The sequence below is a fragment of the Enoplosus armatus genome, chromosome 14 (assembly GCF_043641665.1).
Source record: "Enoplosus armatus isolate fEnoArm2 chromosome 14, fEnoArm2.hap1, whole genome shotgun sequence".
Classification (NCBI taxonomy): Eukaryota; Metazoa; Chordata; class Actinopteri; order Centrarchiformes; family Enoplosidae; genus Enoplosus; species Enoplosus armatus.
Genome location: NC_092193.1, coordinates 23,169,348 through 23,222,882, shown reverse-complemented (window position 1 = coordinate 23,222,882; position 53,535 = coordinate 23,169,348). Strand labels below are relative to the sequence as shown.

The 53,535-nt window shown below is 45.0% G+C and overlaps 3 protein-coding genes across 3 annotated transcripts in view; 1 reads left to right on the top strand and 2 right to left on the bottom strand.

The window, feature by feature from the left end:
• tmem68 (transmembrane protein 68) overlaps positions 1-2,043 on the bottom strand; it is a 7,126-nt gene extending 5,083 nt beyond the window's left edge. Inside the window, exons 1-4 of the mRNA XM_070919597.1 lie at positions 1,984-2,043; positions 1,255-1,428; positions 445-544; positions 154-321 (exon numbers count right to left, since the gene is read on the bottom strand). Of these exons, the coding sequence (XP_070775698.1) occupies positions 154-321; positions 445-544; positions 1,255-1,428; positions 1,984-2,043 (502 nt within the window). The remainder of the gene's footprint in view (positions 1-153; positions 322-444; positions 545-1,254; positions 1,429-1,983) is intronic.
• Positions 2,044-3,259: 1,216 nt separating this feature from the next.
• tgs1 (trimethylguanosine synthase 1) lies at positions 3,260-12,564 on the top strand. The gene is made up of 15 exons (XM_070919450.1): positions 3,260-3,396; positions 3,535-3,602; positions 3,733-3,866; positions 4,370-4,463; positions 4,729-4,806; positions 5,758-6,315; positions 6,728-6,866; positions 7,744-7,830; positions 7,960-8,116; positions 8,824-9,127; positions 9,235-9,411; positions 9,797-9,943; positions 11,057-11,273; positions 11,431-11,509; positions 12,209-12,564. Exons 1-15 carry the CDS (start codon positions 3,260-3,262, stop codon positions 12,320-12,322), a joined length of 2,490 nt encoding a protein of 829 aa, XP_070775551.1. The 3' UTR covers positions 12,323-12,564.
• A 4,374-nt stretch (positions 12,565-16,938) lies between these two features.
• Positions 16,939-50,199, bottom strand: cntnap2b (contactin associated protein 2b). Its single transcript, XM_070919682.1, has 25 exons — positions 50,118-50,199; positions 40,583-40,693; positions 39,053-39,246; positions 36,848-36,995; positions 33,829-34,032; positions 33,490-33,674; positions 30,353-30,496; positions 29,573-29,831; positions 29,318-29,467; positions 28,919-29,081; positions 28,602-28,708; positions 28,389-28,508; positions 28,045-28,160; positions 25,326-25,410; positions 24,861-25,017; positions 24,272-24,399; positions 23,997-24,167; positions 21,908-22,126; positions 21,340-21,576; positions 21,001-21,234; positions 20,736-20,869; positions 20,200-20,293; positions 18,456-18,686; positions 18,296-18,370; positions 16,939-17,138 (listed from the first exon to the last, which is right to left on the bottom strand). Exons 1-25 carry the CDS (start codon positions 50,197-50,199, stop codon positions 16,939-16,941), a joined length of 3,948 nt encoding a protein of 1,315 aa, XP_070775783.1.
• Positions 50,200-53,535: the final 3,336 nt, after the last annotated feature.

The window sequence follows — 53,535 nt, the reverse complement described above, 5'->3', positions numbered from 1 at the left end:
GAGAAGATGACTTTCCGTGTTCGGCATGAAGACGTTAATGACCATCCAAACATACACCGCAAATATACTGAGGTCAGCAGTACTTGTGGAGATTTGATAGTGTATGCTTTAATGTGTGTGTGTGTGTGTATGTGTGTGAACCAGTGCGAGTACCCGGGATCTTGAAGAGGAAGTGGTCGGCGACAGAGTGGCACGTCCGTCCCTTCTGGATGATAACATTGGCCAGGAAGTAATAGTAGTCGATGGGAATGGCTCCATGATAGTACACTATCAGTGCTGGTCCTTTGTCAGGGATCTTCTCCATCCCATGTATCTCGTAGCCTGGGACACGGGGCAAAGTGTGATTAAAAGCTGTTAAGCACTGTGGCCCTGAGCTATCTGGACGGACAGCATCTAAAAAGGGTGCCACAAGTCTTCAATTAAACGAAGCCCGTGGTGTCTCACCGTGCCATATGGCTCCGTGTCCGTCCCACAGAGTAGCCAGGGTCTTCCTGGCTCCATCCCACAGATTGTTGCAGTAAGCCTCCCTCAGCTGATTCTTCCTCTGTTAGAAGAAAACATCAGGAAAGACAGGGGTTAGAATGACTCATGCTCATTTTCAGGTTCACACTTTTATTTCGGGGGTCTACTTGAAAACGTTTACATGCTTTAAAAGAGGACCTATCATGCTTTTCCTTATTTTCTGCCATATATATATACTGTAACTTTATATACATATATATACATATATATATGTATATATATAAAGTTACAGTCGGATCTTCATATTAAACGTCGCCAAGGTTTCTAATAAGGTATGTAAAGGTAATCCCTGTGAGCTCACAGTTCGCTGTACCGCTAGCAGTCATTTTAACTAGCTAACGCTAACCGTCTGATTTCTCAGAGCCCAGGCCTGAAAACCTCCTCCTCCTCCTCCTCCTCCTGATGGTCTAAAGCTCTTGTGCTTAGCGGTGTAAACACCAACACTCCTCCTGCTACAGTTAGCGGTAACTTTATAAAGCTATCTGTCCATCTTCCTGGAGTCAGCCGATCAGAAGAGTGCAGGGGCCTCAAAGAGACAGGAGCTCAAACGGCTTGTGTCAGACAGAGGGGGTACTGAGGGGCTGCATGAAGGTCAGAATAAGATGAATAAGGGGGGCTGCACAGAGACTCTTCATTTATATCATAAATGAGAAAGAAAAGCAGCAGATCTTTCTTCAAGAAGCTGGAACCAGCAAATGTTCGCAAAGGTTCACGAGCGTTTCGCGTACGTACCTTATAGACATGAAGGAAGAGTATGGAGAGATAGAGGAGGATGACGATGAGGAAGGGCAAGATGAAGACGATGGCCAGAGGGGTGAAGACCCACAGCAGGTACTCCAGAACGCTCAGATAGTCCTCCACCTGGCCGAGGCCCGCCCATTCCTCCCACGCATGAAACACGCACACCTGTGAACCAAGACAGACGAGCAGTCAACAGTTTGGCCCGCCGGCTTTGGTCCGGACTGGAGCATCTCGACAACCGTGGGATGGACTCGCGTTGTAACCCTAATGGAAGGAGACGCTTCCGACATGAGAAATAACAGTCGGCAGATCAGCATTACTGCACTGCACAGGAAGAAGGAAGAGGTGGCGGGTGGCTGCCTCACTAGGTCTCCGTGATTGCATCAGAACTAGTCAGGCTGGTTCCAGATATGCTCCATACCATTCCATTCCATAGCATGCCATTCACTGTGACATTTCGTGACTGTTTTTAATAATCACTGACGGCCACATTACTGTACAAATACGCTCTAGGGCTGCAACAAACAATTGGTTTCGTAATTGATCAATCCGCCGGGTACTCTCTCACTTGTGCGGCCCGACGGCTCCAACTCACTCTGCCAGCTGAGCGAAATTGTAGTATCACCACAACTGGTGTGATCAAATAAACATCAGGCTCCTTGAGATTGCCTAATTCCGAGAGAGAGACAGAAAGAGAGACAGAGTGGACAGGGTTCCTACCAGGAGGGAGACAGTGTCCTCTGCGCCCATCAGACAGGACTGGTTCCCGCTGTCTGACATCCTGCTCTGCCGTCTGTCAGTCAGTCAGTCAGTCAGTCAGTCACAGGAGCTGTGGTTGGACCAGCTGATGACAGATCAGGTCAGACAGCCAGACAGCCAGCCTCAGCAAGGGGGTGTGGGGGGAAGGATCACACTGCTCCAGCATGGAGAGCATCTGCTGCTGCACACAGGTCAGCTGAAGGAGAGGGAGAAGAGACTCAGTTTATACATGGAGGGAAACATTCTCCTCGTTATGCTGCGTTCAATGTAGGTACGGGCTTTTGATTATTTTGTCAACTACCAACTTGCCTTTGGTAATACGTGAGCGGTCAGTGAGGTTTAGATATCGGTGTTTGAATGGCACTACAGTCACGACAGATGACAGCTACGTTGCATGTGATTTGATGGAAACTAGCGCAGGGGACAAAACAGCGAGCTAACGCGAAGTAACGTTAACTGACGTAAACTGAGCGGAACTGTTAAGAAAAAGAGAACTGTGACAGCAAAGCCATCATTGTCAACGTCACCTTCAGCGAACACAGAACAGACGGAGGACGTTACCTTAGACAGCTAGCTTGTGAACACAGCCATTAACAGTTACATACAACACACACACACACACACACACACACAAACACACACACACACACACACACGCCGCTGTGACGTTATATCCAATGTTACACGGCAACACACAAGTCTGTCAGCTAGCAACCGTCCTGTCTCCAGCCCGGAACGCTTTGAGTGTGACACAATCAGACACCGTGCCGATGCAGATGATTTCCACCGGGGACGGTTCCACCCAGCGGCAACCGACCCTGAAAAACACGAAACTTCCTGTTTGACTCTGAGCCTTCAAAATAAAAGCACAGCAAACAAAACAGAAATGCATTGTACTAAGAACTGCACCCTCATTCTCAAAAGCAACATGGCTGAGTTTGAGAGACTCCCATTATTATTATTTTTTATTCTTTATTGAAACTCAGCCACAGAAGACACCGTGTGTTCGTTTGCACGTTTGCTGCTCTGTTGACAGTTCCAAGTCCTGTCGAAGTAGCGCTCTTTAATCTGAACAGGCAGGACCGGAAGTGCCAGTGTTACCAGCGGAACACCGGAAGTAGCGCCCGACCGCGAGTGTGGCGCCGAAGTGAACCCGTGCCGGTCCTGCTCAGCTTGCAACGTAGCCAGTGTGCGAACGCGGTGTGCACGCGCGCTGCCGCGGTGCTTCGGGGTCGTCATGATGCTGGAGAGGAGCAGGGTGACGCTGCTGGCGGAGATCTTCTTCAGCGCGAGACGCTCAGCTGATCAGGAGGAAGAGGAGGAGGAGGACGACGAGGAGCGAATCCACTGTCTCTGCTCCAGAGCCTTCTCGCAGTGAGCATCTCTCATCTCTCTTGCGTCCAACTTAGAACAAGTACAAGTATGGATAGATGAAGCTGTGCAGCTCTTGGTGGTCTTCATCAGCCCCCCCCCCCCCCCCCCCGTGTTCTGTGTTCTCTACCTCTTTTCCAGGGATCGAGAGCTGTATCGCTCTGATAATCGATGGCTCTCCTTTGACCTGACAGACACTGCAGTCCAAGGTGTGTTTTATACCAACATACCACACACACACACACACACACACACACACACACACACATTGTCTAACAGAGAGGGGGTTCAATTAATATGAAAAGATGATTCCATTTGACATGTTCCCTCAACTCGCAGAGGCAGATGATGCTGATGATGATGATGATGAGGAGGAGGAGGAGGAGGAGGAGGTGTTGGATGAAGAGGCTCAGCTGATGGCCGGCATGGGTCTGCCCTTGGCGTTTGCCAGCTCCTCTGCCCAGAGGAGAGTGGTAAGTTCATTTACCCCTTAGTGGCGATGAGGATGGAGCAGTCCCTGCCGCTGAACGTGCACTTTTTTTAAATTTTGAAACGAGTCCTGAATGCCGACGAGGCTACATACATGCCATTCTCTAGAGCCAGGGACGCTGTGGACAATAGTTTGCACATTACTACACTGAGTGGACACTCATTTTTCCTTTTCTCAGTAGTTCGTTCGCTCCTTTTTTCACGTGATTGACTGCACACACTCCTGGAACTTTTTACAACACTCACTGAACACTTAACACAGTGGTGCTGATAGGTACCAGAAACCCTGATTGCAAGCTACTCTGTTCTTGAATGTAACTGTTTTTTTTAACTGTGTTCTGCTGTCTTGTTTGTTTTCTTGTTAATTATTATTCATTTTTTTTGTATGTATTCTGTTGTACGCTCAACATCACTGGAATTGATCCTTGGAGACTTGAATGAAGGTTGAATGAATGTAAAATGAAGCCTGTCTTGCGTCACGTGACAGGGCAGGAGGTGTAACAGGAGGCCTGCTGCCACATACAGGGCAGGACCAGCTGAAGAGGAGGGCGATGAAGAAGATCTACAGGTTGACAACAAAGGTGATGTGGTGAACCTCATGACTGTGGTTGATCAGCTTGTATAGAACAGGTTACTGAGGCCGAGCGGGACGGATTACCCGGTAAAGTTCGGATCAACTCCAGCCTCCCCTGCTTTGGCACGACAAGCAGGAGCGTCTAACTTTTTTTTTTTAAAGGGGATGTCCTCTCTCTTATTGTTTGTTTGTTATTTATTTGTGTATATTATTGTTGTCATTGTGCATTTTGTCAATGTTATTTGACACTTGCCTTGTGGTTTATGACCTAGTCGATGAGAGGGGAGTGCGCGATCCAGCCGAGGACGCAACGGGAGGCGTCCAAGATGCCGGCTGGGAAGCCTACTGGGGTAAGGAGGGGGACACTGCACAACGAGACTGAAATGTGATGTTTTCCCTCAATGTTGAGACATTGTATGTATGTAATAATACAAATCTGAAGCCAATTTAAAGCCCTTTCAGACATTATGCCTCATTGCGTGATTTTCCATGGCGGTCTCATGTCTAAAATAAACGGCTTCAGACCTGTAACATTTCCGCTACTCCAATTCCAACACGGCAACAAGTCTGAACTGAAGGCGTCAGATTCAATTCACAGTCTCTCTACCAGTAAGAAATATATCACTCGAAGAGGACCTATTATGCTTTTTCTTATTTTCTGTCACACATATATATATATATATAATGTTATAATGTCGGATATTTGTACTAAACGTCGCCAAAGTTGCCAAATAATGAGGTAAAGGTATGTAAAAGTAATCCCTGTGAGCCAAAAGCTCAGGCTTCAGACTGCTCTGAACGCTCCGTTTCAGTTTTTTCAACCGCCGGGTCTATCTGATGTCAGATAGGCACAGATGTCCTTATATGGTATCTCTGCTCCAGGCTCAGACCAGATGTTTCTGTTTCTGTCAACGTCGCTTAGTAACGTTAGGTTTACAGTTTGCCTTTGGAAATTCTTCCAAAGACTTCCGGAACTTGGCCCGGCCAATCAGAAGAAAGTGGGCTTTTAGGGAGGAAGGGGGGGCCTTAAAGAGACAGGGGCTCAAACGGCTTGTTTCAGACAGATGGTGACCTGAGGGGGCTGCATGAAGGGCCAGGAGAAGATAAATCACTTTTTTGAACTTTTTGTGCCATTTTCAAGTTTGAACCCTTCTTGACCTTATTTTGCTGCCGGTGGACTCAAGGACCACTTACTAGTTTTTTTTTCCCAGAGATTCTGACCAAATTTCACAGTCTTCATCAGCAGATGGAGCAGATGAACACCTGAAATGTGACATGCCGCCTGTGTGTCTCCTTTTAAGCTCAACAGGGCGAAGCTCTGCTGTGGAGCAGGTGGCTGGAGAAACATCCGGAGACAGAGCTGACGTCTACAGAGGATACAGGAGCGGTGACTGCTCCTTGGGACGACCCAGACACGAAGGCTGCCTGGGACAAACACGCCGCGGAGACCTACTACTCCTACTGGGAGCAGTACTCGTACTGGGCAGCGCAGGGCTGGACCACTGACCAGTCCGTCTGTAATGGGAACGCCGGTGGAGAAGCAGCGGGGGTGACGGACAGAGGCGTCGAGACACACCCAGAGGAATGGCGGGACGGGCGGACTGGAGCTGAAGAAGAGGAAGACGTGGAGGTTCTTCATGATGACGTCGAGGTTTTGAACAATCTGTTCGGACAGGAGTGCACGTTAGAAGCAGGCGGGAGCTCTGGGACTGACCCAGAAACAGTTAGATGGCGTGTGGATGGTGTCAGAGGGCAGTCGGAGGCAGAGGTCTGTGGCTCCGATGGTCCCTCTGATGGGGGGAGTGATCGCAAGAGACCTGCTGACGCCTCCTCACGGCAGAACACAGCTGGACATGCAGGTAATAACGGAGTGCGTTTGTGTGTCAACATTACTACATTATCATGCAGGCTGGTTGTTAATTGCGATATAAGGAAAACCTCTGTCCGACATTAGATTCTTGACTATGACTGAAGCAGAAATGTGTTGATCCAACACGCTTACCAATAAGACTTAATGGTGTGCAAGAATTTTGCGCAACATTTCTACCCAAACGTCCCCCCGCTGGTATGTTTTCGCCGCCCAGAAACGCTTCGAATCAGCCTGAAAACAGCAGCCGCGAAAAGAACAAAGTCCTCCTCTTGTTTGCTTGTACGCCTGCAAATTGAAGGCTGTAATACACACATTAGGGTTGTGGTGATGGGTTTTGGAGTAACGCTGCTTCATTTCACGTGCATTTGGTGCGGGTCAGTAGCTTGTGTGTCTTGACTCAGATTCCCAGCAGGCTGCTGGCGGCCCGGACAGTCAGCGTGGCTCGCGGAAGAAGATGTCAGATATGGAAGATGATGGCGATGCCGATGGCGATGACGACGACAAACCCCCAGGAAGAGGACGTGCTAAAGTCAAGCGCGGGTGAGTTTGGGCCCGCGCATGTGTGTCGAAAGTCTAGAAACGATGAGCTTCCTTTTTTTAATGAGAAACAGGTTTTTCTTTCACCTCTTACCTGCAGTTGGGTAGCGCTTTGTAGAATCTCCTATTGAGGGCCAATAAAGGTCTCGGGGGGGAATACTCTCAGAGAGCTCCGAGCTCAGCCTAAAAACTTTCTAGCAAGGAGTCCCTAGCCTCAGGAGTGATTCGGGAAAACTCTCAACTCTGCAACGCTGAGCAAGGAAGGGACAGAAACGTTTCCCTTAGTGAGGAGGTGTGGTTGACCCCGTTGCAAGGTACGATGCATTCTTTCAAAAGCTGTGCACGATCCATTTCCTCCTCTGCTTAAGAGACTCTTAAGCCTCTCAAAAGTCCTCCTTCCTACTCCCTAAAAGTGTTTCACCTTAGGACCCCCCCTTAAGGGCTGAGATGCTTTGTGAATAACTTTTTATCTTTACCGGGATCTAATCTTTAATGTAAGGAAGTTCGTCACTCGGAGCAACTCCTTGTGCTAGGGAGCGTTATGAATACGGGGCCCAGGTGTTAGGGTTAGGGTTAGGGTTCAAAGTAGATGAGAAACTTTGGGAAAATTATGTGGGTATTCATGAGAATGCCTGCGCTGAATTTCGCAAAAATAAGAGCGCGACAGTCGCGGCTTTAAGGCGACAAATCAAATGTTGAACTTCAGCACCCTCATGTTTCTTACCGACTCTGCGAGATCCTTCGCCCACGACACCTCCTGATGTAGAAATGAAAGTTTCAAACGATGCAGAGGTTTTAGAATGCATACAACAAAGTGCTAAAAGAGAAGGAGATAGAGGTGTGAGAATAGTGACCAATCATGTTTCTGTTTGCATGTAAGTCATGAGCTAGATGCGGAGGAGAGCCCTTGCCTGACCCCCGAGGAAGCCTGGAGTAAACTGGGACTCAAACACAACCCAGAGCCTCTGTAAGTCTGATCCCTTCATGCCGCTGGGTGTTTTTTTGGGGCGGGTGCACACATTGGAGCAGTCGTTACACGTTTAGATGCCCCTGCCCCTGATGCCCCCCTGAGTTTGTGGTCATGCTTGCGCCTCAGGTTCCACAGGGTGTTGAGCTTTAAAGGCGGCGCCGGTCTGAAGCGTCCAAGGCAGAGGTGGACCGAGAGAGACGCCCGCAGCATCGGCAAACACACCGGCTTCTCGGAGACGGGTGGAGGCGATGCACAGCCGCAGATCAGCGCCTCCCTCCGCAAGGTACGGCCTGTTTACGCTGTCTGAGACGCTCGGGGGTCCTGAATGATGCTTGGGGATGGATTTATGGTTGGTGTAAGTAATCTGCGTGAGCCGCCATGTTGGATGTTTACATCCTGAAAGCTGCAAGGTCCCGCACATCTGTCTGCTACGCACTAAAATGTGACCTTAAATGACTTTTTTTTTTATGTGGCTCAGCAAACATTTTGGCACTCCAAATAGGGATGTGGCAATCCGATACCAGCCAAAAACACCGGATCGGATATCGGTTGGTATCGGTATCGGCAGATCAAGGTTGCGGTGCCGGTATCGGACATGAAAAAGTGGCACCAGCCATCCGTAACTCCAAACCATTTGGCTGAAACACGCAGAGCCATGCCGAGACGTTTCTCTGCATTGCGTTTTTTTGCGAATTTCAGAAAAAAGGTATTTGGATAATAATGTGGAAATCGCATCAAATCAAATGATTTCCTCTCAAACTCCAAAAGGTGCAAACAATACAAAGTTTCACCAGTCGCATTAAAGCGTTTGAACTCACGTCTGGCTCGTGTTAAGGTGTAGAAGAAAAGGACGGGGGCTTGGAAGAAGGTTCGAGCACCCTTGTGGCTTATCAATGACAGTCAGAAATGGAACGTAGCAGAATGGACGTTTATGAGTATGAATGTTGCATTGAAGACTAATTCAGTGAAGACGTGTTGTTTGTTTCACAGGTCCAGAACTTTCTTAAAAAGCACCAGAGAGAGACACCGGTGACGCCGTGTGACCAGGGTGAGATGGGAGGAGGAAGCACACAGGAACCTGAGGACGAGCCTCCGTTGGTGGGAGAAGAGGAGTGGAGGAGGAGGAGGAAGGAGGTGAAGAGTGCTGAGGAAGAAGAGAACTCTGACCCCCTCGGCTCTGCCGCTGGGGCTGTGGAGAGTGAGAGGGAGGAGGACGAGGGGCAGCCTGGTCGACAGTTGAAATGTCTGGAAGTTCCTGACTTCCTAGTCTCGGACGCGCCTGAAGGCAGCGGCGGTAATCATAGCAATAAAGGCTTACTGATGCATACGTGTTTGTTTGTAGACCACCATGGTGGAAATCGGTGCAGTCAATGAAGACCGTGTGTTTGTGGGTTTTTGTAGAGTTGAGTGTGACAGATGGAAAGAAGCCGAAGAAGAAGAAGAAGAAGAAGGGTAAGCGAGGGAGGAAGCAGCAGGCAGTCCCGGCCGAGATGGCGGCTGAACCGGAGCTGGCTAAATACTGGGCTCAGCGCTACAGATTGTTCTCTCGCTTCGACGAAGGGATCAGGCTGGACCGAGGTCAGTCTGCGCTGATGAATTAAGTTCATTGCTGTCGCCACCAAATGAAACACTTTTAATTAAACGTCTCTATGGAGCCAGAACAGGGACAGGGACAAGTTCAAATGTCACTGTCCTGGCTCCATAAATACACAGACTGCGCATAAAGCCAGGTCTCTGGTGGTGCTGCTGAGCCACTGAGGGGGATTCGATGATGATTCTCATGCGGTTTAGGATGAGTCTCAGGGGGACAGACGGAAGGACAGAAAGCAGGGGTGGAAGTAATATATTCCATTTACTCTGTTGCCGTTGTAGCACACGGAGTGAAGCAGAAGATGCACCGAATCCTCAGCTGTGCTGGCAAAAAAGCTTAAAGGACAAGGACTAAGATTGTTGTGTGTTTCAGAGGGCTGGTTCTCTGTGACACCGGAGAGGATCGCGGAGCACATCGCCCTCAGGGTGGAGCACAGCTTCCCTGACTCTCAACTGGTCATAGACGCCTTCTGCGGTGTGGGAGGAAACGCCATCCAGTTCGCCCTCACTGGAAAGAGAGGTGGGTGAAATCAGTGTCATTTGTCTGGTACTGGCTGCTACTAGGAGAGTTTGGGACGCAGAGCTAGTTTTATAGTTTAGGCAAGACCTGGGCTTGGGTCTGATTTCCTGCTGAGAGGTAAAATAATAATGTGTAGGCTTCTTGCTCTTGTTTGAAAGTTACATGACGGGCTGCCCGTGGCTGAGCTACTGTTGATGGGGATGGAACATAAAAGTGAAAGGTGGTCACTGATATAGGAAGGTGCTAGGTTACGTAGGGCTAGTAATGTTCCTAAGCCTTGTTAAGACAACACATAAAATGTAGGTCTGAGTCTAAAGTCACTCAGGTATATGAGCGTTGCATTCATCTGGAGGAACACAGATATACAATTGCGTGTCATCTGCATAACAGTGGCATTCAACATCATGATGAGCAATAATGTATCCAAAAGGGAGAATATATAGAACAGCGCCCAGATAGTGGGACACAAAATAGTCTAGACCAGGGATGGTCAACTTGCTTTGACCGGGGGCCACTTTTGCAAGATGGCATGAGGCCAGGGGCCGGTTAATAAACACACATTAATAGGCCTCAGGCCTTTCTGCCAGAAAGCCTTTCTAACGCGTGGTTAACGTTGAGAAACGGTTGCAGTTTGGTTAGGTTTAAGCACCAAAACTACTTGGTTAGGTTTAGGAAAAGATCATGGTTTGGGTTAAAATCATTTTGGTTTGGTTTCACACGGGACACAAACAGCAGGCTCCGGGGTGAAAGTCCTGTCTTTCTGTCAGAAAGGCTTTCTGGCAGAAAGCCTTGAAAGGCAAAACCTCTCCCACATCCCCCGAGCAGGTCAGGTGTACACACACAGATTTTAAACCTCTTCTGCACACTGCACAAACAAATAAATTCCCAGTGCGAATCAATTTCTTTTCGTTGTGAATCAGAAAATGGTTGGCGGGCCACTCTGCACCCTATCGCGGGGCAGATTTGGCCCACGGGCCGCAAGTCTTTTTTTTAGGTTTTAATGCTTCTGTTTGAACTCTGTGATAGACTGTCTAGACTGGACCTGTAGATATATATGTATACGTCTCTCTAATATTAGAGACGTTTCTTTGTTGTTCTGTGTCTTGCTCTTAGTCCTGGCCGTTGATATTGACCCAGTGCGGTTGGACTTGGCTCGTCACAATGCCGAGGTTTATGGTGTTGCCGACCGAATCGACTTCCTGCAAGGGGACTTCCTTCAGCTGGCACCCCGTCTTCGCGGTGATGTGGTCTTCCTGTCACCACCGTGGGGAGGGCCAGACTACCTGACTGCTGAGGTGTTTGACATCAAGACCATGATGGAGCCTGATGGATATCCTTTGATATAGAAGCGGGGGGGGGGGGGGTTGTCAGCTTCATACACAAGAAATACAAACATCTAAATCTATTCTCCATCCAATCCTAAATGCACCTTTAAAAGTAGACTGTGTTTCTATTGAACATTGGTTTTCATCCTTGACAGTACACACATTTGAGATTTTCCACCTGGCAACACTGATATCTGACAACATAGTGTACTTTCTGCCTCGCAATGCTGACATGGATCAGGTCTGTATGTTCATTGTCTTCATATGTGGGTGCATGAGTGGTGAAAAGGCTGTTAGTCATAGGGCGTTGCAGGGATGGAGTGTCTGTGTAGGCAAACCCGGAAGTTAGTGTTGCCCTGGTTTCCCTCGACTAAAAGCCAATGGGATTGTTCCATGGGATTTTGGATTATTGCAGAAAATAAGCTCTGTGGCAAAACAAAAAGTTTATGATGCTTACACGTTTTGTTCAGCAAGATAATCTTCACTAATGAACACCACTTTTATGATTTTTGAAGCGTAAATGGAATCGCCAGAAGTAAAAAGCCAACGTTATATATAACGAACTACAGCACGGCCGCATTACTTCAACGTCACCACCGCTAAGCTTCACTTTTAAGAGAATATAGATAGATAGATAGACCTTCAGGCATCTAACCAAAAGCCCATTCAAAAAACCCATTGACTTCTAGACGAGGGAAATGGAATTGTAAAAATACTACATTCCTCTGTAACAACAGGGTTATAACACAGCAGGTTTCCATACCAGATTATTCAATGTTAGTAAAGAGCATCACTGAAATAACTGAATGGATCTGCAGCCACAACACAACACTCTTTCCTTTCAATTGTAGTCTGGTTTCACCCCATTAATTAACAGTTTTGAGGGACTGGAGCAGCCCCTGTCTGATGGTGGATCTTCTCCATGTGCATCTCTCCACAGATAGCCTCTCTGGCGGGTCCAGGAGGGAAGGTGGAGGTGGAGCAGAACTTCCTCAACAACAAGCTGAAGACCGTCACTGCGTACTTTGGCGCCTTGATAAAGTCAGACAGCTAGTTCCCGGACGGATAAGGATTTCTTCCTCCACACCTTTTTATGGAGCCTACTTTTTGTTGTTAAAATGTTGTGATCTGTACATACATAAGGAAGTTACCGTTTCTGACCACCCTGCATGTTTGAGTTCATGCAGGTGGTTGTGAAAGAGTTTTATGAGTCCTTTAGATGAAGTTAACAAAGAGAGGAGTTATGAGAGTTTTACAACAACAATTCATATTTTATCCTTTTTTTTCTATTGTACGTTAGAGCCAATAAATGTTTTTCAGAATGTTGTTTGTTGCCATTTTCATTGTTAATGAGCCAACATTTCATTACACCATTTAGTGTCAGGCCTGGTCAGAATGATGTTGATAATGATAATAAACTTTATTTATACAGCACCTTTTCAAAAGGCAGTTACAAAGTGCTGTACAATAAAAACAAAAGCTGTTAAACACAAAGGGAAAGAAACAAAGTAAAATCCATAAAAACTGAACACATTATAAATCACCCAGACAGAAGGTCATTTTTAAAAAGTGAGTTTTTAAAAGTGTTTTAAAAGATGAGACAGTTCACCGCCCTGATTTCCACCAGCAGGTCATTCCAAAGTCTGGGAGACCCGACTGCAAACGCTCCGCAAACCTTTGCGAATTAATCTAGACCTTGGAATGACAAGGAAAGATGCATCCGCAGATCTCAGGGGGGCGGAAGGGACATAAGGCAATAAAAGATCTGATAAATAACTTGGGACGAGGCCTCTCAGGGCTTTGTAAATGTTCAGTAGCATCTTAAAATCAATTCTAAAAGCAGCTGGTAGACAGTGTAAGGAAGCCAGGATCGGTGGAATGGGATCACGTTTCCTAGTCCGGGTCAAAATCCTGGCAGCAGGAGTTTTGGAAGAGCTGGAGGCGGGAGTTTCCCTGATGTTGTAGAGAAATGGTCTAATCCTAGAAATGTCTCTGAGGTGATCAAAGCTGGATTGAACCACGGATTTAACATGTATGTCTCGACGGAGGTTTTGATCAAAAGTGACTCCAAGATTTTGGCAATGTTGAGTTATTGAATGCAACAGTGAACCAAGACTGTTCTTGACCTATGATCAGTGTGTCAGTCTTGTTAGCGTTTAGCTGGAGGAAATTTCGAGACATCCACTCGTGTATGTCATGAAGGCAGTTTAGCATGTAGACAGTGGTCTGGGATCACATCTTAGATAGATCTGAGTATCGTCTGCGTAAAAAATGGAAACTGATATTATGACTGCGTAAAAGGTAGCCAAGAGGGAGCATGTAAATTGAGAAGAGGACTGGACCCAGCACCAAGCCTTGGGGTACCCCACAGTAAATATCTACTGCAGCTGACCTGTTTTTTTTTTTAGATAAGATCTGAACCATCGAAGAGCAGTGCGATCGATACCCACCCAGGTTTCAAGGCGCTCCAAGAGAATATCATGATCAATGGCATTGAAAGCTATGATCCATGTTAACACCGGATCACACGATGAGAAGCCATCGTTGACTACACAGTCATACAAAACCTGCAGTGCACCGAGATTAAATGTGAATGGATCGTATAGTAGTAAATGGTTAGTAAATATGATAGCCAGTGCTTGAATTACTTGGTGAAAAAACTGAGCCGTGGTTTCACAATGGTACCGTTGTACATTTGCCTTTAATTTATTTCGATCTAGTCATTTCATAAGAAGCACTACATCATTATGCAGACTAAATCATTTCGTGGCAACATGTAAACAATACATCTCAGTGATGTGCAAACTGTTTTACACGACTTGTGAATTTTAATTAATTTAGTTTCTAGCTACAGTGCTGCTGCGTTCGAACCCTGTTGTTCTAGAGTGCTGCAGGAATGAAGTCCTAAAACCCGGAAACACTTCCCTCATCTGGAAGTCAGAGGGTTTTTCGAATGGGTTTTTGTTCTACGACATAAAATACGTCAGTAGATACCCCCCCACTCGTGAATTTTGAAGGTTTTGCGTGTCTTTAAAAAAGGCGGTTGATAACAAGCGGCTAAATGAGACTAAAGTGGTTGTCGCGGCCATTAAACGTCTTCATGCCGAACACGGAAAATAATCAGATCCGATTTTCAGAATCTAGATTTCCTTTTGAACGCCCCATTTTCGAGATTTGATCCAATCCGATCGGATTACTTTTGAACAACTGGCCCCAGGTTGGTTCTCTTCCAGATGTCAATCACGTGGATCCGGCTGTGTTTGGTCAAAAAAAAGAAAAAAAAAAGAAAAATCGAACAGAAGCCAGAGTAAGATTTGTACTGATATTTTACTGGTCTTTCCAAGAGGAAGCATTCAAGACAATGAGTAAAAGCACAAAGAATGAGAAATCAGCTATAAAAAAACAACAGTTAGGCAAAGATTTATACATATAACATGAAGAAAAAGCAAAGTGAAGCTACAGTGGCTTATCAAAACAGAAATGTGTGTCATTCAGCATGCCGTTACTCTGCAGTGCAGTCAAAGGAACACAAATGCAATACAATCAAATGTCAGGATGTAAGCCATAGTTTGTATGTGGGTAACATTCTTCTCCAGAAACATCATCCTATTTCATAAAAAAGAAAAACAAAAAAAAATCAGAAGACAACGCTCAGGTTTTTAAAGGGCAGATTTTAGAAGAATCCCGAACTAACGGTCACTTCAGCCCATCTGAAGAGTTAACTGTCCCCCTGAATGTCTATCATCTCTCATCCAGCACATAAGAAAGGTCAAGAACGTGTTCAGTCCAGCATTGCACAGAGACTAGGAGTGGGGGGGGGGGGGGGGGGGGGGTAGGGTTAGGGGGGGGTGAAATTGCAAGCCTAGCTCCATCACAAGATAAAGAACATAAAACCTTCCAACCAGGGCTGTTGTAGATCTTTTTTTTTTTTCCTATTATCTCAGATTTCGTCCTGGTGTTGCGGTGTTTTGACTTGTCTCGATCTCAGCCTCAGGTCCCTCACCTCGTCTTGACTGGGCTGAGACCCAGTTAGCTTCTTTTTGTTATTTTTCTGAAGACAGCATATATTATGTCATTTGGCCATTTGGACTCGGCCTTAACTTGCACTCGATCCCTTTTGGACGCGGTCTTGAATTTGTCTCAAAACCAGACTTGGGACTTGTTGTCTCAGACATGACGTGAGTGGCCCCCCCGACTACAGGCCTGCCTTCCAATGACTCCAAGCTGTGTTTCACCCATATTATCTCGCGTACAAATAGAAAATATTACACAATGGTTGTAAGTGCCGTCGAGGATGTATCATGACCAAACCAAAAAAACAGAAGTCCTGTCCTACTGGCTCCAGGAAGCATCTGAGTCACAGCTTTGGAGTTGTTGGAAGGTGTATTGGTCCACTAGCAGTTTCCCCCCGCTTCTAATCTTTTGTCCCTCCACCTGTCTCTGTACTGGACGCACCCAGACTGAACTTAATCTTATCTGACTAATGGGTCATGATGGCACCACAAGAAGAATTTCCAAAAATGTTGTACTGTCCCTTTAAATGAGCAATAATGTTAAGGAAGTCTGTGGTATCCCTTTTAGACAAACGCGTTCTGGCCTTTGCCAACAAAAAGACAACTTCCGCCACAGATATCCGAAAAGACAAAACAAACAAACCAGTGAGTCGGGCTCTCGTGGACCGACGGGACCCAGTTCGTTCTTCAAAAGCTGAACTCACCCCTGAACTCATTTGGCAGCAAAAAAAACCAAAACAACACTCAAATAAAAGATGCAATCATTAAGACTTTCAACAATCAATGCTCAAAGTCAGTAAGAGACACTGTCAGTTATGTAGATGCAAAAATAAATTCAAGTGCCCCCCCACCCCACCCCACCCCCCAATAGGTCTTAGTCCAAATGATGCACCTAAGTCGTGGCTACATCTCCTTTCTAGACAAGCAAGCCAGTCAGTACGCACGCACACACACACTAAAGTTTTCAGTCTTAAGGCTAAAATTAAACTTTACTGAAATCAATGTAAAATAAGGCAAATGATTAAACATGAGATTTAATATAAAAAAAATGGAATTCATGAGCATTGCTACAAACGTGGAGGATTATTGGGATTAATATATTAATGATCATTACCGTCAACGCCATCGTTTTGTGAAATACCAGCACCGTCGCACAAAGGCATCAAGATATCAATCTATAAAAAAATAAATAAATGCAAACAAAGTTACGGATCTTTCATGAAAAAATAGATGTGACTTAAAATAGGAATAAATAAATAAATAAATAAATAAATTCGTTTGACTGAAATTCAAAATGATTAAAGAAATGCGAAGGAATAGAAGCTAATGAACACACTCGCTGTCACTTCATGGCACCGTTCCTCTGCACCTTCCGAAAGGCTGTAGCCCTGTCACGCCATCGTCCATCGTAAAATGAAGTTAAAATAAACCGCTCCACATCTCCACACGGGCTCTGCCAGGCAGCGCTGCGCCCTGTGCTTTAATACCCACGCTGTGATGCCACCGTGTCCGTTGTCCATAAAAGTTTTTGAGTAAACCGTTCAGTACGTCCTTGGAGGTTCCACGGGTGGCGGCCTCGCTACTACTCCCTATGCTTAGAAAACTACATACATCCTAACGTCATGTGTCCATGTGGCTCGGAGGGGGGGGGGGTGTCTCAGATGAACCACTCCTTCTTGCTCTCGTCGATGGTTTCGGTGAAGGCCGGGTCGTTGACGATGATCGCCGCGTCGGCGCAGTCGGCCGACTCCGCTCCCTTGGCCTCGTTGGTGTGGTAGGAGCCTTTGTGACGGAACATGTGGCGGATCACGAACACCATGATGCAGAGGACGGTGAAGATCACCATGGAGATGATGCCTGGGAACAAGGAGACAAATGGGAGCGGCATTTATCGCAATGGGCGGGAAGCAGGGAGCAGCGGAGGCCCCGATGCGCCGTGGCGAGGCCGGGGCCCACCGACACCAACATCTTTCTCAACAGGTCTCCTGTTATAAAAGTCCAGTCTCCGAACCAAGCTGAGATAACCCTCATGCTGTCACTATGACATCATCAGGTATGACAAAACTCAGAATAAGAGCCATTGCTAAAACTGCTCTGATCAACTGCGACAGCACATTTTTCTTTCCTCCACTGAGGCTCCTTAACAAAGACTGTATCAAAGACACAAGCTGCACCAATGGTATGAAGTGGCAAACACTTCCTGTCCCCATAAGTGGGCCGTGGGTCGCCTCCCTGCCGCCTTACTTTGCACCTCGTTTTATCCGTCTAATAATACCCCCCCCCAAAATCAGTTAAATAATAACGATAATAGTGTATAGGTCTATAGGTCATAAACCCCACCCCCTCCATGTTAGCGGATGGGACATGGGCCAAACTAAAAAAAACTCAAAGATGGTTTCTGTCATTTTAGGTAGTTCTTATCACGCTGATGTTTGTTCAAGTGTTTCCATCCAAACTGGACCAGAACCAGGACCTGACCAGAACCAAAACTGTCTGATCCGAATTATACCTAATAAGACCAAATCTAAAATGCAATGCAAACAATGAGAACACCCCGTGATCAGAGCGGACAAAGAGCCCACTTGGATCCATTCGGGTACTGGACACGTAGACCAGCAGCAATAGAACAAGACCATACCGGGCCTGATTAGACTGGACATATGAAGACCCAGCTCAGATATAGGCCTGAGTTGGATCTCGCATGCTGGGAACCAAGTGGACCTGTGAGGACCTCTACAGTGCGGCTTAGGTTTATGTCACCAACATGCGCCTGGCAGCAGTAAAGTGCAAAGAAACTTTTCGGAGGGATTTCGGAGGTTGCTCAAATCTTTGTCCAGTGCATTGTGTGTTCACCTCTATGTCCTCTTTCTGACTGTGAAGGCTAAACAATCTGTTTATGTTGATGGAAACAGTTATTATGTGTGGGGTGTCTGGTCTTGGTAGGCCTCCACAGTTTTAAGGACTTCCTAGCCCTAGCGCTAACAACTGGTTGTTGGAGGTTCAATGGGATTTACCTCCAATTATGGCAGAGTTGCGATCCACTCCATCACCACTGGCCTTGTCGTCATTGAGAGGGAAAACAGCTCCAGCTGTGGACAAAGTAAACACCTGTTTGAATTTGGACATAAACTGAATTGTTCCTTCACACTGTGCGATCTGCTTGTGTGACTCTACCGGCTTCTATGTGCCACGGGTCACTAGCCGAGGCCATGGGGGAGATGGTCAAGGGCGAGGCTCCGCAGTTGGACGGGACCAGAATCCCATGGGTGCTGACGGGTGATGCCAGGCCCGAGCGCAGCGCGGCTTTCAGCGGCGCCACGCTGTTTAACTGAACTCTCGACAGGCAGCCCACGAAGCCCGGCGTGTTGTAGCGCTCGATTAGGACGGGGTCAATCTGTCCGGTTTCTGCAAGAGAGACACAACCAGGGTCAACACATATACCTGTTTATATCATCATCATATCTTTACACACTTGAAATCATTATAAAAAAGGAACAGGTTCATCTCTATGCCAGCAGAGGACACCCAAACCCTAGATCACCTTACTCATCAGTACTTCAGTAAGTAGATACTACTCAGTACTACTACCGCGTTGTCAGGATTGATGCATAGCATAAAATATCTATTTTCCTTTGGGGGTGGGGTGGAGGCATCATGGTGGCCTAGGAGTTTATAAAAATCCAATTGAATGGGATTAATATTCCAGAGGGAGGTGGGTAAACCTTGTAAGTAACTCAATTTAATATTCTGGATGGCAGCTTTAATCATAGCCAAATTACAGTAAGAGGTTCTGTAATAGACAAGAACATTCTGGGGGTAAATCATGTTTCCAGTTCTCACAGGTACACTTCAAAGTACAAACTGTAAATTATGGGTAGACCGAGATAAACTGAAAACCAGGGGCCCGTTGTTCAAAAGTAATCCGATTGGATTTACGGCAGTGGGATTGGATCGAATCTTGGAAACGGGGTTGTTCAAAAGGAAATCTGGATTCTGAAAATCGGATCATGTCATCCGATCCTGTTTTTAATCTGGATAAAACCCTCAGTTTGTGTTGTTCAAAACCTTTTAGTAGGACTGGGATCACTTTGATCCAAAAAAAACAGGATTCTTCTGATCCCAGCTGAAGGGTGGATTCAGGGTGGATTTCAGAATCGAAATGTCATAAAAACTGATAAAAAAAAATGCACCTGAATCATGTAGTTTAAATACATGTATTCATATTTTGCACTCGATTTGTTGAACTGTTACTGTGATGAAGTAAAAATGAATTACATTCAATGATCATTTACCACTGTACATGATTTACAATGAAGCAATCGTCAGAGATGAAGCAGTCGAAAGTAGTTTTGAACAACCGGATCCCTCATCTCACATCTGGTCAGTGGACATTCAGTTTGGTCAATTCAAAGTTAAAAATGTGTATTTGTGGTTAATTTCTGTTTGTTCTAATTTACTTATAGGGGGTTCAGCTGAAAAGTCTGACAATTTAAAAAGGTATTAAAGATGGAAGAGCATGTTGGTATTCTGTTGGTCCGTCCCTACAATTAAAAACACTCAACGTGGCTCCCTGCTGGCCGTGACCTGTTGTTACCATTCAGAGCGCTGCTGATCCAGGATTGGTGATCCTAAATAGTTGGATTTTGGATCAGGGGTGATCCCAATACAATTTTTCTTTGAAAAACCAGTACAAAAGTAAGCCGGATTACCTGGTCCGGGTTAGGAAAAAAAGAGATTTCCAAATCTGGATCATTCTGATCCAGATTAAATGTTTTGAACGACTGGCCCCAGTAGGTAACTGGGAATGTAATTAACAGAAGAGGAAATCACACACATACACAGGATGACGGGATAAAAACCACCCAACAACCCTTAGAGAGTAGGATCCACACAAACACACACTCATCTAAACACTTACCAAAAACCTTTCCGAGAAAGATACTTTTGACCAAGTTGAACTCGGTGTCGGAGGTCTCAGGTAGGGTGTATGTGGACACTGGGTAGTGGTCCAGCTGTGGACAAAGGAAAGGAACAGAGTTCAGCTGATAACTTTAATCTGCTCTGTTACCATTAACACCACAAACTTTTCATCTCCCAGCGCGAGTCTTAATTACATAGTTTATTTTGAGAAATGCGCTTATTAGCTCTTTTTTTTACCCATGAGCGAGGTGAGAAATATCACATAACTCCACCTTAAAATAACTAATTGCTGTTGTTGCATTTCTGTTCATGCGCGTTCACAGTCAGCAAACAAGATACCTCATGCTAATTAGTGAGATTTCCAGGTGCAGGTTGGTGTATTTTGGAACTATGGACAGAGCCAGGTTATAGCTGTTTTCCTCTGCTTCCAGTCTTTATGCTAAGCTAAGCTAGCCCAGTCCTGTTGCTTATTTGCAGCATTCAGTATTAGGTGCAACGCTGTCAGGGTCTGCTGTAGTGGCAGGAAGCTCTAACCTGTAGCCGTATCTCCCTTAAGTTCCTTGTTATGTTGACCAAGTGTGGCTGTCCGTTGGCCATGTTACGATGGTCAACATCAATGGTGTAAGGTTCTGTTAGACCCCCAAGACTGTAGCGGATCTGGAGAGTGCCTGGACACACAAGCATAGAGATATAAAGTATGTTATAACACAGGATAATTATGTATCAGCAGTTCATATCATCTTTTTTGTATAAATGTACAAATAAAAACATGGATCAGGTACGATGTTGATGAGCCCACCGTTGTGCCTGAGTACCACAGCCACATAGTCCTGAGTCCTGGAGCTGATGTAGACCAGGATGCTGGGAGCGCTGGAGGTGCTGAAGCTGAACACCAGCTCCTCCTGAGTCAGGTTGGCCTCGCTAGGAACACCAACAGCTGACAGGCTCTTCACCTCCCGCGGTGCATAAGTGCCTGCCTCCGACAGGAAGTCATAGCGCACCAAGGTTCCTGTCTCAAAGTAGCCGCCTACATCTAACACACACACATGGAGAAATAGCAGGGTTAATTAGAACACCATAAAAGTGTTCTAATCTAATCTGATGTAATAATAATAACGTCTAAAACAGTTCAGTGTACCATCGGTGCAGAAGGGTCCATCGTACGCAGTGAGGGAGCAGTCACAGGAGTACCCGTTGTACTGCTCCACACACTTCCCCCCGTTCCTGCAGTGCATCCCGTAGCTGCTGCAGTGGCCCTGGCAGCCTGGATTCACCCCAGGGGTCACCTTTGCCCTCCCCTCCAGGTCAATGGTCGCACCATTTATCTTCAGAGCCCGCATGCAGCCCAGGAAACCCCTCTGACCACTCGAGGCACCTTGGAAATAAGACAATAAAGCATAGATAGGGTTCTCTGTCAGTCTGCCGATGCGCACTGTTTCCTCTTTTAGCTTTAACTAAAATGAATGTTCATGTATGCATGCTGATCAGTTCTCCAGTTCAACAAGAAGGATCGTCCCACAAGTATCCCAGTGGGCCTCCCTTATGTGGTTGTACTGTCAGAACATCTAGTCTCTCCGGCACATTCAACACTTTAAGATCTCTGCTGGTACGCCCAAAAGACAGGACCCCCCCCCCCTTACTGGAGTGGTGTACAACATCACATGTGACAGCTGTGGAGAACACTACAGTACATCAGGTGTACTTACCAACAAACAGCTCACTGTAGAACTCCAGTTTTGTGTGTCCCAGTGGTGGGGTGGGTCTGACCTCTCTGTACTGTCCGTTAAGCTGCAGAACCGCCTCCTTGATGTTCTTCTCAGCTTCCACGCGGTGCCACTGGTCGTCGTTCAGAGGCACCGGCGAGTGGACACTGAGCTCCACCCGCTCACTGCCTATGTCAAAAGAGAAGAAGACCATCGAGCCTCCTGGGCGCACCAGGGCGAAAATCAAACATTAGTAACTTTCTAAGATGAGGTCTGTCAATGATTTCTAACATTTGTTTGGAATTACTGCCGCCAAAATCTCTAAAAACTATTTGTACTTTGGGCAAATTAAGATATTTGGTTACTGTAAGTATTTACAGCATGGCCTTTTCAGTCTAGGCCCCCCTTTGAAACTCCTGCCTGAGGATCTCAGGCCAAATCACAAGTACCTTATGAATCACTTCTGAAAATTCCCTTTTACCAGACGGCCTTTTTCTACTTTACCAGTTCCTTTATGGCTGGACTGCAGCACAGTGAGGCCAGCCCTGTACACACTAAAGCCTGTCACTGACTGGCTGACAGACTTACACCATTGGTTGGTCGAGTGTTGGAGTTTCCCCATTGGCCGTTGCTGTGTCAAAAACGAATAGGCGCAAACGTTAGTTACATAAGGTAACTCGAGATGCTTTGAGAATAGTTCTTTTTTTGTCATACGCGCAAAACAATTACAGTGACGCAGTTGTTGGTAATGAAATTCGTGTTCTCAGGCTCCCTCCAACAACGCTCATACAGAACGTACAAAAGTGAACGAGAAGGTAAGAAAAGACATTGACATAAATAGTGTAGAAAGGATTAGGTATAGAGTGTTGCAGGGATAATGTATTGTTGTAGGCCAAACCCGAAAGTTAGCGTCGCCCTGGTTCCCCTCAGCAAAAAGCCAATGGGATTTTGGATTATTACAGAAAATAAGCTCTGTGGCAAAACAAAAGTTTGTGATACTTACTCTTTTTGTTCAGCAAAATAAATATTCACAAATGAGTTATGATTTTTGAAGCGTAAATGGAAATCGCCAGAAGTAAAAAGCTAACGTTAGGCTATAAAGGAACTACAGCACAGTCGCAATACTTCAACGTCACCACCGCTAAGCTTCACTTTGAAGAGACTATAGATAGATATAGATATATAAACAGATAGATTTAAACACGACGAGGCTGTGAAGGCGGACTAGTGAGTAGATGACTGTCCGTGTTCGGCATGAAGACGTTTAACGTCAGCGACAACCTCTTTACTGGCATATTTTATGTTGTAAAACAAAATGTTGAAATCTCTTAAGCTTGTGTTAACAACAGACCAGGCATCTCACCAAAAACCCATTCAAAAATCCCATTGATTTCGAGACAAGGGAACAGGAAGTATAAAAATGCTGACTCATATCCGGGTTTTACGACTCATTCCTTCAGCACTCTATAGGTGCAGTCCTCTAAGGCTATCTGTAGCGGGTTCATCCCTTCTCGTACAGCAAATGAAGACTTTTTAACTTCAGCCAACTTACTACATGGGAACCCACCTCATTCCACCTTGTGTATAAATTGGGCTGATCAGATTTGTGATTAGTCCTGAAGGAGCTAGTGATGCTTTTAGGTGTAGAGGCCGAGGTAGGGTTCGCAAAAATAGCAGAGCTACAGTCTCGAGGCACGAGGGAGCGGACCAACCGCTGACTCTCTTGGCAGACGTCAAAGCCAAAAGCAAAGTTGTTTTGGTGGATAAAAACTAAAAAGTGGGACCTGGTCCGATCGCTCAAAAGGAGCTTTCACACACAACGCCAAGGATAACTCCAGTGGTGGAAGAAGTATCAGATCCCTTACCTCAGTAAAAGCAGCAATACTACAAAGTATCAGCAAAATGCACTTAATGTATGAAAAGTAAAAGTCCTCATGTTGCAGTAAAATGGTCCCTGTACCTTGAATTTGTACTTAAGTACAGTACTTGCACATTGCATATCTATCGGCATTAACTGAGTCGACACATCTTTATGAACTCATACCTCAACTAGCAATGTTTAATATAGCACCTTACGCGCACAGTCACACACCTCGGAGTTCGATGTGAAGGAAGTCGGTGGTTCCCAGGTTCTCCAGGAAGACCCCGTGAGTGGAGGAAGTCCTAAAGTAGAAGGAGATGTCTGTGCTGGTTTCTCCTCTGAAGGACGGGAAGTGGAGGTAGGAGGCCGGGCTGGTGAAGGAGGCTGCGTTCCAGTAGTTCCCTTCAGAAAACGACAGTGGGACGTGGGTAAAAGTGCTATTGTTAGATCTCATGGTCTCTGGTGAAAGATTAATGTGTGTTTGTGAGAGAGAGAGAGACACTCACAGTCCCCCTGGCATTTGAGGGGCCCTATTGTCAGTTTGGCCTCCGATCCAGCTCTGCTTGTGTCGCCAACCACAACCTGACTGACTGGCAAATGGTCTTTATACACCAACAGGCCTGCATCCTCCTTCCTGTGCACACACACACACACATATACAGGGAGACAAACGCCTGTCAGTCAAGTCAGGATCATATTACACGAGACAATATCTGAGTATCCCTGTAGATATAGTCGAAGCTGAGCCAGGAAAAAGCTGCAAAATGTGACAGACATTGAAAATGGTAATTTTGCTTTTACTACCAAATATATAGTACAATTCCTTGGATACTAGATTTAAAAACTGGATTGTATTTTGTGTTGCCACAGTGTGAAATAATATTACATAAAGTACATTGGAAACAAACAACATACAATGGGAATGCACAGACATCCTGATATTATATGAATGGGTAGTCATGTGGTAATAGCATTATTAGCATTAGCAAAGCAGTGCTGCCGGCTGTCACAGCTGCTTTAGTGAACGTAAGGACTATTGTTCAGTGTGAGCATACGAACTCTGTAACCTTAGCTAGCTCAAAATAAGACACTCACCAGGTGCGCAGGTCAGCGTCACAGTTGCAGTAGTGTTTGGGGTCCGTGCAGTTGTGTTCGATACCGCAGGAACACTTTTGTATCCCCGGTCCTGAACCCCCCCAGTAAGAATGCCTCTCATTGGCTCGTCCTAGCCACCAGGTGAACGGGGCGCCATCTGGGAATCGAACCAACAGCCTGGAGTCAGTTTGTTTTCACTTTCGTTAGATCAATTCTTACGGCAGACTGCATGCTTTCATTTCAAAATATCCTGCTCACATTAATGACTTCGATCCTGCTACTAAATACTCCTAATATCTCTTTCTTTCAACTGGTGCTGATATCTTCAAACTTCAGTCTTTCATCCTCCATTTAATGATTGATTGGCATTGATAAATAAGCATGGTCTTTTATTAGTGACTGAACAGTGGCAGGTGAAGCGTCTTCTGATTCTGATTCTGATGATAGTTCTGAGGGATACTTCACCTGGAGTGTTGAGCAGACGAGACATTCGGCAGGCGTAGGCTACGTACTGTTCGCAGTACTCTGCACTGCTGGTGACTGACAACACCTGGACACACACACACACACACAGGAAGGAGACAGAGTTATGACTCTGAAATTCATCCAGTAATTATCTCAGACTATGGCCCAGTCAGCTTTTATCTACTACATGAAACCGTCAAGTAGGTAGCGGGCTCAACACCTCACTTCTAGTAGACAAAGATTTGACTACCTAGTAGAATTCTACGAGCACCTTTGGCGACTCATATGTCCTTTGTTTCACAGAATGGTCAATGAAATCAAATCATCAGGAACCATACCTACAAAAACCTGACAAAGACCCAACCCTCACCCCCAACAACAGACCTATAGGCCTGATCAATTGTGACCTAAAAATAATTATTAAAGCACTAGCTGACAGATGGAATCAGTCATGATCTACATTAATCCATCCAGACCAAACTGGTTTTATAAAGGACAGACATTCATCCACCAATATGCGTCGTCTATTCAACCTCATCGGTTTATCCCAGAGAAGCCGTCGCAGTACCATCACAGGACACTGTGGTCAGAAAGAAGTGATACAACCAAGCTGGTTGTCAACTTGTTTGGTTTGTTAACTCAATGTTATGCGTATGTAGAATAAAGAAACCCATCTGATACCTAGATCACGGGGAATCAGTCAGCCATCTCAAGGTAAAATATCCATGCCTAGAGAGGGTATCAGGTAGAAACCACAACATGGCGCTCAAACAGGGACCTCTCGAGAGTTAAAAGGAAATCTAGAGTGCCCGAAGAGAAAAGGTTGAGCTTTAGATCCTAGCTGGACATGTCAATCTGACGCTGCCTACTCCGAGTCGAGTAGTGCCACCAAATGTAGGAGTAGCGCTTGAACAAGAAAGAACCACAGAGCGAAGCGCCCCTGCTGGACCTTATAGCTGGCAGAGCCAGCCAGGAGCAAAAGTATACCGAGACATCTCTTAAACCCAGTAGTATCCGTCAGAACACCTAGCACCTAGACACACAAGTGTGCAGTGATAAGAAAACGGTCAAGGAAGGGAGGGATAAGAAAAGGGTATGCCAAGCTAAGAACAGATAGAGCTTAAAGAAACTAGCATATCCAAAGTACAGAAAGGGCTAAAAGTGGGGTAGGGTAGTCATGGTCGATGGCTCAGACAGCAATGATGCGCACACCGTAGAAATGGATCAAAGTTGAAAGCCACACGGGGGGCCATTGACTACCTATCACTAGGAAACAGAGAGGTTGATTAAATAGCTCAGGAGCTAATTATACCTAGAGAATGGATAGATGGTGAAACAGGTATAACTTAAGTACCAGAACCTGATGAGACTAACGTGTCAAAGCAAGTACACAAAGGGTTAGGTCATGTAGGAGGAGGCAAAGTGGTGTTCTGGTTAAAAGGCAAATGGGTGGATATACGCAAAGCCAGGGAAAAAGTGATAACAGAAACCCAACTGCAACACATTATCACTAACACACTTCAGTGCTGATGTGGCAGGACCATTGTCTAACTCAGTGATTCTGAACCCTATTTTACCATTGTATATACAGTGACGACCCCCTCTGAGCCCCCCCCCCAGCAGCCAGGCTTTATAATAAATAATTCAAGATGTAAACTTCTAAACTAAATAACCCTAAAATTTAGTTGTCTTCTTCAAAGAAATTAATTGAATCGCGACTTCACAATTCCCCATGGAGCTTTGGCGACCCATGATGTCGGGACCCCTAAGTTGGGAACCACTGGTAACTGCTCTAGTTTAGGGAACACACATTTCCAGTACATACATTTCACCCAGATTAGGAAAAAGCGGTGAAAATGATGGCCCTGCCACAAGCAGCACTAGCAAGCATATTCAGGCGACTGATGTTCCCGGCCCAAAGAGTCTCACCCATTTCCCACTTCCTACCAACCATTGCTGCCAAAATATACTAAAAATTATGATTGGACAATCAGGGCCATCCTGTTTAGTTATTTACCTTTTCTTAGCAGAGAGAGGGATTCCAGGTCAAACACTGGCAGAGTACTATATTAGGATGTTTTTTCGTATCTGGAAGCAGTTCTGCAACTAGTGCTTAACCCAGGCATGGACCATAGTCAAAAATCTAAAGCCAGGAAAACGTGGAACTAACCTTAAAACAGGCAAGACAACCATGATGCTAGCAGGCCTACATGTTCTGACAACTCTAGGACAACTGAAATTTCTAGCCTCCAGGCCAAGTACGTCCTTACGAACCGCCTGGATATGTTATGCACTGGGATCAAGTACAAATCAACATAGCAGGCTCAGTCAAGCATCTGACACCCCCACAGGGAGGGAGTCGTGGGCACGCATGGAATGCATGTGGACGTAACCCCTTCCACTGCAGGCCCTTCCCTCAAATGTGACATGATTTGTATATCATGCGGTCCATCATACTGGTCAGATTCAACCTATGTGAATTAGAAGACGATGGATTTGGAAGTCTCGCCCAAACATATACCAAAACCACTCATAGTGTCTACCCAGAAGACAAGAAAGTATCCGTGCCCGCAACAACAACAGCTTTTATTTGAGAATTTACGTTAATCCCATATGCACTACTACCAAGCATAAATTTACACTTCAATTTACTTTAACTTGTGGCTATATCCTAATGTTATTAGAACTAGGTAAAAGTAAGACCGTGGTCATTGTGTACCTGTTCATCAGTCACGTTGTAAGTGATCTGCAGCACCGCCTTCCCCTCCTGGTCTGCGCTGGTGACCGATGTCTGAGGAGACAGGTTGTTCTTGAGTGTGGTCCAAACCTTTCCCTCTAAAAGAGACCAGAAAACACACCTGTCAATTGTCTCCACGCCTTCCACAGCAAAGATTCACTTGCACTGTACAGTATAGTTTGCAGATGCATAATATATACAGAGAAAAACAGTATGATAGATGCATGTTTGTGCAAAATTCTGGAGCAAGCTTTGGCAAAAGCTGTTCTAGGAAATACACTTTTTTGCTGTATTAACCCTGCACCCCTCTCACAGTGACATCTCACCTGTCATGTCACAGCTGACTCTGAAGGGGGCGATAGATCCACTGCCGTCTGGGTCGATCCAGTAGCTCCCTGAGCTCTTCCCCTGGTGCTTATACTCCTCACAGGACTGCTGATACATCGCTGCAGAGGAGACACAACGACACAGCTCAGCAGACACAAAGCAGTGTGTGTGTGTGTGTGTGTGTGTGTGTGTGTGTTTGTGTGTACACGTACAAGTATGGCAAGTAGCTCCGGTGTACCCGGTGCCACTACAGTCGCAGCTGAATGTATCCCACGTCTGAGAACAGCGGCCACCGTGCTCACAGTGGTTAGGAACACACCTGAGGTGACACAACAGATGGACAGTGGAAGGAAACTCGTGAACACGGGGGGGAGCACAACAGGGGCCAGTTTTCTGACCCGCGACCGGAACTACATTCACAGTATTTATATTCGCACCTCGACTAAACAGGGACACGGAGATCTCACTTTCTACAACACGGGACCTTTTGAGACAATCCGAAGTTTATAATTGTGACTGAGGCGTATACCTGTCTACAATGGCACACATATCCAGGCTGACATTTTCAAAGGTTCCAATGAGGCCCTGCTCCACAGCCCTGAGGTCGGCTAGATGGTCGTCTATGTGGATCATCTGCATGCAGCCCTGGAAGGAGCGCTGAAGTGATCGGGTGTTAGTGTGCAAGAAGTAGCCTGGAGAAAAGCGCAGTAGGTCAAAGGTCATTATCATCATATACATATATATTATCATTATCACTGCTATAACGTCAAAATGTTACTTGCCTAACCTTTAGTTCAGTCGTGATACCCCCACTGTTATCAATGATGGAGCAGACAACCCCTGCTCTACTACACAACAGACTCCAGGTTTAACTCTGGGTCATAATAAGAATAAGGAAAAACATCCTGCACAAGGTTGCTGTGATCACCTCCAAAGTAGTAGGTCCCTCCAGTCTGGATGTGGATGGGGATGGCTGTTCTGACTGTGGATGCCTCGTCTCCGTCCACCGTCAGCATGGCATAGTTCTCCAGTGCATTCAGGTGGACACTGTGCCACTGGCCGTCATTCAGACCTGAACCTGTGAGGCGAAAAACACACTTCAGCCTGGAAACGTTTAACAGGATAAAACAGCAAGACAAAACATGGGGCCCCTCAACCTCCATGGCGGACGAGCCTAGCCCACCTGACGAGATGTCAATGCGCGTGTTCTTCTTCTGCGTCACGTTCATGTAGACGGTGACCTTGCCCTCCGCCAGTGCCACCTCCACCCAGCCGTCGGCTAGCGCCGTGAATATCAGCAGCCCGTTGGGGTTCCACGTCCTGAAAGACAGGCTGACCGACAGGGTGTCGCCGTCGCTCTGGCCCGGCAGCCGCAGGAAGGACGTGGAGTTGAAGAAGACAGAGAACGCGTTGGACTCGGCGCAGGAGAAAGTCAGGTTGCGCTACAGTGGTAGAGAGAGAGAGAGAGAGGGGGGGGGGGGGGATTAAAGTTAAGGATTTCAATCACGGACTGAGGGCAGATTATTTGTAGCACATATATTTTTCCAGTAGGTGGCAGTGTTCACATCAGGAGTTTCAAGCAATGATCTGACAAATGGTGTCAGATATACTACGCTACACCATCCGCTGGCTCCACCTGCTTAACCTCTAGAGCAGTGGTTCCCAACCTTTTTCTCAGGGACCCATATTTTACCATTGTATATAAACTGACAACCCCCACCCACATAAAAGGGGGGGGGGGTAGCCTACTTCTTTTAAAATATCTTTATATATATTTCATTATATTCTTTTTATTTCACTATCATACATATGTTTCAATAGTCCAAGAAGACTGAAATTCAAATTAGTGGCATACGAGTACAAAGTTAGTTAAAGCAGTATTCCACAAGGTCTCTGTTAAACACACACACACACACACACACACACACACAAACACATTCAGAGTCAAAGAAAGTTGTCTTACGAAGCTGGATGTGTCCACCTTCTTCCTGCGGACCAGGTTGGTGATGTTGTCTCCGTTGTAGGTGATTCCCTCCATGCAGCCCACAAAGTTCTCTCTGCCTCCTGAGCTCGGCTTCACTGACACAGGCAGCCCTCCGAAACTGATCTGGGGACACGCAGCAGAAGGGGACAACATGGGCTGAATGAAAAGCACTGTCGCACGGGGAGGTAGAGCAGGGTAGGGTGGGTTCGCGGGTTCAATCCCCGGCTTCCCCCGCCATGTCGAAGTGTCCTTGAGCAAGACGCTGAACCCTAAGTCGCTCCCGATGGAGACAAGCACCTTGCACGGCAGCACGCGTCGCCATCGATGTGTGAATGGGTGAATGAGACCTGATCTGTAAAGCGGTTTGGGGAACCGTTACGGCTGAAGAGCGCCATGTGAGTGAATCGCTGCAGGAATGAGCCCTAAAACCAAGAAATGAGTCAGCATTTTTACACATTTCCGGTTCCCTCGTCTGGAAGTCGGTGGGTTTTTTGGTTAGATGCCCGAAATAAGGTCTGTGGTTAACACGAGCTTAAGAGATTTCAATGTTTTGTTCTACGACATAAAGTATGTCAGTAGATACCCCCACTCGTGAATTTTGGAGCTTTTACGTGTCTCTTTTAAGTGGCTAAATGAGACTACAGAGGTTGACGCGGACATTAAACGTCTTCATGCCGAACACGGAAAGTCATCTACTCACCAGTCCGCCTTTACAGCCTCGCTGTGTTTATACTCTATATCTATCTGTCTATATATCTATATCTATCTATATTCTCTTAAAAGTGAAGCTTAGTGGTGGTGACGTTGAAGTGGTGCGACCGTGCTGTAGTTCCTTTATAGCCTAACGTTAGCTTTTTACTTCTGGCGATTCCATTTACTGTTCAAAAATTGGACCAATTCCAAAAATTTTGGTAGCTAGTACTCCTTTAGACATCAGGTATACCAGAATTTCCCATTTACGGCTGATGAGTAGACCGAAGTAGAGTCTGCACACTCTAACCCACTCTAACGTAACCAGCCCTTAAGACATGATTTTCTCTCCGATTTTAGGCCCGATCCTTATATGAAACACCATATTCGGGTTTCCATCATCTCACATACACTGAAGCAGCAGTAGCAGTAGTCGAGGAGGCAGCAGTATCATCAGCCGTATTGATTTGATTTGCTGTTCACTGTTTCAAATTTCACTACGTGGCTAACATGACATGTCAGCTGAACCTAACCCTTATACTGCTGGAAACGTTGTACTCTTGTTCAATGAATTTTAAAAGAGTGTGTTCAGTGTGGACGGGGGAAAACGGAGTGTAAGGAAAGCAATGACAGACTTGACAAAGAAGAGATTGAACCATTTTCATAGTGTTCCGGTGTTTCGGTGTAGATGGAGACCTTTACAAACGACGACCTCGGCTCACCAGACGAAAATAGTTCTCATATGTAAACAGCATTGTGAAAGTTAGCTAGCTTAGTGCTGAAATCAAGAATATACGGTAGAAGGAGGGTGATTTTGTTTTTGTTTTTTTAGCATTTGATAACTTCATTACATAGCTAGCAGAAAATGAGGGAGTGAGAGATGGGAAATGACATGCCACAAAGATCCCTGGCTGGATGCGTACTAGGGCCTAGGGGTTCGTGGTCAGCAGGTTAAGCCCTAGGCCACCAGGGCACCCCAATGTAGATAACCGTGAAATGGTTACTAACTTGGGAAACAACGCTGCATGAAATGGTGGACTGCAGTTTGTTACTGCTTGTCCGACAAATTTCATTAGCGGTTTACACCACCTGTGTGTGCTGATGATTTACTGCATACACTGTGTATAAAGATGAACGACATGACAGCTCCCCAAAAGTGAAGCCACAACGTCTCGATCCCCCCCGGTGGCTGGCTGCAGTATAGGTCATAAGCCCTGCCCCCTCCATGTTAGCGGATGAGACATGGGCCAAAGTAAAAAAAATCGAGGCACACGTCAAATACATTTTTCTCAAAGACGGTTTCTGTCATTTCAGGTGGTTCTTATCACGCTGGTGTTTGCTCAAGTGTTCGTTTTTCTGATCCGTTTGGTTTCAATTAGTTATTTGATGCTATAAAAACGGGGTGAAACGTCATGATTGACAGCTGTGATTGACTGTGATGTGCTCGCGATTGGGTCGGATGGGACCTCGATACTGCTGCTCCAACCCCCCTGATCACCACGGCACAGACTCTGGTGGCGGCCGCATCCGGGAGGGTTTAGCTTCATTTTTGTACAGTGGGAGAAAGTGAAGACACGTCGTCCATCTTTATGTGCAGTCTATGGTTTACACCAGGGGGTATTCAACTAAAAGGTCCAGTTAGAGAAAATGTCCTCAAGCAAAGGTCCGGAACATCATAATGTCTAACTTGCATTGTGATTTAGTGTGATATATATTGAAGTAGCCTAGTAGTTATATCAATGTCTGCATGTAATCAACAACTGACTGTCAAATCAAATAAAGAAAGTACAATTCAAAAACATTCTGACAATATTTATTGTCACTTAACATTGAACTATACAGATATATAATACTGTAGATGTGTATAATGTCCTTCTCTCATTGAGTAAAAGAAGGGCTGCATTTAAAAATAAAAGAGAGAAAATAAATAAAATAGCTTTTGAAAAATTGTGCATCTTAAAATAAAGTGCTTAATTTTAGAAAAACAAAATAAAGTGTATCAGCAGCTTGAGTTTCCCTTTTTTCTTTGTTAACTGTTTCACATCTTGACTTAACAGTCTCTCTCCCTGTATTGTTCACTCATCTTATCATCTGTCACTCGCTTTGATTGGCTGAGTAGCGTCACGTGGGCTGGCGTAACTTGTATGCAATTGGTCCGTGAGTTTCCTGATCCGCTAAACCAGTGCCGTAAAGACTAGAAAAGCTGCGCCGGTTAAAATAGAAGCGGCCCGTCAAAATTTAAAATCCCTTAATAATTTATTGATTATAGGCGGTCTGCCTGTTAGTGACCTATGGTTTACACCATCAGTGTGTGCTCAACGGACCACTATAACTCAGAGACCTTTGGACGAGGAGCAAAGTCCCGGGATTGTGACATGAGGAGATGATGACAATGCCTGACAGCCTGACCCACGGGGAGTCTTTACCTCATAGTCCAGGTCGAGGTGGTCAAACTCTCCATTGGTCCTGAACTGCTGAGTGTGGTGGTCCAAAGTGAAGTTGACATTCCTACGGTAACGCTGTATGACAACTGAGTGCCAGTGGTCATCGTCCAGCAAGCTCCCACTGGTCACAGAGGTGTGACCCTGAATGGAACCATACTGGTTACTGCCTGTAGAGAAACGAGCAAATCACAGGTTGTAAATGTTTATCATGTCGCCTCTGACAGCAGAATACAGTATTAGAATTTCAATAGAATAGAGTAGGGGGTCTCTGGAGATCACTTTTGCCGCCCTTGAAACCACGCAGACTATACGGAAGGCTACCTAAGTTGATGCCGAGCTGCAGTCTTGCCCTGCGGAGCTCCAGGGAGATGTAGTCTCCCTGCTGTCCCTCTCCGTGGAGCAGGACCCCATCCCCAGCCGTGGTTCTAAACTTTAGGGAGATGACATCCTTCACAATCTTTATCTTCTTACTCCTGAAGCGGTAGGAGATGATGCCATGGCCGTCAAAACTGATCACGTCTGCCCCTGCAAGAGAAAAAAACAATTTTCATTATTAGCGATTTCATTACTGAATGAGAAAAAATAAATAAGCCAAATACGAATAATGCACAGGTAAATTATTCCAGAGGAGCCCTAAACATAAAAGCTTTTTTTCCCCAATTTCCTTAGAGACAAAGAGGACCATAAAGAGGAGTCAATCAGAGCATCTTAGTGAGAAATTTGAAGTATACAGTAGGAGGCAGGAGAATTGTTTTTCAGTTTCATTGGTATCAACTAATTCTGTGCAATGTCCGCATTGTCTTAATATTGGTCATGTAAGTTGCAAAGTAGCTTAACTCTCCTTTTGGGATTAAACGCAAAGCGATGTCTGGAGCAATACATTACATTTATAAATGTGCTGAATGTGTGGTTCCGAGTCAATCCACAAACTCAAATATGATTAACTTTCTGGAGGGACATACCATCATTAGAAGCTAAATCCAGAGAGCTGGATTTGGAGTTGAGGTTCTGTCTTGTACCAAGGATCATTGTATAAGATTTGCTTTTGTTGGCGACGTAAATCTTTAAATTCATCATCACAAATCTACAGTTTCATTTTTTTTGCTCGAGAATTTTCAGGGAACAGCTGGCCACTGTAGTTTTTACCAAATGTTACTCAAACAGCTGGAAATAGGGCATTTGTTTGTGGGACTGTTTTCAGCGGCGGATTAATCCACATTTAGAGCATATCTGGCAGCAGGACGGTGTATGTGGGATTGAGTCAAAATAAACTATAGTGTGTGTGGTAAAAAAAAACTCGAAATGTGAATAAGGTTTGTACGTGTTGATTTTTCTTTTGATAGTTGTCGTCGTAAAAGTAGCATTGCCGAGCTTAGTTAGAATATTATCGGTCTCGGTGAACATGTAACATTAGCTTAACTAATTTAGGCTTATGCTTCACAGAGCAGACTGAAAACTCAAGCGGCACCAGCTAGATAACACCAGGTACACCAATTTGCAGAAAAGAACCTCAAGAAAATGACAAAAGAGGCAACAACCACTCTGTTGGCTCTCCAGCCACCCAGCTACCTACATAATGTAGCAAAGTGGAATACACACACAATATTGAACGTGGGATTTGTTGACTAGAGGAAAATACAAAACATCAGCAGCTTTACAATTACTTAGATGTAGTAGGAGCGCTATACTGACCTGTCAAGATGAGGAAGATGATATGAAAAATGTATTCTAGGACCGTATGGATAGCTTGGAAGAACAGTTTAATGGACGCTAACCTGATTATAAGTATTTTATCTTTTGATTTGATTTAATCTGATCTGCACTGCTACAAATGGGGCATCCGTGACGGCTGGCAGAGAGTGACCACACTGCAAGGCTCCCCAGACGTGACTCTTTCCTGGAGAGTGTCCACTGCCTCTTGGCTTCCAAATCACGTACCGAAATCAGTTACAAGGTGAAACGTGCTGAGATATTCATAGTTTTTCAACATCAAGTTTTACACATTAGTAAGGCCTAGTTAAACAGTCAGTTCACCCTAATTACAAAGCACTTGTTTTTTCTCCACTTATCCTCCACTTACCCTGCAGACCCTGTCGCATTTTGAATTAGCAACAATTCAAAATGCGACAGAGTGTTAGCAGCCTACGTGACACGCTTCCTCAAACAAGACTAATCAAACAGGTATGTTTGGATGAAAAACCACACAAAGGCATCTACGAGGACAGCTACGTTATTATCTTGCCGTTTTCAACAGCCGTCGTACCTATGACGACAACAGGCGCATTTGGCTGAAAGTCGCCAGTTAACAGAGTCACCCGTTAAACCGAAACACCCGCACGGGGTTTCACCATGCCGTCTCACCAGGTGAGTGTTGAGATATGTCGCGCTGTTCTACAGACCTTACAAAGAGCCAGACTTTGGTCCAATGTTCCTTACTTCTTATGAAATAGTCTCGCGTTGACCTTTGACCTTTTACGAGAGCGGAGACGCTGTGCAGAGTTAGCATCAAAGCTTCCGTGAACCGATTTGTAACTTTAGAATCGGGCCGTCGACCGGTTCATGGTACATTTAGATCCATCCAGGGGTCTGCGTATCGTTAAATCCGGGTACTGATTTATATCGGTGAATCATTAAACCCCTACTGCAGATAGTTTTAGTTTCTTGTACTGAGGTTTTGAGATATCAAGTTTTGAAATGCCACAACAGTTGAGAGGTAAATGAAACTGTGCTCCTACCGGTCAAAGAATTCCAAAATTGACACTTGAAAAAGTCAACAGGGACATCTCTTCCCACTCTGGATAATCAACAGACCTCAACGCAAACAGGTTCCATTCTCCTCTATTGTATTATGGTAGTGGCAGAGGTCTCACAGACACAATGCAAAAACCGCTTCCTATATAGTCAGTTGGTAATTAGAGTCCTTAAAGGCCCTGCACACCCAACCCACACAGGTGATTTGAATTATTTTACCTAAATGGACCTCTTTGATTGACATCCCCCTGGAGTCTTCTCTTCAGGTAACTGACCCAGACCCACAGTTAGTCCTGACTAAGAGGGGGGTATCATCTGAAAAATTCCCAACTTAACTATCCATCCACCTATCCATTAATCTACACCTGCTTATCCTGTACTGGTTCACGGGGGCATTCATATCTACACCTACAGGCAACTTTAGGTGAGATTCTCCATCTCACCTTGGGATTTTTTACCGTGAGGTGCCAGCACTAGCCACTGCCCCACCTCCTGAAAAAAGTCTTTACTGATGATGACATATAGTGTAGAACAGAATAGAGCAGACTGGGTGAATCGGGGTTTCCCTCTCTTGCACGCTTGTACTCACAATACGAGCAGCCGTAGAGCTCCAGACGTACTCCAATGCGTCCCTCCCTGCTCCAGTCCACTGGGATGAAGCGGATGTAGCGAGCCAGGATAGTGTGCTGCAGGTCATGACGGACCACGCCCTCGCTGTTCACGTTCCCCTCAAACATCTGAAACACACGGAAAACAAACAAACATGTTGCAGATAGTTCTCCACGGTCCATGGAACACTTATCAGTTCTATTTCCGTACAAAAAAATCAATAATAAAACATTTTATATGCATGCTACCCCTTCGGCAAATCACGCGCAGATATGACATCGATTTCCATTGCTATGCCGATGACACCCAACTGTATGTTCCGTTAAAGCCTGGTACCGCTGATGTTTCTTGCCTCATGTCCTGCCTTGCTGAGAATTAAAAATTGGACGTCCAAAGATGTTCTGCAGTTGAATGACTCCAAATCAGAATTGATTATAATTAATTATAATAACTTTAGTCTGGGTGCCTTATCAAACAATGTTTGAGAAGAGGCCCCGCAACCTGGGTGTTATCCTTGACACAGAGTTGTCTTTTGATGCTCAGGTAACCAAAGTGGTGCAGTCCTGCTTTGCCCAACTGAGACGGGCTAACCAAAATCAGGTCATTCCTCTGACCTGACTTAAGAGGTCATCCATGCTTTTATTTTCTCCAGACTTGACTATTGGAACGCACTTCATTCTTTAATCAGCAGGACGTAACATCTAAAGACTGCAGCTGACGCAAAACGCTGCTGCCAGGGCTTTTAACACGTACTAAGAAGAGAGAACACATCACACCAATCCTTGCTGCCCTTCACTGGTTACCTTTTACCCTTTTAGAATTGATTTTAAGGGTGAGGCCCCTGCCTATATTTGTGATCTGTAGACTCCCTATGAGCCTGATCGCTGCTTGAGATCCTCCAAAAGGGCCCTAAGGGAACTAATGGTTCCAAAATTGCCAAACAAAAATATAAAAAATGCAAATGCAAAAAAATGCGTTGCCGCCAAAGAAACAGTGCATTCAGCTTTGAGCCGTGAAGTCCGTCTACACACTGTGGTTTGACATATCTGTACACACTACAAATACAGTATGCAGGTTTCTGATAAATGTGCAGACGTTTGATAAACAGTTTCTTTTGAAGGGGAAATACGTGTAAAATAAATAACTAAAGCTTGCATTTGGACAGGGCATATATGGGCAAATACAAGCTAACCATAGAAGTCGCTACAGAGCTGTTTCGTTGAGCCGGCTTGACAGCTAATGTGCCGCCGTCATCAGGAAACAGATGTTGCTTGGATGACAGTTCAGAGGAAAGGACATAGATATAAACACCTACTATACCATGTTGCAGCTGGCCAGTTCAAATAGTACAAAATGGCAGGTCTTTGGGCTGCTTTTAGACGTTCTAACGAAACAAATTCCAAAACCAAGCGACAGAGAACAACATTTCATACGGATGTGTCAAAGTGAACACCACAATGTCTCAATAAGACCATCTCCAATGGCTCTTCTCTTTGATTATGAGCAAAAAAAGACATTATTTTTCACTGGGACCTTCCTCTGAACAGTAGACTTTATTAACACCTTATTAGGGAGGGAGTGCATTTTGCTCCAGTGAATTAAAGAAAAGTCCCCCAACTGAATTGCAGGGGTACAGAGAAACATAAATACCAGGTTACCCCAATGGAGAGTTTTACTGCAACTTTAAAGACATTTTATTTTATGATAGCTGGCGAACCGGTCTTAGCTCAACTACTGAGCCCAGTTTTGGATTTAATACTAAGGGAGAGACCAAAGATCCAGCGGGATTCCACCTACCATAAATAATGTTCCAGGGATATAAGTCATTTGCTGGGTAAAAACAGATGGATTTTGTCACTCCTGTTGTTTTAGGGAAGGGTGAAGTTGCCTTGGAGTCAGTGAGCGTGAGTGTATAGTTTGTTTTTACATTTTGATAAAGCATCCCTGCACTTCCTGTTTGCATTGTAATCACTACAAGATCTTTAGTTATATCTGAAGTCTTCCAAAGTTATTTATGGACATTTATGCCCAACGGATATCTGAGAAATCGTCACTGTCACTGGCAAGACTATGCTGCACTGATTCCAGCAGTATGTGAATGGCATCTTTGTGCAATTCCTTGACACAAATTGCATTAAATGGTCTCAAAGATTTCGACTGTACATGACACAAGATTCTTCCTTACCCAGATGTTTCCATCCTGTAGGTAAGGCCTCCAGTTCTTCTGCGTGTCGCTGTAAAGCAGCCGATAGTTGCTCGTCCAATCAGAGCTACTGTAGCGACCCTGTGTCACTATGGCAACCACCTGCTTCCTGGAACCCAGGTCCACCTGCAACCACTGGTAGCGGTCCGTATCCAAGGGCGACCAGCCTCCAGCACCTAGTTTTGGGGGCATTGTTCAGGGAGGACGGGGAGGGAAGATGGGAGGAAGGGAAACGGAAAAAGAGCAGGAAAATGGATCTGGAACATTTAGGACAAAATGATCATAAGTGTCTTCAGCTTAGAGCAGAGTTGTGTATGCACTGTTAATAAGTATAAGCAGTATTGCAAAATACAATATAAAATGACTAAAATTACTACTTCCAACTCATCATTAAACAATCAAATGAGTGCCTTCTTCAGCGTGGTGAAGAGTTATCTATCTGTTAACTGATGCAAGCACCGTAGAGGTGGCAGACCAATAAGGTTCATAAAGCTCATTCCTTTTGCCATCATTCATAAACATACATGCAATTCCATCTGATCACATCTGATAGAGCTGACCACAAAGGAAGTGATGAGTAAATGAATGCTGGCAAACATGCACTCATGCCCAGAAGAACATGAACCCTGACCCAGACGAAAAGGATCCACTCCTCGCTATTTGCATACGTGTTGCTATGGAGTGCTGCAGGAATGAGTCCTAAAACCTCAAAATGAGTCAGCATTTTGAATGGGTTTTTGGTTAGATGCCTGAAATAAGGTCTGTGGTTAACACAAGCTTCAGAGATTTTCACGTTTTGTTCTACGACATAAAATATGTCAGCAGATACCCCCCACTCGTGAATTTTGAAGCTTTTACGTGTCTTTAAAAAAGGCGGTTGCTAACAAGCGGCTAAATGAGACTACAGAGGTTGTCGCGGACGTTAAACGTCTTCATGCCGAACACGGAAAGTCATCTACTCACTAGTCCGCCTTTACAGCCTCGTTGTGTTTATACTCTATATCTATCTATATTCTCTTAAAAGTGAAGCTTAGTGGGGGTGACGTTGACGTGATGCGACCGTGGTGTAGTTCCTTTATAGCCGTATAACGTTAGCTTTTTACTTTACGCTTCAAAAATCCTAAAAGTGGTGTTCATCAGTGAAGATTACCTTGCTGAACAAACCGTGTAAAGGGTCATAAACTTTTTGTTTTGCCACAGAGCTTATTTTCTGCAATAATCCAAAATCCCATGGAGAAATCCCATTGGCTTTTAGTCAAGGTGAACCAGGGCGATGCTAACGTCCGGGTTGGCCTGCAAAAATACGTCATCCCTGCAGCACTCTGTTGCATTGCATAGTGGAAGAAATGCATCACACCGCACCTAACCACAATCACCGTTCCATGCAACAACTACTTGCATGCAGTGACAAAAGTATCATCAGCATCACCAACCAACAACATTTAGAACATGATCCCATGTGCGTACGCAATAGCAAGCACTACTTGGTGTTTCTCATTACAACAGGCGTACCTTGTTTCCGATTAAGTTTGGCGTAACCGGCTCCGTATCCTCGGGCGTACGCCGACGAACTGGTGAAGGAGCTGTAGGGGAGAGGAGTGGCCAAGCTGTCCTCACACTTCCCTGCACCAGAGAGAGAAAGCTACGGTGGTGAACATGGTAGACACTGCTGCGCCTGCTAAATCGGCGGCACATTAGCAATGCTATCGTGAGCATGTTAGCATGCCAGTGTCAGCATTTAGCTCAAAGCAATCACAGCCTCACAGAGCCACTCATCTGAGCTGTAGACTTTGTTGTATCAGATTCATTGTTACTCTACTGTCAAGGTTGATGATATAGATCACCAGCAGGTCCTTTTTGTCTTTATTAGTGCAGGAGGACATGAATACAAAAAGTTAGACATAGGTGTAACAAAATATACAGAGACAACACAAAACAGTAAGACACAACAAACCGAGGATTTGAATTTGGACCATTTTTTGCTGGTGGGAGTTTCTCGGAAAGTGTGTTCATGTATGCGTGTGGCCATATATTCTGGATATGATTTCGGTTGAAGAAGTGAAGTTAATGTTGAGGAAGGAGAATTTTGGTCAACGGCCTCTATGTTCCATTTAGTTTGAATGGGAGATTTGGTTTGGTTGCGGATATTCAAGGGTGTGATTGCTCCCAGTGCTGTACTTCTGGATCGAAGATATGTTTAAGACATGGGTCAGTTCATCCAGCTCTTCACTTCGTCATTTCTTCTTTTGAGCAGTGGGGTGAAGTTTAGATTGAACAGCTCTGACAGCACTGTGGGGAAATGTGAATCCCTAAATATGTGATATGACCAGCGCATAGTAGGGGGGGTTTCACAGAATGGTCGACTATCAAAACCACTAGCCGACCCCTTGGTATCGCTGTAGACTAATCATTCATCTGTGGTTTTTGAGCACGGTGCAGTAATAAAGCAGTGGCAGTGCTCAACGACAATCAACAGCGTGGATATATGCTTCGGCAGAGCACATAAAAAAAAATCGGCTGCAAGCGTTTCACAAGTTATGTCCGAAGTTGATCTCGGGTTTGAGCATGTAATAATAGTACATCATAGTAGCTTTTGGGATGGCCTTCTAGCGGCCAAAGGTGGACGTAGCTTTGGTTGGTTAAATAAACAAAAATGAAGGTGTTTAGTGAAGGAAAGACTCCGGGTATCCCTGAAAGAAGGCAGTCGCGTTTACTGCGGTCAAGACAGTATACAGGTTGGTCCCGTTTACTGGTTGTATTGGAGACCTTTTTGACAGAACTGATCATTGTTATTGGGCGAGAAAAAGAAAATGTGATAAATCTTGCGATCAATCGACTATTTGACTACTTTCTGGGAGGAGTCGATGACTACCAAAATGCAGCAGGCGTGAATACCCTGCTGTTGATCCCTAGTGGGAGGACAGTGGATTTGGTCCAGTTTATATACTGTAGTGAGGAGTAATAGTAGTAAGTAATTGGACATTTCAGAGAATGGTTTCTGATCGCTAGAGAGATGAATAATGTATTCGGTTGAAAAGTCTGTGTCTATTACTGGAGGAACTGTTGAACAAAAACTGGATTACGGAAGGAATCACATCATCTAGACTAAGAACTCAAGCCTCACTCATGATGTTTATGTCTGTGTTTGACGAGTGAAATGGGACGGCAGCTGGCTGGTAGAGCGGGGTCTTTGGTTTCAAAAGAATTCATGTTTGGTGGTAGTCTGGGTTTTTTTATGTGGTGCTAAAATTCACCAGGGAAGACTTCAGGTCCTGGTGCTTTGTTGTTTGGGATGTGATTAGAATCACTGGAGAGGTCACCTGGTGTTGTTGGTGAATCAAGCGTTTCTGTCTGTTTCTTTTATTTTATTATTTTATTTATGGACAGAATGAGATTCTTTTTCCTCGTGGTGCTGCCTTACCTGTCTCCCGAAGCAGAGCTGGTGATGCCTTTGGAGAACCATTTCTCGGAAGAATGCCCACTTTTACTATGAACTGTCAAATTTAGGGTCTTTCAGTAGGGATGTGTTAAAGCACCATCTAGTGATGGCTTTGTATGGGCTACCTCAGCGACATGCAGCGTTTGCCATACACCCATATTAACCGTTGCATCTACCAGCAACATCTGGCTGAAGATGTCACCTGCCTGAATACTGAACACCACGTTGTCCACGCCGCCGGCTGACCTGCGCGATGGACCCCTGCCTGTGGACCACACAGTCGTCATTAGACCCCATTTTATCATGTCTTTTCCTTATGTGAACCTTTTTGCTTAACTTCAGTTGGTTCAGTCATTGATCCCTCTCTTGCTCTCCCACCTTTGATAATTAATAATCAGTGTCTTGACTAAACAAAGCGACATACTTTGCTAGTCGATTTCCTCATTTATGATCAGACCTGGTTATCTTTGTCAATATCCTATATTCGACTATGCATCCCATTTTATCTTTTTCTGTGTTCATGATATGTGTCGATATTGTAAATCAGTGACTGCAGATCTGAGAGAAGTTGTCTTGCCTCTTTTGTGTGTGCAAATCTTTTAATATCTACCTATAACATTTAGTCACTGAAGTCTAGACGAGCAACTTAGTGCAACCCGTGTTCCTATGTTCACTACATCTGCATGACCACAAGAGGTCACTGTTCTTCAGCTTGTTGTTTGTTCTAGTGAGGACGTTCTCCAGGCCAAACTGTAAAAGAGGAGTGTAGAGCATGTTGTCAAAAATTGATAAAGGCAAAATGCCATAAAAAAATAGTATTTAAAATCACCTTAACAGCCCTTCAATAACAAATAAATAATAATAAAAAAAACCCACAGAAGTTACTTTGATTTGATCAAGGCTGATCACCTTGTAATTGGACGCTTTCTCAGCGCAAGGCTGCGTAGGTTGGTCTTTGTTCTCAACACATTCATCAGAAATGATATGAGATTTGGGGGCGGGGGAGGGGTCACAGCTCTGTGTGTGTGTGTGTGTGTGTGTGTGTGTGTGACAGGTGCGGGGCATGGTAATGAGCCTCCTCATATGCATTACAAAACCACGAGCCAAGCATGCATTAAGCAGTTTAAAGGAACAAGAAAGAGATTCTGTGCTCCACGGAGAAACCTGCGAAACAACCTCCAACGCTGCACCAACAGCTCCTCCTGTTCTTCATTTATGTGTTATTTGATCATTTGAATGATAGCGCCCCCCCCCCGTGCCTCCCGCTGTTAGTACTGGACAATCCTGCAAAACCCCCAGATTACATTAAATGACATTTTTGAACCTCCAACACCACTGGTTTTATGATTTACTCCTATTATATAACAAAACATAGCAAGAGGGCAGCTTCGAGTTGTTTGTAAAAAACTCATATTTGAATTTTATGGTGTTTGTCTTTTATGGTGTTTGTCACTGAACACACATGACAAGGATGAGGATGTTTGGATGATACTTCTTTTCCACTACCGACGTTTGTCACCATTAAAATCCATTGCGGCCGGCCTAAAGTCAAGCTTTCAGATCCACAGGGAGTGGAAAAGACGGGGGAAATGTCCCTTTAATTCCATTTCTGTGGCTTCCTGTTCGCGTATCGTAAGACTACTTTCATGCCATTATTGTGGTTAATTATTAGGCTCCAGACCTCTGAATCACCGCCCACATTGCGGACTTGTCCGACGATTCAAACAGGTCTGCTGGTGTGCTCGTTGGCCTTTTTCACCGGAGCCAAAAAACGAGCCAATAAGAGCTTTGTAGGCGGGATTAAGAATGAGGGGGGGCGTCATTTTTTGTGTGTCAGAGCCAGAAAAAAAAAAGCGACATGGAAATGATCACAAAACGTGTTGACGAGCGTGGATGAGACGGATGGTGCATACGTGTACGTATGTACGCCCACAGCAAACTCTGTGATATGGCCGTAAATCCATATCAAAAGCCAGACATCAGCACCACTAAAGCCTCCATCTGTTCCGATCCACGCGGACTCCGGCCTCCGTTTGGCCGCCTCTGCCCTCAGAAGCAGATGTCCTGCCAGCAGCAGCTCCCGAGGAGCTGAGAGGACAGCTGCCGGCCAAACTGTCCTCACCAGGCCGACTGATGTAAGACATTTTACTGGATGAACCATAAGATTAACCATTCATTGATTTCTGGGGTGGGCAGGGGCAATCTGCCTACAGTGACACCAGAAAGCTCTTGTGACGCACCAGTCAGTCTCAGCTGTCAATCGTGACGTCTCGCCCCGTTTCTATAGCATCAAATAACTAATTAAAACCAAACCTATAGTCAGTGTGTTGATTTTTTTTTAGTTGGCTCATGTCCCATCCGCTAACATGGAGGGGGGCGTGGCTTATGACGAGACGTTTTTGGCTTCACTTTTGGGGTGCCGTCATGTCGTCCATCTTTATATACAGTCTATGAGACAAACGGTTTCCAGCAGCTTTCCCAGCCTATACAGCAAGTTACAGAAACACTCCTAATCGATGTAATGAAATGTTATCTGACCAATGAAATACAATATATAATAGGATAGCTTATTAAAACAACATATAGGCAACATGTTATCTGTGATAATCATGACCGTGTATATTATTTAACCTAAATAGTACTCCGTTATTTTACATAGAAATGAAACCACTGTAGAGTACTGACAGCGGTCAGTGTGCTGACCATAAATCAGCTGTGTCTGTGCATCCTGAAATCATGTTCATAGTATACTGGTCTGGCTGATAAAAGTTGCCATGAGCCACGCAACATTTACTTTTAGCAAAATAAGGGCAATATAAGACTTATAAAAATCAAAATGAAGACTATAAATCGCCCTGTTGCTGATCCAACGCTTAAACCAATTCGCTCTTAGATCTGGGGACAGCCGGGCGTTTCCCATCATGCACCGGGGTCTGGAGGGGTGGAGAGCTGAGGGCTGCAGCGTGTTTCAGTACTTCTTCTTGGTACTTGGGCAGTGTTGTCAGGTTGGTTCACAAACTGAATTATTAGCCAGAAAATAAGATTAACATTGAAAAAAAATGAGAAAAACATCCGCACCATGACAAATCAGGCCAAAGTTTTGTCAACCCACCCAAGCTCATTTTTACCGACATAAAACCATCTTACAGCACACCTAAATGGGCTGGGGAAAACGCCCAATCTGGCAACATTTCAAGTTATTTTCCGGTGCGCTTATTTAAAAAAAAATTGGAATTACAGGAGGGGCGGCGCCCCAAAGCCCTTAATGGACCACACGCTGCTGGTTATCAGTCTGCTTCATCTGTCAACTTTTCAATATTTTCTTCTTTTTTTTGCTGAAAACCTTTAAAATCAGCACTTCGCTGATGAAAGTTCAGCTTGAATTCGACTCTCATTTCCTGGTAACACTGTTTCACGAGGTCAACCATGCGCTAAAGTGCCATATCGTTAATCTTCCTAACCCCGTGACACATTCAAATGACCTCACAAACTTCAACATGATCGAATTTCACTATAGTACACATGCATGAAATGGGAGACCCCGACTGACTGACTGAGATCAGAAATGTTGGAACTGCACCATCATGTTTTGGTAGGAGGTGTAATAAGTTGTTGTTGTGGTGCAGATGGCATGGCTCAGTGGTCCTGACAATGTCCGGTTTCAGCAGTGAGTGCGTGTCATCTGGTTCCTGTGTAAAGGAGGATCTAGGGCCGAGTCAGGGTCAAAGTTTCTAACAATGTTTCCCGTAATGTTGCTGCTCTGCCACGCTCGGCAGCTGACAAACACTTTAAGCTTCACACTATTTAAAAAAAACAATGGCGGCAACGCAATCTATAGTCTAGTTTCTTCCTCCTGGGGGCAGGTTGTATTTTTTTTTTTTAATGAGCAGAAACATTGTACATATTAAAATGGTTGTTTTCTGAATAGAAGGACATGCCTGACTTCCCATTTCCAATTTTAACGGTTGTTCAGCACCTGCCCAGCCGGTGTGTTAAGAAGCCCAACGAGAGCTGCAGACAGAGTGCTGAGTTTTAACAAAAGCCATCTGTGAAACTGTGCTGTACGCAAAAACGGATAGAAGGAAACAATATTTTAACAAGGTCTGTGGTTTGAAAACACTGCCGGAACCACTTCTAATTCAATCACACTGGTGAGCATTACTCCCCAAAACACACACCTAATCACATTCTGGGATGCTGAGCTCCAAAAGTATTGTCACCAGTCGATTAACTGGCATTTTACTAGTCTGCTCAGTCCACTATAGATAATGGGAATTGAGAAGCAGCCTCATGTTGAAAGCTGTGCCGTTACGGGATGCAGGGATACAAGGTTCTGATACTGAGAGCCAGTTTATGTGCGTGTTTCTTGACGTTTATGTACGGCACTGAGATTAATATTCGATTAAAGCTACAGTAGGCAATATTATTTGATTATAATTTTGGTTGAAGTAACTAATTTTTACCATTGCATGTCACTAACAATATTTAATTGAAGGGCTCCTTAAAAATGTGTGTCTGTCTCCTTTGTACTTAGTTTAAAAAAAAAACTGGACCAGGTCTGAATCAAACAACCAATCGTGGGTTAGCTAGCACATAACTGGCCAATCACATCGACTCTGTACAAACAAGGGCTTCTACAGAAGGTTCCACCTTCTGGATTGGAATTAGATATCATTAGTGACATGCAATGGTCAAACATTCCATGTCTAGAATCAAGCCGGGGACGTTGCAGTTACACGACTGAGTCTTTTTATTCTTTATTTCTTGGACGTTGGAGGCCTATAACAGTGAGTGGCGGCAGGACATAAACGTTTTGTTTACAGACGAAGAAGAACGCAGGTTACGTGACATCAATATTTAAAAAAAAAAAGTTTCCCTCAGTCTTTATCACAACTTTCCCTTTTCAATACAAACTGTAAATGCAGGTTAAACTGGTGAAGAGTAAGATACCTAGCGAGAAATTGTGCCTTCCGACAATTCTTATCTTATTTATATGTTGTGAAAGACCAATGAATCATGAGTGCGCTGGGTTTTGTTCAGACTTAGGACAGGGCTCAAAGCTTGGAACCCTTCGGTGAGACAGGACTTTTGAGATGCTGCATGCCGCCACGGCGCCCTGCTGTTGTTGGTCAACATATAGCGCCAGCGCTAACCGCACCTGAAACCATGCGGCCAGAGCCTGTCGGTTGTTCTGGACACGCAGAGATTGAATTGATGTCAACCTCCTTATCTGGCTCTGTCATGTTTAATACCTTTTCGTTTGTTAGCGATGGCACCCACGGTCAGTATCGATAGTGGACTTGTGTCTCCTGTGCACTGCAAAAGGCACATGCACAGACAGACCCTCAGACTCGACAAGTGCGGTCTTGGCTGGTGTTAACTGTATTAGGCTAATGAGGGAAACGTATTCTAGTATTAACAAAAGTAAGTAGACACATTCTCAAAACTCTGCTACGCTGCAACTCCTTGAAATGTTTTTGTTTATCATTAAACGAACTGAATGGAACGAACTTAAACTGAACTTGCCAGTGACGGAACTGAATTGGAGTCTGTACTGGGTTCGACTGAGGGCTCACCCGTATCTGTCTGTAGGACGTATGACAGCCTTCTCTTTTGGTTAATTACATTTCGACAGTCATCTGAAGGCAGCAGGGCCCTTGTGTCATTCCATCTCGTTCAAATGAAATCATATGCCACCAGCACCAGGCTCCTGCAGAAGTACACAGACTTCTTTGGTTTTGCACACACCAAACTGGTCGGCTACAACTTGAAGTTTGTACAGTGGAAAACATAAAAAAAGACCCCTTTTCTGTTATTAAACATTATGGGGTTTTTTTTTTTAGGTGGAGGCAGAATAATTCCCTGAACACGTTCACACTAGCTAGCAAGTTTTGTTGGCTTGTTTTTTAACAATGGCAAAAGGTTACATTTTAAAGCACACAATACCAAAATAGCTCCAAACCGGGCCCTCTTTGATTCAGGGCAATGAATTAGCTTGGATTGGTTCTCACAAGCTTAAGAGATTTTCACGTTTTGTTCTACGACATAAAATACATCAGTAGATACCCCCACTCGTGAATTTTGAAGCTTTTACGTGTCTTAAAAAAGCCGGTTGCTAACAAGCGGCTAAATGAGACTACAGAGGTTGTCGCGGACATTAAACGCCTTCATGCCGACCACGGAAAGTCATCTACTCACTAGTCCGCCTTTACAGCCTCGCTGTGTTTACACTTTATATCTATCTGTCTATATATCTATATCTATCTATATTCTCTTAAAAGTGAAGCTTAGTTGAAGTCATGCAACCGTGGTGTAGTTCCTTTATAGCCTAATGTTAAATAAAGTGTTGTCTGTTGTATGAATGTATGGTATGGATACCGTTATGTGTCTTAAGGTTTGACGTGCCCACCTCATCAGAAATTGGGGAACTCTGAGTAATAGGTGATTTCTCTCGTTATGCTAACTCTTTCAGCGCATTAGCTAATTTTGTTAGCTAGTTGTACGGCCAGAGACAAAACTTGTCTGTTAAATCTTTGCATTTCAAGTCTTGTAGGCCTCTATGACCATTCAGGACGTAGTAGGCATGTAAAGATTTATACGCCCTCAGTTTCTTTTTATTATACACGCTTGGTTTCTCTGTCAGGTAGGTGTAACGCTAATTGTCTGGCCATTCCACCGGAGGTAGTCCTGTCAGATCGTCCATCCACTGAGGGAGCGCGTACGGGTTGGCCAGTCTGGCCCCATTGGTTCATGTTAACTTTAACCGAGTGAGTGGCCGTACATATTCTGAGAAACCCCTATTTTCTTCCGCCATTGTTAAAGAACAAGCGAACAAAACTTGCTAGCTAGCGTTTAGCTAACGTGTTCTGGGAATTATTCTGCCTGATGTTGCCACACATTAATAATGACACATTATTCATAACGTAGCCATTTGAGGACAATGCGGTACTGATTTTAGGAGAGAACAATTCAAGCCATTCGTCATCCATTGTTAAAAAAAACAAAAAAACAAACCAACATAACTTGCTAGCTAGCGTTTAGCTAACGTGTTCAGAGAATTATTCTGCCTCCACCTAAGCCCCGCCCACAAAAAAACCCACGTCATAATATTTACAAACAGAAAAGGGGTCTATTAGCTGTTCTGGAGCTTTCGATAACACCACGCGATCTTAAGTATGCTGCGTTGCCAAATAATAAACACAAATGGTCTCGCAGTGTGTCGTGAACCCTCTCTGCGTGTACGAGTGTGTGTAAACTGATGCGACCTGCTCGGCGGGGTTGAACAGTGTCACCCCACCAGGTGAGATGCTCCTCATTCCATCTTTAGTTACATTAGCGCACGTTATGGTCAGCTCTGGGGGTGCACAGACCACTGATTGCTGACATGTTATCGAATGGACGTTTTTGTCGTCATCATCACAACACAGCCCTGCTGTTTATGTGCCGGGGTTTCGGCCTCACGCGGAGCCCTCCTGGCTGTGGTCCCCACATCCCTGACACCGGCACACACGCTGGCCCTGGCCACCAAGTCACCAAATTAGCCACGGCTGCTGGTGACCGTGTCTTGTGTGTGTGTGTGTGTGTGTGTGTGTGTGTTAGCCTACTTACGGGACACTGAGGATGCAGCGCTGGAGGTGCAGATGATGCCACACAGGACGGGCAGCGACAGCAGCACTGTCAGACGAGACATCTTCAGTCCGCGAGAGCGACCGAGACAATAACGGCGGGGTCCAGGCGGGTTCTCCGTGCGGCGTTCCCTCCGCGGGGCCGTCTGTTGTCTGTTTCCGGCGATGCACCAGCCGAGCCGAGGCGCCGCTTTTCTTTCTTTAGCGGCGAAGGCGGCAAGCAATGGCTGTCCGCCCTGCGCGAGCGGTCTTCTGCTCTCTTCTTCTTCTTCTCAGCCTGCCCAGCGGCACTCCAGCGGGGCCCGACCTAAAACCTCCGGGACCAGCCTGTGAACAGAACGCGGATGCTGGGGGCCAGGCCTCGAGCTCCAGGTGCATGGTCAGGAAGACAGACAGACAGATGGACAGACAGACAGGACAGGAGCTGTCCAACCGCTGAACTGCCGGACCGATCAATACACCCCCACTCTCTGTCGCACTTGGTATGGTCCGATACGTACAACAATAGCGGGTTCCCTGAAATGAGGAGGAGAAAGGGGGGGGGCAGGAGGGCCCACGAGGCCCCAGGAGGGAGCACGAGAGAAAGGTGTGAAGCCTGCACGGCACACAAAGCTCGGTGTTTGTCACTGGGGTTATATGAAAGGCTATTTTAGAAAGAGGTTTCTAAAATAGACATAGAACTGCCATTTATAACCCACGGGGGCTTTGCGTCAAAATCTCAGTCTAAAAGATACAGCACATTACATAGAATATAGAATAAATGGATTCAAAATCAATATGAAGAAATCAATAACAGACCTTTTTGTCGTCTATAGTGCCACCTCAAGGAAACTGTGTAATACCTTCGTTCGGGGGGAATATAAACCGTGTGTATTGTAACCTTTTGTCTATTCAATTAAATATATCAAACTGCCCAATGCATCATTGGTAAAATAAATAAATAAATTTAATAAAAAATTGCATTTGCTTTTTCAAGCTGGTCCCGCCTCGACTTTAGTCCGGCTAGCTCGTCACTGTGGCGGGCTAGTGTGCCTTCTGTGGTCGTCACCTTTTGGCTGTGGGGGTCCAAACGCTGCGCTAATGGTGCTTGGGGACATCTGTGTAGGTGCAAGGGAGGTGTCGAAAGACGCCAGGAGGAAAATGCATTTTGAGTTCTGCGGCCAGGCTCTCTCCCGCGGTTCCTCTCGAGCTCCTGCGCTAGGCTAACGGTTAGCGCGTCCGCCACCGCCTTAGCCACAGGAGCTGCTTGGGCGGCTGCGGCACGGCCTCCTTTCGCTTGTCGTGTTTGTGACACAAATCTCACCAGTCAGTGAAACGACACTGACTAATTAAACATGAAAGGACTTGCTTTTTATTCAGCTGATTTCAGCACCAGGAGCTGTCCACAGAATGCCTGCTGGAGTATTTAATGGTTTGTGGTTCTCTACACGACCAGAAAAACTGCCACTGCGCCACATGAACTCGTTCAAACTCTATAAATCAATAAGTCAAACCACAGCCATGGACTGTTTGCACTCCTCCCCTCTAGGAGGCGCTGCAAGAGTGAGCAGACTCAGGGACACCTTTTTTTTGTCCCCTGCAGCTGCCACCCTGATTAACTCTGCATCCCAACAATAGCCATCTCCCTCCACCCCCCCCCCACATCCCAAGTACACCATCACTAGCAACGGCTTCACCCCCATCCCCATCACCCAAAGACACACACACACACACTTTTCATTGTCTGTGTACCTCAGACTCTTCAGTTTCTTGCACAATGACAGCTGCTGCTTATTGCCTTCTTTATTTTCACTTCCCATTATCTATCTCAGTGGTTGCCAACCTTTTTTGTCTGAGGCACCCCCCACCCCACCCCACCCCTGTCAGATGAACTCATGTACCCCTTCATCAACACCACCCGTCATGTTCCAAATGTATTCATTTGAATGGATTTTAACATGGATGTTTTTAACCCTATTATAAAGCAATAAAGTTTTCATCAAATTGAACAAATGTAAAAAAAAAAAATAAAAAAAAAAAAGTGTTGTAGGCCTACTACCACTTGGAGGAGCCAAAGCTGGACATTTCAACCATTTAACCATTTGGTTAACTATTTTATCTCCAGTTTATCCATTACTTTAAGTTAGGGTTGTATTCCAACCATGTAGCCATTACCTTTAGCTGACAATGTAATCTGTTTATCCATTACTTTAAGTTAGCATTATACTCCAACCATTTATCCATTTCTTTTAGCTAACAATTTCATCTGTTTATCATTACTTTAAGTTAGCATTATACTCCAACCATGTATCCATTACTTTTAGCTAACAATTTCATCTGTTTATCATTACTTTAAGTTAGCATTATACTCCAACCATGTATCCATTACTTTTAGCTAACAAGTTAATCTGTTTATCCATTACTTTAAGTTAGCGTTATATTCCAACCGTGTAGCCATTACCTTTAGCTAACAATTTAATGTTTATCATTACTTTAAGCTAGCGTTATATTCCAATTGTGTAGCCATTACCTTTAGCTAACAATTTAATGTTTATCATTACTTTAAGCTAGCATTATATTCCAATCATGTAGCCATTACCTTAAGCTAACAATTTAATCTGTTTATCCACTACTTTGTTAGCATTATACTCCAACCATTTATCCATTACTTTTAGCAATATTCCAACCATTTATCGCAGGACGGAGAACCTTGCCTTTTCCCTCCATAACCAAGTAGTTTTGACGCCTAAACCTGACCAAACTGTGACCGTTTCACAACGTTAACCCCGTTTAAGACAAATCATATTCCTGAACTGGCATACAGGCAAAGGAAGGGTGAGTCCGCTGTTGGATGTAGGTGACACCATGTTTGGGCCACGAACAGGAGTGTGTGTGTCGGGAGGTACGGGAGGAGGTTCACTTCAGCGGCAAGAATATGAATTTCAGGATTCGGTTAGACGCTGGACCAGAAGCCAAGGTACGGCTGCTTGAACAGTATGGATGATTAATGAGGTTGACACAGCAGCTTTGGTTTAATGACATATATTGAAAATATTGCAAGTGCAGTACATCCTGTTCCCTCTAACCTCTCTTATGAATAAATACACACCCTCAGTAGCCCTTTATGCTGACAGGGTTACACTAGCCTACCCCGTAAGTGCGTATACCAAATGAAGACACATTCAAGAATACTACATTACCCACAGAGAATGTCTGAGAAACTTGAACAAAAACTCAGTAACTGAGAGGGGAAAAGGTGGGGGGGGGGGGCAATGAAAATCACTCAAAATGGAAATGTGAGAAAGTGTGAACTAACCCTGATGATGTCATAGTGATGTCATCAAGGTTATCTCAGCTTAGGCAAAATGTAGAGCAGAGAGCCTGTGTTAAAAAAAAAACTGGAGGTGAGTAGTGGGCGTTTA

What these genes read in the sequence shown, in the direction of transcription:
- tgs1 (XM_070919450.1), top strand. Translation starts at nt 3,260, where the DNA reads ATGATGCTGGAGAGGAGCAGGGTGACGCTGCTGGCGGAGATCTTCTTC. An exon ending in GAACACAGCTGGACATGCAG is followed by an intron (nt 6,316 to 6,727) that starts GTAATAACGGAG and finishes GTCTTGACTCAG; the next exon opens with ATTCCCAGCAGGCTGCTGGC. An exon ending in AAACACAACCCAGAGCCTCT is followed by an intron (nt 7,831 to 7,959) that starts GTAAGTCTGATC and finishes CTTGCGCCTCAG; the next exon opens with GTTCCACAGGGTGTTGAGCT.
- cntnap2b (XM_070919682.1), bottom strand. Translation starts at nt 50,199, where the DNA reads ATGTCTCGTCTGACAGTGCTGCTGTCGCTGCCCGTCCTGTGTGGCATC. An exon ending in GCAGCTCGGCATCAACTTAG is followed by an intron (nt 33,675 to 33,828) that starts GTAGCCTTCCGT and finishes GTTTCTCTACAG; the next exon opens with GCAGTAACCAGTATGGTTCC. An exon ending in TAAGGGAGATACGGCTACAG is followed by an intron (nt 20,294 to 20,735) that starts GTTAGAGCTTCC and finishes CTTTGTCCACAG; the next exon opens with CTGGACCACTACCCAGTGTC.